General features: G+C 39.0%; 2 protein-coding genes across 2 annotated transcripts; both read left to right on the top strand.

The window, feature by feature from the left end:
• Positions 1-22,562: 22,562 nt before the first annotated feature.
• On the top strand, positions 22,563-37,717 carry LOC121295270 (inward rectifier potassium channel 16-like). Its single transcript, XM_041219724.1, has 2 exons — positions 22,563-22,638; positions 35,539-37,717. Exon 2 carries the CDS (start codon positions 35,624-35,626, stop codon positions 36,869-36,871), a length of 1,248 nt encoding a protein of 415 aa, XP_041075658.1. The 5' UTR covers positions 22,563-22,638; positions 35,539-35,623; the 3' UTR covers positions 36,872-37,717.
• Positions 37,718-41,253: 3,536 nt separating this feature from the next.
• LOC121295826 (inward rectifier potassium channel 2-like) lies at positions 41,254-50,715 on the top strand. The gene is made up of 2 exons (XM_041220910.1): positions 41,254-41,394; positions 46,292-50,715. The coding sequence occupies exon 2, from the start codon at positions 46,528-46,530 to the stop codon at positions 47,809-47,811; it is 1,284 nt and encodes a 427-aa protein (XP_041076844.1). The 5' UTR covers positions 41,254-41,394; positions 46,292-46,527; the 3' UTR covers positions 47,812-50,715.
• Positions 50,716-72,089: the final 21,374 nt, after the last annotated feature.

The following is a 72,089-nucleotide window of genomic DNA, read 5'->3' as shown; positions in this document are numbered from 1 at the left end:
TTGCCTTGTGTTATCCCTAAACTAAAAGACAAAGTCTGATGGCATGGTTAAAGACTCTATTAAGCATGCTGAAGCCCATGACTCAAAATGTAAACAATCTTCATAATGAGGTCACTAAACAGCTGGCTAAAAGTGTTGACCCTTTTTTCTATAGTTGACAGACTGATGTTTAATCAAAAGTTTTACATGAGCACACATTCTGGTAGAAAAGCTCTCTCTGAATGTGCAACATCACCCACGTCTGGCATTTGCTTGCCCATAACTAAGTGCTTGCCATAAATATTGAGTAGTATACTGTATTAGAAAAGTTCCATGAATGAAAGAATGACAGAATTTTCCATGTTTATTATGTTCTGTTAATTATGTTGAAAGACAGACGTTAAAACTAGAATTCTTTTTTTTTTTTTTCCAGAGAAACACAAAGTCTTAGAGAGCGTGTTCACTCTTGTCAGCGATATGGCATCATGCCTGTATTTACGGTTTTTGTTCCTGACCTTTCGACAGGCATTGGGGAGTGAAGTAATCGCCAGTGCTGAACAGGAAGACACTCATCGAAACCATGGGTGTGTCTTTTTAAATCTCAATTCATTCTCAAGCACTTCTGTCTGTACACACACGCACACACAGAGTTGGCATTCCCCCAACACAGAGGGATCTGACCCCACCAGGTATGTCCTTAAAAAGCTCTCTAAGCAGGGGCTTGGCATCAGTCAGGGTCCCTGTTCATCCTCTTGTGTGAAAGTCACGATTTGTGTTAGGAAATTACACAGCCGGCTTAGTCAGACGGAGCTCGTAATTACCATTGACGCAGAGTGAAAAGAAAAGGCCCTCGCCGTGAGAATGATCATAGATCACAGAGGCCGGATCCAAACCTTCAACCTCTCCCTGAAGATCACAAAGCTGGGTAGAACTAGATTGGTGTCAGGATGGGTGTTAGAAGCGATAAGAGCAGGGTAGGTTTGAGGGAGGTGTTATTGGAGGGATATCCAGTAGCACCAATATTATGCACCATGATGTAGGGTTACTACACTACTGGTCGTGAAATCCCATTCTATTAAAAGTTTTGATAGGTATAATAACATTTACAACAGACCTGGTCAGTGGTTTAGTTGTTTGGAAGTGTTACACCTGTGTTATACAATACCACAAGACACATTGGGTTCCAGGTTTGGAAGCAGGGAGATAAATAATGGAGATGAGGAGGAGAGCTCTGGCCACGATCATCAGCTATCTAGGAACAGGAAGTGAAATCTCCTGGCAAAAGTCTGTCTGAGAAGAGAAATATTTTACTTACATCTCAAACTAAGCCCTTCCCTGACCTTTTCTTTTTTGTTTGTTTTTGCTGTTTCCAAAGTTAAGTTTGTCTGAGGGGACACTATTATAGAAGGTAAAGCATGACCAGCAAATCCAAATGGAGTGTGATATTGTGATTGTGACATATAGGACCCAAGAAGTACTCCCAAGAACGACCTCAGTAAGTTCAATTGATGCAACATGGCTCAGAGCGATTGCTTGTTGCCACTCCCCATATGAAACAGGATGACATGCTACTGTAATGACAGCAAGACCATCACTGTATGCAACAGTCTTGTGATCTAAAATAAGGCAGAGGGCAATTTTTTTTGTTTTGTTTTATGTTTTAAACAAATACCAGAATTTTAATTGTTTATCCTCAGGTATTGGGCCAGGTTTTTTTTTTATTTATTTATACATTTTTCTATGACCTGAATTCAAATAACAACATATTTAATTAGTAATGCTACTGCTTGCAATGGCAATTATATAAACACAAGAAAACAGCAATTAATGAGAAATTCCACACATATTCATCTTGAACCCCGACCTAGTATCAAAGTACCACGAACAGACACAGAGTTGCTAAGATATGAATGAATCATCATAAAATATTACTTCTTAGGAATTCCATATGAAAGAATATAAAATCATCAGTTAGTTCATCAGCAATTCCATTTTTATTCATTTAAATTTGCCGTAAGAACTGGGAAATCAGCCCACAAAAATATCTATTCCGTTATGAACCTATCCAAGGGGACATGCGGGTGGATGTTTTGTTGGAAAAAGTAACCTGAACCACAATCAAATTGAGAACATTTGAAGAATTATTTCCTAGCACAGAAAAACTTGGAAATATTTCTAAGACATTCACAAGTGTAGGCATGCTGCAGGGGTGGCAGCACTGCATTGTGACTCCCCCACTCCCTCGATCTCTCTGCTCCCTGGCAAGCTCTAAATACTAAATACCTCGGCATGAGAACAAGGGGCAGGAGAGGAAGTGAGCATGCATGGAAGTGCCAGCTCGTGTCCAAGCCCAAGCCACATCAAGGTCCGTCTGCGAAAGACAGTCAGGGAATAAGTGTCACGCTGCCGGGTTGGCCAGCCAAAAACTCTTGCACTGTGCTGGATGACGATTCCAGCTCTATTTGCATAGACCCTGCTCAAACTGCAGGCTCTGCTAATTGAGAAAACAAGAACTAAACAAAAAGCAGCCCTTTTTAAATGCATCTGCAACACAAAGCCCAAGTGAGCTATATTTAGCCTGTCTCTGTGGAAATTAAAATCATGACAGGAGAACACAAAAAGGTTATTGTACCAATGCATACTTGTTAAATTCAAATGCATACCAGCTGTAAAGTATTTGCTAATAGGTTCTCTGCTGACCTGTGTTAGCCAAGTTGTATTCAGTTTCCCTGTCTTTGGTGGCCAGGTCAAGCCTGCAACTAATCATGTGGGTCGCAGATGGTATAGAGGTCTAACTCTTACAGCAGTCAGACCCTAGGGACAGGGAAACAGTATAGCTTAGTGGTTAAAGCTAAGAGACACCTCATGGACAGCATCATGGACAGCAGTTGTATTTCTGAGGCCAAGGTATCAAAGGGTTGGTTGATCTTTATTGTTTATGAGATAGTAGTGGTGGGGACCAACCAAGACGATGCTTCGGGGCAACATCTGCACACATTGAAGTAGGATTATGAGCCTCCAGTGCTTTTCCTCTGCCAGGATGTCCTATTGGCCTGGAGCGGTCACTGGCGAAAACACACATGACCACAACATGGCAGCTACCACAGCTACCCTTAGCTGTGGGGTTTCCCTGCACATATAAAGTCGACATCTCCAATGCTTCATGAGATATAAGCAGAAAGCAGCGGCTGATTTACAAGTACTGTACATAAAGTCTCCTCTTATGATGCATAAGGTCAAGTAAGCATATTCAATCGGCACATTTTCCATGTAAAATATTTGTAGTGATTTTTTTTTGCTGGCATCTGAGCATAAAAGGCAGCAATTCTTATTTCACTATTTTGAACTAAAAGGATGAAATGAGCTGCAATTGAATCTGGCTGCTGGAATCGACTGAGCCTGGCTGCTAAACTAAAGCAAACACGGCCAAAGGAATCAAAGTAAAAAGGGCAGAATGTAATGACTTTGTTTTTTCTCAGCCAAAATTAGAAACATTTTGTATTCGACTTTAGGAGGTTTTCATTAAATAATAAGAAACTATTTTACAGCAGAGGATATTAACAGGCCCTGTTTTTTTTACAGAGTGTAAGACAGGCTTCATTTTTTCTAAAGGAAACTACTATCATTTGTTAAGTATTTATAACCTGCAGGTTTGCAGGGTAGGCAGTTGTTTTAGCAGCAGCAATAAAATGCTTTTATCCGCCTTTCTCTATTTAAAGCACTGGCACTCCTAACTAGATGCTTGGCTACCCAATTTCCCCAATATAACCAAATGCACCTTCGCAGACAGAGACTGCGTAAACTTTTAAATGGATTTTCTCCAGGGGTACAAGGGGAAATGTCGAATGCAGATACAGGTAAAATCAGGCCTTTCGGAGAGTCACAGGTCACAGAGAGTCACAGAGATTTCACAAAGGGGGTTCAGACATCACAGATAATGAAGAACACAGTTGATACAGAAAACAGGTACTGGTAATACAAAACACAGGTGGACTGGTATAAATCCACAGTAGGGCAAAACACAGTTATTGCAGAAACCAGATTAAAATCTGAAAAGGTAATCCAGAACGCAGGTTTTAAAAAGGATAAGATTTGACGATCTTGATAGAACGAAACACAGGAAATACAGACACTGTAGAAAGCACTTTATGTTTTTGCCCTGGTCACTGTTAGTATAGATTACAGCACTATGCAGATCTGGGCAGGTGTATACACATATATTCCAAAAACATCCCCACCTGCCCAGGAGAGGGCAGCACAGAGCTTTTTTTTTTTTTTTTTTTTTTCAATGTAAATTTCTTAAAGATGGATTCAGCTACTCTGCTTTAAGAATCACCTGTGCTCTAATCACCTCACTGTCCAGGCCCAGGGACAGAAAGCCTACCCAGGTACAGCCATGGGTTAGGCTTTGAAAAATATAAAAAGCCATTGCTTTATAGACAGAGCAGTAAAACTGGAGTCCATGTAAAAAAAAAAAAAAGAAAACCTTTAGAATATAAATATATTGTACTATATATATATATATATATATATATATATATCGTCATATATATATATATATATAATATTTACATGAGGCATAATGTAATAATCGTCTGATCCTCCACCATGTAAGTATGTGCAGTGTGACATCAGGGTGTTGTTCTTTGAAGCTGACCTGACAGCTTCCGACAGACATTTCTGATTAAAATAATAAAAACAAGTTGTTGTTTTTTTAATCAGAGAAGCCTCAACGTCAATCTCACAATGCTATCAGAACGCTTTATGACAGGGATTCAGAGTGACTTAAACCGCAGATTTTACCAACAATTTGGTAAGATTAAAGGACAATACAACTGGACAGTTTGGCCTGTATTTTCAAAGATTAGAGCACCTGTTTATATATATATATATATTGTAAAGTAGCAGGGAGAGGGGCAGATTCCTCCCTGCCTAAAACAGGTGGAAACGCACGTTTTGTTTAATTTCTTGGTGCTGTTTAATTGTTTATTGTTAATTGTTTTATTATTAATTATCCCCTGCACCTGGTGATTATTGTAAATTAGAGCCAGGTGCAGGGTATTTAAGAAAAACAGACAGTCTGGTCAGGGCTGCTGCAGAGTGAAGAGGTTGGTTGTAATTGTGTGCAATCGTGAAAAAAAAGATAGTTTGAAACCTTTGTGTTAAACTGTGTTTTGTTTTTACAATGGGAAAACAGCTTAGCTGTCCCATGTTAGTAGGCCGGTATTGTGTTTAGTTAGTGCTCCAAATAAGAGCTAGTGTTCGGTTTGTGTTTGGTTTTTTTGGGGGGTTTTGTGTTTATTAAAAAAATAGCGTGTCAGTGCGTTGACCTCCATTTCTGTGTCCTGGGTCCTGCTTAAAAGGAGCAACGAACCATGTGTTGCAGAATTCATCACTATATATATATATATATATATATATATATATATATAATATATATATATAGACATATATATATATATATATATATATATATATATATATATATATATATATATATATATATATATTATGTGTATTATATATATATATATATATATATATATATATGTGTATATATATATTATATATATGTATATATATATATATATATATATATATATATATATATATATATATATATATATATATATATATATATATATATATATATGTGTATATATATATATATATGTGTATATATATGTATATATATATATATATATATATATATATATATATATATATATATATATATATATACACACACATATACACACACACTGACTGTAGACAGACAGTGTAACCTAGACCGTTTGCTGGTTATAGAAGCAGCATACGTAGGGGGAAAATAATTGGAACCCACAGAAGCAGCAGGGTGCAAATGAGATCACTTTGGTCTCTTTATTTCCAAAACATATCTGTCAACAGCATCAGCAGGTGTGGAAATCCCTCCCAGCTCCATGTTAAAGAACAGGATTTGACAACATATGAGAGAATTATACCTGGAAAAAAATGATATAGCCTTAATATATGATCCATTTTTATCTAAGCGCACTGTATGAAACATGTTTTTATAGCAGTTTTATTTTTTTATATGCAGCCTGAAATATAATTAGTGTCTCAGGCTAACTAATTCCCAATAGAACGCTTAAACACTTTCTATCCTGCTGGCAGTCAGTCCAACCATACTGTCAGCCGGAGCATGGAAAATGTTGAGCCCATGTCTAACATTCGGTTAAAGCAACAGAAATAAATCCCTATTGGATGTTTATGTTTTGCATAACTTTTGAAATGTGAGTTCGCGGCTGGCCACTCAGGTCACTCATGTATTGGCTTTCTGAATTTTTTTTGAAGTTCAGAAGTAATGTGATGGAAAAATAAAAAGCATGTCTGAGTCAGATAAGCATCTGGAAGTGATCATAGTGGTGCAGCTCCCTGATTCTATTGTCATGCAATCCCTCAAGTTATTTAACTGCTCAAAGCTGAAAATAACTTTCACTGCACCCTATACGAACAGCTCGAAGTCTGACATCAAGCTTATACAGAGTAACGAGGAGTAGAGAGTAATTGTACATTTATTTATTTCTGATGAATTTAATTATTATTGTACAATTGTTACAATCATATGGTAGCTCATTGAGAATATGACAAAACATAAAAATAATTGTTATGTCTAGATCTTGAGATCACTTATCTCATCTTGACATAACGGTTTGAAATGTCAAGCTTTTTTTTATTTTCCACTGTCCTTAATGAACCACTGTACAATGATGAAACCTTCAGAAATATGCATATGCTGGGAACTGTACCGTATGGCATCTTTCTGACTTGCCCTGTCTGTATTAAAAAGTTTGTTTTTTTTTGTACAGAAACAAATCCATGGGAGATGAGAAAATGGAAAAACAAAAGCAATAGGTGTTCAATATGTTTTAAATAAAACCCTTTAGAATACTGTATGTGTTTAAAGGTTTAGGGCAATATAGGCATAATAAAAAAATATAGGTCTCCAATGCATTGACTGACATGGAGCATATCAAAGAGCTATGGCACAGGATCGTGGTTATGCAACAGCAGTCTGGCAACCCTGAGACACAATTAAATGGATATTTATTAGTTGTGTGTATTTGTTTTTGCTTTGTTTGGTTTCATTTTCTTTTTGCATGTGCCAGTGATACAAAGTAATACAACTTAATAAATCAGCGTCTGGTTCTGTGTGGCGTTGCTTTCTTTTTACTTTGTATTTTGCATAGGACACCACATCAAAGATTGACTCAGTCGGACTGTCTTCCAGTCTATCACAATGTTAGTTAACCCCTGCATTTTGACAAAACATGTTGAAGTGCACTACCGTAGAGCAAATGCAAATCAGCCCAAGTTCTTTAATGCCATCTATTATTAAAACATTTATTTGCAAGGCTTCACAATTTGCCATGGTAAGATTTGAACAAGGAGCGTGTTTGGTCCCCAAATTACACGGCATGGTAATTATTTGATATATATATATTATATATATGATTTGAACAAGGGGGGCCGGGGGTATATATATATATATAATTATTATATATATATATATATTATATATATGATTATATATATATTTTCATAGTATTAAAGAAAATGTAGAAAAAATGAAAGGAATGCTATTTTTGCATTCCAGACTAACCACTTGCAAAACAGTTGAGGCACCGCTCCTCCAAATCCTTGGGGTGATATTACACAAGTGAAGAGCTCATTTCTGAATGTATTCTTAAGGGGTCTTGGGCAACTGGTCCATGTAAACAGCTCACCTCGGAGGCTGCTGAAGGCGTGCTCTCTGGACTCATTAGTTCCGCCCACCAGGATGTGGAACCATTCCACTTCATGCAAGAGAAACCACAAATGTTCTAGTTGGGATGAGGTGTGGGGCATTTCCGGTTTGCACTCAGGCTGGTAACAGGCCCTGGAAGCTGAGGGACTGATTATTGTACATGCATTTCTAAGCCCAGCTTTACCACCTGCACAGGTCAGAGCAGAGCCGAGAGAAAAATTCCTGCTGGGGTAAGGTTCAGGTTGTGGTTATCAAGTATGGTCCTGACTTCTTTTTGTAGTCTACTGCAGCATTCGACACTGCCACACCATTTAATACCAAATGATACTCCAATTAAATGTTAAATACATATTGTGCTACTAAGTGTTCCTTTAGTTTGTTCAGATGTGAGCTGTCCATTCGGTGAATTGCTTCAAAGGAATTGTTTCAGCATCTGCTGTTCAACTCGTTGACCCCACAGCCAAATCGTGTTCAGCTCATTTTCATGGTCTGTCCAATGGGGTTTCACAACACTGTTGTACTTTGTGACCATTTATTGTCACGTTAATGCCTGGTCTCATAAGAGAAAAGGAGAGCCTGTCTCAAGCGTTCTGTCCCTCCCAGTCCGAGCCCTCGAGTGACTTGTTAAGATTTATCGATATTAAGGTTTCTCTGATTGAGGGCTGAAGAATTTTTATTTTAATTGCCCTTAAGTTTAGAAAAATGGAAAAGTACTTCTGTAGCATTACCAGGCAATCTGATATGTATACTTGAGCAACCATGACACTACCATGGGCAAATTATGGTACCATCGTTTACTAAATCGCTTCTAAAACATACCGTGGATACTAAAAAGAAGCGCTTTTTTATAGGTAATTCAAATAATTTTGAATTGATTAAACAGAGTTTATCCAGCACTGTCTATGGGTTACATTGTTATTATAGCATCCTCAATATTAGTATTATTAGCTACACAGTATCTGAGTAAGATACAACACTGGAACATAATATTCAGAGAAATTTAATAAAGTGGAGACCTGCGGAATGCAGAAAGAAATAATAAGGCTTCTTAGGAAACAATTAAGAAATTAGTTTACCTTACAATTGAAACAAAACTGATATCAGATACTCATTACCCAGGGGTTGAAAGGAGAACTGAACTGATTTATAGAATTAAATATATGGAAGGCCAGGAACCAATTATATTGCCCCTTGTTGATATTCTTAGACAAAGTTATAGGTCTGCAGCTTGTCAAGAAACACGACCAAATAAGTGTATTATAATGAGGGGAATTCATTAACCTGCCCCCACCTCTCCCTGTCTTTATACTAGCGAGCAAGATTTACAGTCTGGTTGCGAGTTCAAAGCTACAGCAGTAAATTCTTTATTTATAAAGAGGACAAAAAATTTTAACTGTACCCTTATTATGAGCTGAACTTATTTTTTATTTGCGGGATTAACAAGACAAGGATTGGAACACCCTCAAAGGTATACCTAGACTGTTTGAGACTTTGTTAAACGTTCCATGAATATATAATAAATTATTTTAAAAAGGTAAGGCTCTGAAGCCTTCTTGGACCACACAGTTCCATCTGAACGCTAGGGGAAAACTGGATGGAAAATGGCTGAACACAGCGATCGGTGTCAATGTTCTGTGAAACCACGAGCGCAGCGCAAGCAGGCGAGCACGCGAGAGAGAAAGGCAGTCATTAGAGCTGGAGCCAGGAGAGCTGTACCAACAGGGGTCAACAAGTTTATAGCATCCAAGATCTAAGCCAGCACAATCTGTGTTTTACAACAGCACATATATACATTACAGTGCTGTCTTTCTTTAACACATCTATACTAAAGAAAGGTTAAAAAAGATTTTAAACTTTATTAATCCATTTTTTTAAAAAGATGGAAAGAACAAAAAGAAACTTTTTTTGCCTGGCTTCTCTTAAGGAATTTGAGGGAGTAATCGGCAAGGAGTGGTCACCTATCCCACAACATTTGAACCACTATGCAGTATGGCGGGTATATGTCAAGGTGATTCATGTGGGACTGCTATGGTCCACACAGCATTACAGCACTCTTGCAGTTTTAAATTGAGCTTGATTCAACTCATGAACACTTGCATGCAGTCACAATCCCGGACCATGACATACTATGAACCGCATCCCTGCCCAGCACTCCTGTATTTCTGCCTCCGCCTGAGTAATTGCTTCTTTATGTACAGGAGCTAAGGCACAAAAGGGCAGGCTGGCCAGTAATTACCTTCAGCTGCTCTGGTTAGTTGGGGATATAAATCTGTAACCACATCAGAAATTATCCATACAATTTACAGCTTAGGAGAACCATGTGTGTGGCTGCTGCAAACTCCCCCAACCGAAAAGACATTCTCTCGCACCATCATCTTTCACTCGGATCATTCAAAGGGGATCAGGTCTGGGGGAGGAGGTGATTTTTGTATGCAGGCATTATTTTAAGGTTGAGGGGATTTAGGGAAGTCAACAGCAATGGACATCTAGTAAGATGCATGGCCTGTAACACATGGGTCAAATTATGCTTTAAAAAAAAAAATCTTTTAAAGAAAATACAAACTAAAAGCAAATCCCTGTACAACCTATCGGTCATTATAATGAGCAGTAAGATTTCAAGCAGGAGTTACGAGGACCTGCTTAACACTACTCCCAGAATATTTATAAATATTTTTTTATTAACTGCCAAAAACCATTAAGAATGCTGCCAGGATTTGGAAGCGGTCGCACATCTGCAATCTATTAGTATCTTGATCTGTCCATCTCCCTGTCCGTCTACACAGTGTTATCTTAATTGCTTGTTATGTACTGCTTTTCAGCCATGACTTCAAACACTCATCTGAATTAAATCAAAGAGACTCAAAGTCCTGCAGATAAATGTTTCAGCCAGGCACCTCTTTTTCAATGGATTCTCTTACTGGTTCTATAGCATGCGTTTAGAATGCAGTGGGTATAGAAGCTGTCCCAGGGTGGGACTGTGTCTAGCTCTTGCCCTCTGCTGTGAACTTGCAATGTGAAGACGAATCTTCACATTGTCCTATATTTGTTCTCGTAAAAGGAATATTCAGTTTACATTCAACCATCCTTAAAATGTAACATTCATGAACGTCATGTGCTAACAATGGATTGTAAATGTTAGCTCAGGATTCAGCTACCTTGCAGAACTGGGAGCACAAGCATCCATGGTGCCTGTGGTCACTGCCATTACAGTTCATCTTTCATCAACAGTGCTGCAAAAAACCAAACACTGCACTTCTTATTTTAAAATATATACGCAGTATATACTGTGAAGTGTTGTACACCACCACCGCCCAAAAAAAGTCAAGGGCAGTCCCACTCTGCACATTGGAAATGGATGCGCCAATGCGGAGGGAGCAGCCTGGGGTTTGTGTGTCTAATGCCCCTGTGATATCCACTCAGTTGGTCTGAAGGGCCCAGGCAGATCAATGCTACAGCTCACATCCTCATTGATCCCTGTCTTCAGAGCTCACATACTCATGAATGGGAGGCTCATTAACGTCAGCTGGCTAGTCACAATTATCCGGACAGCTTTATCATAGAAACCCTGCAGACTACCTCCCTCTAGTGGAGAACAATACAGGTACATAGGTGCATGGGTGGTTTAAGACCAGTGTTGACTGGATTATAGATAATGACAGAGTAGGACTCTGTGAAAGTTAAATCCATTTAAAGAAGTTGCAACTCAAACATTCAGCCACCAGTAACACTTTATGCTGAGCAAAATGTTATATAATAAATAAATGCATTATTAAAAAAAACAGGATGGCAGGCTTCCTTGATAAAAACAATTTTTTGAGCCAAAACAAAAGTCCTTTCCTCAAACTGTAATGGAGGAAAGGAATACATGTTTAAACAGAGAAGTCTTGTTGAGCGAGTTTCCTTAATTGCCAAGAAATTGATTTGGGATAGGAATACCAGATAATGATTTCAACAACCAATCATAGAACTTTGTTTGCCCATGAAATTTTAGAATATAGTTTAGTTGCCATACGTTTTCGCTGTGTGACTGAGTTGACTTGACACAATCAATAAATCGGTATGTATAAATCTCTCTTTTTTAACGTTCTTGTTTTCTTTGCTGTTTGCTCTTTGCTTGAGATGCATCAGAAGGGTTTTAAAAAGACAATCTATACCTGTTATTGTCCTTCAGTCATTCTGTCTCTTGATCTATCACGCAATCTATCCATCACCCTTATTTAACTATATTGTTTTAGGTGCAAACATCCTTTTGGGCTGTGGTTTTTTTTAGCTAGCTTTTTGTTTTTACAAGTAATTAGCCATTAAACAGTCACAACATCCTGTTTTTCTGTTAAACCATGCTATAGGATAGACTAACCATGCTGTGACTAAAGATGTCATCAACACTCTACACATCTGATATACTAGAATATAGTCGATAACGAGACAAATAGAATTAAAAAAAAAAAAGTACCCCACTGGAAAATTAATCGCATCTCCGACTTTGAGATGCTGCCTATATATGCGTTCCTGCCCTCCAATTAGCCTAACTCTCACCCTAACCCTAACCCTGTCCTCCAATTAACCACAATAATACACTTTTATGGGAGCTCAGTGGTGCAGGACAAACCCCCACAACACAGACATTTTCAATAAGGACACTTGTTATTGATGATTATGTGAAGGTACAAGAACATTTGACTATAAACCTGTTTGGTTCGATGGTCCACCACCTGGCGTGCTGGAAGAGGCGGTAGACCGCCCCATAACAGACAGTACCAAGGGGTAGCTACAAGGGTGGGGCTGGGGGAGGCAGTGGGATGCAAATGAATCAAATGCAAGGAAAGGTAACACCAATCTTAGTGTTTGTTTCAACCCTGTTCTAAACCTCCATCCAGAACAATGGCACAATGAGTTTCTTTTAAAAACATAAACAGACCCAGTTAACCTGTCTGACAAGTACTTGTTAGGCAGCAGACAAGACAAATAAAACCCTTAACACAAATGAACCATAACAACACAGTACAAATAAACCATGTTTAACTACATACATGCTACAGTCTGTATTCGTTTAGAAGGCTTATGTTTCACTAACCGCAAAATGCAATCTTTTTTCATTTGGAAACATGCTACAATAGTGCTATTGCACACTCTATAGCTGTACTAAAACCAGTGGCTCATGTAGTAGTCCATCTTTATTACATCTCACGGATGTTATTACACATGCCAAGCATCCTGGTAATGGACATGAATACAATTATCTCATAAATCTATGACCCACTATAACTGTGTCACAGTGTGTATGTTAGTGTTTGCAGGTACTATAGGTATGTTCCTATACAGTACGTTTATGTGTACATAAAGGGACGTGCAAAGTCTTCACCAAGTAGTCTTCATAGACACTGTAGTGGTACTAAAATGGTAATGGTTCTCTACTTCCATTGCTAGCACTAGGCAACTATGATAGTATGATCCACTGGCAGAACTGTACAACTGTGGTTACATTTGTACATGTTGACTAATGGTATCATAATGGCAATACACACTGCTGATCCATTGCAGTACCTGGTACCTGCTGTACCTATCTGTATGCATGTGTGTGCATGTCTTATAGTCCTGAGGAGTTTGTTTTTCACAAGATGTCAATTCTCCACATTGAGGGCTTGCCACAGCTCTGACCATGTGGTACTGAGCCCAGGATGCTGCATCATTCCTGGCTGAAACTGCCTTACTCTGGTTTTCCCTTTTTTTTCTTATCCCTCCTTTTTTGCCTTTACTTATCCAGTATCTTTTCCGATTTAAAAAAGCTGATTTAAGCTATGGGCGCATGACGCAAACTCATTTTCTAAAGCTGCAAATCTTCTGAAGTAATCCATGAGATTAGATGGCTCCCGTCCATAGATCCAGTGCTATCCCAAACAGAATGAACCCCTTGAGCTTTCAATTAACCATCTGTAACCTTTTAGCTAGACTACAATGCACTGGCCTCAGAATAGTGAAGTGAGCATAAAGAACGACAAGGCAGACGGGCCAAGAGTTTGAAGTTAAGCTCTAATCATCCACACTAATTATATCACCACTCTTTAAATAATAAAGACAGTTGAGCCTCTGTGATCTGGCAGATAATACCCCATGACACGAACTGCAAACTGAACTGAATGTGGTGTTATAATAATCATGTAATAATTATTTCTTTATAGTCTTTTTTTTTTTGTTTCTTTCTTTTTTAATTTGTGTGTTTAGGATTTTCTATCAGGCTTGTATTCTGTCTCTTGCTTGTCATACTTTTAAGTCATGTTTTTGTTTCACTTCCTGCTTTCCGGAAGGTTCATGTCATGCAGATTTCATTGAGAAGGCTGACTTACTGGTTGGTTGGTTGGTTGGTTGTTGTTGTTGTTGTTTTGTTTTGTTTGGGTTTTTTTATTTAATACAATTTGAAATATCTCCCTGTGATTTATTTCTTCCATCTGTGTAAAGCGAGTTTTTGTTTACTGGGTTTCACAGCTCTGAGGAGTAAAAGGAAATATGTACTGTACAGACCACATTTTTATCCAATGATTTGTATTTTGGAGAGCCAAAGCAGAAGGTCTTAGTTTAACAAATTACTTTAAGGTGGCCAAAATTTCCATGTAAAGAGGAGACACTGAAAAAAGACTGTCCTTGGATTTCACTAAATTGAGAACTATTGAGTGTCTTAACAGTTAAGGATTACAAACAAGGAACTTGGTTTGAGGATACAGCCTCTTGTACAGTATGTGCTACCAGTGCAGATCAGAGGGCTCAGAGATTGTCTGATATTTCTAAATCATGCTACACCAGGTTTTCACCATTGTTTAAACATTAACTTTTAACATGGTCAACCATTTCCAGACCAAACACCACGCTTTTTTTTTTTTTTTCTTTTTTTTTTGCAATTTCAAACTAAAGGGTTAAAGATTTATGACTATTACAGAATATTGGATGTTCCCATAATGACGTCTGTAATTGCTCATCACATAGCATTGAAGCGCCATAAAACTCAATAGCTCTGTGAGTATATTATCTGAAAAACAAAATCACCGTAGAATAAAAATTAAATATCCATTCAGCAACCAAAACAAAACTACTTTTGCATAGCATAGTTATTACAGGATTTATAATCTTAAATTCAACTTCATCTAGAGCATAGTTGTAGCTCAGTAGTAATGCCAGAGTGGCACCACTTTTCTCTCCTGCAGATTTGGTCTCAGCTGTTCTTTTGCCAGGTAATTTATTTTTATAGAGCGTAGGGATTAACATGATAAACAGTATCAAAAAGTGTGGCTTCAGATTTGGTAAGTGTTGGTAAGAGTCAGAATCGGGATACAGATATAGGCGTGCTTCACGCTTTTCAAACTCTGCTCCAACTTGCAAGGCACATATTAAATATAGTGATCAACGTTTTGTTTTGTTGTGATCCTAGTTTATTTAAGTTAAAATTGAGTTTTCACTTGCGTGTAGGTCAAAAAAAAAAAAAAAAAAAAGGCAAAAGTAAACCACAGCAATGATATTACTTTATGAAAATGGGTCTTTTGCCACTTTGTTTATTGTGCAGAAAAGACAATGCCAGGGAAACAAAAAGCCTACTTTTATATTGTTTCTGCCTGTAAAATCTTTGCAGACCATGGTAGTTAATCTACACAGAAACACAACAGAGAAGCACACAGAATATATTATTGTAGGATAACTAATAAGTTAAAAAAGAAAAGAAGAATTTAAGGCTATCATTGTAGCATAGCCAGGTCCTGTTGCAGGTGAGTACCCAGGGTTTGGAAAGTAAGGGGATGATTTCAGAAAATACTATGGAGATTAAAATGGCCAAGTCATGGTGCCTGTTAAGGTAAAAGTCACGTCATCTTACATACAAATTAGAGGGGTGTTTCAAGGTTTATCTTAAGTGTTATATTACAGTACATGACTGAGTGATACAAGCAGAGGGTGCAAAGCTTTCAGTATTGTCAGCTTCTTTGTTTATGGTGAATTGGTTATAATTGCTCACTTATTTTTTAAGGCTCATTTTGCATTCATGAGTGTATCATGTACCGATATGTATACACTCAGATTCTCTATGTTTTTTAAATGTTTACACAAGGCTGCACATATGATTACTTGCACTTTTTTTGTTGAGAATTTCACCCCTGAGTGTAAGAACAATATAGTGTACAATGCTTCACTTTGTAGTGCAATTATTATACACAACCCTTACAACACCCACACTCATCGTGTTTTGCCTGAGGATTCCATATTCAAAGAAAAGACACAAGCAAATTGCCAAAATAGACTCGGTTCTTCAATCCACAGCAACACCGGTTAATCACAAGCACTGAAAGACAAAAACATGCAGTGTGTCCTACTCTATGTTCACCCAAAGAACACAGATTCAAAATGAATTCTGTCTCTGGCTTCTTGACTACGGTAGGAGATGAAGTTCCTCGTTTGATGCATTTCACGGTCAAGCTAAATTATGTTGACCTCTTTCTTTTTAAACCAAAATTTGACTAGTTGTGTACTTCAGGTTCTCAAAAATACCCAATTGCCAAAAAAGCAGGAATGGCACATCTTGAGAAATAATAAACTGAAAACGTTCATAAGCTTGCTACCGTCACGATAAGTCAAGATAAAAAGAATGGAAGTTCAGAGCTGGAAGATTATGAACAATTAAAATCTCTTGCATGCAGCAATGTAAAGCTATCCAAGTATATATTTTGAATCAATCAGCAGTGACTTTACATTTCCTAGCATCACAGAGATCTAAGTTAAAAACCATACACTTCAGACAAGCTTGTTCAAGAGGAACACATTCTCACACAATGTTCTGTCAAAAAAATGAGCATTATTAACGCTTCTGTTTCAATCAAGGGTAAACGTATATCGTTGTGTGGTGTTCAGGCCTCTCAAAGGATGAGGCTGTTCAAGGCTGTCTTACTGTGACACGGGTGCAACTCAGGTCACTGCAGAGAGAGTGAGAGATCACAGAGCACGAACAAGAAGATGCAATGTTCTAGAGGGTGTACAAATAAACAGACGAAGAGATAAATGCATTTCTAATGGGGGCGTAACAAACCCTTTGAGGAAGGCTGGCTGAGAAAGCAAAGAGTTTTATAGAGGCACATTAGAAGCTGTTTATAGGCTGGCTACCCCTCAGTGGGCACAAGTGCTAATAGACTTGATAATCTACATTGTGTTGAGGGAATGTTAATTGGGGGTACTTAAATTTTATTGTTTCAAACCCCAGGGGGATGACCACAAAAGAAAGTGTTTACAAAGCTTTAAATGCCTAAAAACACATGATCAGTGCCCAATTATTTTAAGTGTCAAATTAAATTTATACAGTTCTGCTTTTGCAGAGTGTATGTGTGTGTGTGTGTGTGTGTGTGTGTGTGTGTGTGTGTGTGTGTGTGTGTGTGTGTGCGTGTGTGTGTGTGCGTGTGTGCCTTCATGTGTGTGTGTGCTCAGAAATCTGAAACAAACCTTTAGGTAAATAAAAGCACTTGCTTGTGTTAAACACTGACTAGGGCAAACTCTATTTAGCTTCTGAGATCTAATCAACTCCAAGTTCTGGACCTGCATTTCCATGGCGATAACAATAGCGTGACTGCTGTCTACACACGAACAACCCCGTTTTCAAACATGTTTTGCTTTGTCGCAAAATCCGAAATGTAAAAACCACTGTTCATGTTACAGAGCAAGACGTGAAGAACTCACAAGACTAATCTACAGCGATTAAGTTGTTACATACTGGTGTTATGTGTTTTAAAGGGTTTGTTTTTCTTGAAAGGGAGAAAAGGGGACACCCCTATGTTTTTTCCAAACCCTACTGCAGGGAAGATGACACCTTATTTACTTGATATTCTTTATTTATTTAAATGTTTTTACAGATGTAAAAGTCAGGGGGGGAGAGAGAGAGAGAGAGAAAGAGAGAGAGAGAGAGAGAGAGAGAGAGAGAGAGAGAGAGAGAGAGAGAGAGAGAGAGAGAGAGAGGTGTTAACAATTCACCATTCAGTGTGAAGGCCCATTTCCAAGGAGTCTTGAAATGTCTTTGTCAATAATTTACTCTCTTTACAGCTGTTATCCACAACTAGTAATTACTTTTAAGGAGCACATATTTAAAGCATATTACCTGGAAGAAAATGGTGGTCCAAGTTATTCTGGGTCAGGATAAAGTAGCTGTTTCCTTTTTAAAATGCTCTGTTTAATTATTGTTACTTTGATTCCATATGAGGATTGACATGCAGTAGAGTACAGAAACACTCTGACAGTGGCTGAGCGGTGGGCTACTCACAACAGTCTGGGTTACTTAACAGAATGGGATGAAACAGCTTAAGATCTGGTTATATCGCAGTGTCTTTTGCCTTTCTTTGTTTTCACTGAGAGAATAACACATTCACACTGAAGAAAGTTCAGTGTCAGTCACTACCAAGATCGTTTTGTCCGGGTAGATTTTGTAAAAGTGATCATTCTAACAGGGCTAATTTCCATTGAAAACAAAAAACAGTTATTGCTGCTTGGATCGTTAAAAAAGGAGGTTCATTATAAGAAGGGCTCATTATAGTGAAGTTAGACTGTATATTGTACCATATTATAAGCATTATAACTACTGATAAAAAAAACTAGATTTCAACACTAACTTAGATGACAATTTTTCATTTGCCTGACTGGCATTCTATATCGGGCTTCCCTCTCAGCTACCCAACGTGCACTCCAGTCAACAACAGCAGCAAAAGATTTGCTTGCAAACAAGTCTTTCTGAATCATTGCAAATTGCTTGGACAAGAATGCCAACATGATACTGTATGTCTATAATGCAGGTGTGTGTCGCACAGGAGGAAATAAGTCAAATTTACAGGGTGCAATAAAACACAATTTTGACTTTAACATTCAGGATATATAGGGTTACAGAAACTGCAGTACATCATGGACCAAAGATCCTTAAGAACACCAAGGGAACACAGAGGGTTTATTTTTTATTCCTACTTAATAAATGTCTGGTAGCACAGATGGCAACAGCTGGTTTTGATAGAGTGCTAGCATGCCCTCGGATTCATGTCACTTTAAAGCCCTTCTGGTGTCTTCATCGCTCAGTGTAAAGTACTAGAGCAAAAGCACTGTGGAATCTATAAGTCAGGCTCTGCAGGAAATTTAGATTTCTGTTGCTTCCGTCACTTTGTGTTTAATTATGTGATTTCATGCTGAACCATATGGTCTTCCCATAAGATCATTGTAAAATATGTAGCTTCCTTTCGAAGGGAAGAGTGGAAATTGAACAGCATGAGTTTGAATGTCACTAATCCTTCTGGCTGCAGCCCCTAATAAACTCCAGAAATGGGATCTGGCTCGGAGAAACTTCGTCAGCCAGCTGGAGAGAGGAGGTGTAAGTTACCTGGTTGCTGGGAGTGCAGACCTTCTCTAGACTGGATTGAGTTAGGTTTGTGTCCAATTTAAAAGCTGTTACCTACCTTTCAATAACTTCTTAACTAGAAGTTTTTGTCGTAGAGCAACCGTAATCTGGAACCAAGCAAAACCAATAATATACCATCAATCTACAAATGTACCTTCCTCTACCATACTAAGTTATGTACAGATCCACAAAGGGATTAATTAGTTACAGGTGCTTATAAGGGGAAAATGTGCATTGTTAGAAACTGATCTATCCCAATGGTGGTACTGAGAATAGGCAAAGGGAGTCACTTCTAGTTTCACAATTTTTCCAGTGAGGCAAGATAAGGTATGGTTTTTAGTATACTAGAAACTGAGACTTTGTCATTTGTTTGTTATTGTGTTTGGAGCAAGAGAGAAATTCCCTTTGTAGACGGTTGGAGATTTTGAGAATGCATGCGAACTGGAAGAGGAACAAACAGGAGAGGTTTCTTATGGCTTATTGAGAGCTAACTGAGTATATAATGAGCTAGAATTTGTTTTAAAGAGAGATAACACAGGATTTGTGGTGGAGACAGACACAACAACAGTGTACTGCTGTCGTGTCTCATAACCAGAATTAACTGTTCTTCTGAGGTAGCATTTTTTCTCTATGTACAGAATATATAGATATTATTTCAGGATATATATATATATGCAATACAATACAAATTATTATTTATATAGCGCCCTTATCGCCAGAGCGCTGTACAGAGTTAAAAACCAAACAAGAGAGCTCATGTGTTCAATACACTCCAGCTACATAAAAGCACATTTAAAATACATGTGTACTTACACAGTTACAATGCACTTAATGTGTAAATCTTTTTGCAGGATGTGTGTAAATACACAACTGTATCAGAAAAGGGTTAGGGGGGTCAAGGTTAGGGGTTAAATGATAGGGTTATATTGTGCAAAAAGAGATACGCATCAATTACATTGTAACTATGCATACTAACATTGCCATTATGTATAAGTACACATGTATTTACTGAGTAACCACTAAGTAAATGCACAGTAACCAGAGACACTTAATGTGAAGTGTTACCTATTATAGTTACAGTGGAGTTAGTTCTAACCCTATCAATTCATGCACAATACTACGAGGATCCCTATACACTGTTCCTTTATTAAAGTTTACTGAGGCATGTTATAGTAAAGGCATGTCAAAGTGTAGTAATAAAATAGTGAAACCATGGTAACAATGACGATAACAGATTTTAATCTATAGAAACACATAAATCAAGGAATTATATGATAAACTTATAAAACAGGTCCCTGTTCCCACTCTGTTCTCTGTAATTCAAATGCACAGAGCTGATTCCCCACGCTCTCATAACAGGTGGGTATTGGGGGATGCAGAGTGAAGGAATTGCATAAGAGACGTTGGGTAACAACAAGTGGATGGTCATGATTAGGACACAAATAGACATTTACATTTATTTTTATATCTACTTGCACTTACATCTCTTCCACAAGCGTATCAGCATAACGCACCAACATCAACACAGCGATTACTGTTCCAGAAAGGATTGCATTTGTGTTTAACTGTTTCATGCAACCGTCAAAAAATACTGGGTAAAAGCACTTTGATCTCCCACACCACAGATAATAGCTGTAATAGTGATAGTTCCCACACTGTTGACGAGTAAGCCCTCACTAATTTAATTGTTCATGTCCTCATTAGTAGGAGCATGTTATGCTGTATCGCATATTCAGCCACATTTTCCTTGATTCTAAGAAATATAAAACATGTAGCTAAAACAGGACTATGTAGGACTATGGTAGCTAAAAGAGGTCTATTCAGCCCAGCTCATGTCACAGTAGCCACTCAGAGCTAGGAGTCATTCCATTGCTCCTAGGACCCCCAGGGGTTTCTTGAGAACATGGGAGTCTTTATCAACAATTGCAGCCCATTGCAGCAGAATTGTTTGAATTAGCTTTTATGTCTTCTTGGGGTATTAAACATCCAATCTTCTCAAGTTGTACTAAGTCAAGATAATACAAACTTTTCCTCTTCCATTTAGCATATTTATTATAGGGATACCCATATGTCAAAGCGAACCAACACATTGTCATTATAATTATATGGTTTAATTGTTAAGAGAAAATGCCCAGCAGATGGCGCTAATGTATATACCTTTGGTTATATTGTCTTATATTGCTTGTTTGGTTCTGGCTAAAAAGAAAAAGAGAGAGAAATAGATCATTTGTAACTAATCCAGTTCTGCACTAGATAATTGCAGTCATGCTCGCCTTGGCTGATATTAATTTGAAACAACATGACACCATGACAACTTAAAACCACATGCAGTTTTTTTATCATTACAGGATTGAACGAGTATAAATTCCACAAAGTAGTGGGACCACCAAGAAAGATCCCCACAAACCATGTAATTACAGACTTCTCTTTTCTCAAGATAGATTGGGTCTTACCTTGCTCTAGATGCAAGGTTCAGACGATCCACTTCTGAAAAGTCTGGGGAAATATACAGGAGTCTTATCTACAGTGAACTAAGTCAATGGAAACATTGTCCTTGCCAATTTTCAAATCACATTTTTTAGCTGAAATAAGTTTTGTCGCATCCAGGTAATAACGTGTATTAACTAAATAAACTGTTTTTCCATTAACATATGTATATAAAAGACTAATATTATAAATTATTTCAGAAACTGAAATTCACTCAAAACTGTTTTACAGTTACAATGTAACCATAAACTGTATAGGATCTGTCTTTGATATTGGGGTACCAAACGTGATTATTGAGAAAACCCATTTTAATTAACAGCCACATTTTCTATTTAAATATACTGTATAGTTAACAATTAAAGAAAACAAACGCATGTTTAATACACTAGATATAATTAATATTATTCTAGGATTATTTTAGTTTTTAGTAACAAACATAAGTTATGCATTTGTCACACATACAAAATTTGACAAAAGTAAAATTAACTCTTTTACAATTTAAAATCGTTCACTTTCTAAATCTATTTGTTGTAATTTGTGTTATCTTTACTTGGTTTTAACAGTGGAGAACAAGTCAAACACTGTGCAGTCCTCAATTAGATCCCTATCCAACTGCATACCAGTTTGAGTCAGTGTAATCATCTATGAGCCCTTAACAGCATGTGACCCCTGTGACTAAATAATCTCGAGAATGTCAAAAGCTGCATGCGTGGACTCAAGCCATAAGGGGTTAACTAGCAGATCTAGTAGTGCGGAGCATGCTGGAATGCTGGCAAGCACAGGTTTTAGTACAAGGTTGCAAAGCTCATTCAAGCAAAACTGCTAGGATAACCAATATTACCGTATACAAGCAACACCCCCACCTTCTACCAAGAGGAGGTGTCAATGTTTAACTTACCAGAGCCAAATAAAGCTCAGTCTCTTCAATCTAAAGCCACTTTTACTGCTCTTGTGACAGACGCACACTCTCTTCCATCCTGCTGCCGAGGTAAGGAACTCTACTTCTCTACCTTGTCATGTGGGGATGGAGATATACTTTAGTTGTAGAATATGCTTTGTATGGCCCAAAGCTGCCAATCCTGTATCAAACAGAACAGAATACAAGGTCTGTGTTTGTATAATAATTTAAGATTTAAACGTTTGCCAAGATAAACTGTTGTCCCTGCAGCAACACACTTGAGAATTCTTTGAGACTCTTATCTGATTGCAGAAATCCATTACTTTACATTAATATTAATTTTAGGGATGCAACGGTTATGATTTTCCTTAACCAACGAATCATAACCGACATTTTCATAAAACTCCAAACCGAACTGTATTGACAAAAACCCAACGGAAACCAAAATCTGCATGTAGGCATATTAACATCCCTTAATCATTTTAATGTAGTAACATAAATCAGAGGTTGTGACAAGATTTTTCAGATTACTGTGGCTTCACACTTAGTCTAGGTGTTCAGGTGTCTAGAGCTGTTTTCTTTTTAGGTTTTTAAAATGGTTTGTTGATGAAAGGTGCTGTTGCAAGCATACTTAAACCTTTGTGCAGAGAAAAAAGAAAAGCATCCTAAAAGTGAAAATCTGAAGCTGGAAGTTTTTGAGTTAAAAAGTTGTGAACCAAACCATTGTGAAAATGGAATAACCCGTCAACTTGCAAAACAAGCAAAAGGATGTTGTGTGGACCAACTTGATAGTAATTTGTGGAAGACTGGAAGGCTTACTAAGCACCTGTATTCAAAGGGGGATTGTAGTCTTCCACTTAAAGTCATAGTTCAGTCTTTAAATTAGATGCTTCTGTGATTAAGTCAGTTTATTCTTTATTAATTTACTGTGCAGGAATTGAGGAGTTTTATTTGTCTGATTACTTTGCTGCTGTTCAAGTTTGATTGAATTCAAGTGAAAGAGCCTTAGCCTTAGTCATAAAGTCATTTGTATTGCAGTAAAAGGTAGCAGTGGGCCTGAGGCTAGCAGTCTAGGTTTTTTTGCTGACATAAGAAGACATTTTAATTTAAAAATGTTTCCTCATCAGAATAAAATGTAAAATGCTGCCAAGCATCTCAGTCGCTTTGAAGCCAATATGTTGATTAAATCGTTTCAATTTTGAAAAACCTTAAGCAGCAGTACTACTCAGATGTGATTTGCGTGTGATTTGCCACTTTCAGTATTCAGCTTGCATCACAGAAACTTCAATCTGTTATAGAGACATGCTGTCGGCTTATAGAACGTCATCAATATCACACTGTATTTAAGAAAAGAAATTCACCTATAGGTGGAGAAACCAGTCCTTCTACAGTATTACATAAACAGTACTCAGCCGTTCAGCAATTAACACATAAAAGCTGCTGTCACGATTATTTCTCTCACAGCAATGTGAATAATAGATCTCCCTCGTAGTTGAAGGTGACTCCTGTTTTTTCCTATGTAGGTGGTTGTTTCCAATTTCGTTTACTGTGTTTTCCATAAACCACAGGGTCACGTCCCACACAATGCATCTCCCCATTCGTGTAGAGTCTTACCTAGTTCAATGGAACAAATTAATGACCACAATGAAGCATGACATTGTCTTAGGCTCAGTCTTAAAAATACAGGTAATGACTTTTCGAGTCGATCTTTCCCCTGTGTGTGTGTGACCCCTCGTACAGTACTGAGCCAGTTCTTCACACTGTTATGTACACTGAGTAGTGTGGATGCTTGCTTGGTATGTTGGCTTGTGGATAAAGAATAGGGGCTGTGGAACACACACATAAATAAACAATGAATGAAGACATAAACATAAGGGATTTGTTCCAAGTGGGTGTTCCAATATGCTCCTGCTACCCCTAGTCAAAAATCGATATTTAAAAGCTGATCCTTTTCTGCTGACACTTGGTAGGTTACTCCAATGACAGTAGCTGGCGCGCTGTAATCTTTTGACAATTAGACTTTCTTTTTTTGTCAATTTTATAACACTTGACACCAAAAACAATGACAATCCTTCTCCTTTGATAGTCCGATCTGGTCATTTCTGAATTGGATGGTTATCATTTCTGAAACTTTGGTTTAAGGTGCATTTTTCTGTACAAGAAAGTAGTTCCTAAAGAAATATAATTCTTCTTTTATGTTTCTGTGCTGTGGCCAGCTCACGTGAAAAACAAACAAAGCTTGTCAAAAATAGTCTACCAAGTTTTGTGTATTTTGTAATAAGCCTGGGAAACTGCAAAATGTCAGCATTCTTTACGTTCCTCGTAACTGAATTTGATCTTATTTTCTACTTATTTTATTGTACTTTATAACTGCTCTTAACTGTAGTGTGATTTTCTGCACTGTGATATTTTGTAAGGTGATATTTGTATTGTGATATTTTGTAATAACTGTAAGTCGCCCCGGATAAGGGCGTTTGTTAATAAATAAATAACAATAACTATGGTTGTTTGCACTAGCACAACATCTAAAACCAAAATAGCAAAACTCATTAAGCATTAAAGATGACTGGCAAGTGTAAAGTGTTACAATAGTGATGTCTGAAGAACAGACAACAGTGGCTGTGGGGGAGTTTGTAGCTGCTGCAGCCCCTTCTCTCCCAGCAGGTGTCACTACTAGACTGTGAAGGGGGTTGAGGGTCCTTTAAATAACATTGTTGAGCAACCATTCTACCTGCATACAGTGCTTCAACACCTAAAACTGCAGAGTTAAAAACTACACACCAAAACCCAAGGTCGCTGGGTGGATGCATTGGCTGAGCTATTAAACACACAGAATTACTCGTGACAAAGGAAGGAAATAAATCTCTCATTGCATAACCCTGTAACTCTACCTGTGTGATTAAAACAATTAAATTAAAAACACAGTGGTTGAAAAGGGAAGAGCGTTACATGTAATTTAATACAGATGGTCGGTTTTTAAAGCAAGACAAAGACACATTTCCCTAGTGGTTTAATAGGAGCATTCCTATGGCTCTGAGTGCTTTACCGATGGATTATTTTTCTTTCATATTTTTTGAATGCAGAACACTTATGATGTAGGCGGGCCACTCTGTAGTCTCATTTATTTATAACTTCAGATATGGCAGAAACCAAATATTATTCTGAAGTGGAAACAAGCTCCTATCAAGATACACAGTATAAATCAGTGTAGAATTTGTGATATGATTGCAAACACGCATTTGAAGAGTAGGAGTAAGGTGGAGTAAGGAGTAAGGAGTAAGCAAGTCTTTAACCTTAAGATAACATGGCTGGTGTATTTCATGGTAAACTCTTGACTAAATCTACATCAGGCAACCTGTACCATATTATGTTTGTGTTGGAAATTAAACAGTACCCTGTTTTGTGGCTACGGCAACTGTGAATTTTAAATGGCACCTATTACTGTATTAACCAAACATACAATTAATAAATATTAAAATAAAACTTGCGTTGTTGCTCCTGACCAATGTGAAACTCTCTACAAACATGCACATATACACACACACACACACACACACACACACACACACACACACACACACACACACACACACACACACTTCCAGGTATATGTTAAACAGAGATCCAACTTCCAGGTGTATGTTGAACAGAGGTCATGACGGGAGTTCTGTGGACAATAAGGATCCCATGGTTTTAAGATAGGAAGCAATGTTAACCCTGGTGCCTAATTGAAAGCCAGCACAGGTGAGTAACCCAGGCTAACCTTGGCTAAATCTTCAATGCAAGCCTGCAGTCCCCTGTTAACCACAATAAATGAGGTCCTATTGTCAGTTGTTGTCTTTACTCAATTCTTTACCTCTGCTGGTGACAGTTAAAAATGCTGGATTAATGTGTTTAATTCACCAAACTAAACTGTGTCAGCCTGGCCTGTCGTGCTTCAACACGCAATACAACTGAAACACAGGGGTTATTATTTAAATATCACTTAGGTGGGTGACATCAGCTGTGGAATAAAAGTGATCTGAGCCATCTTGATTCCTGCGGCATGATACACAGCTAGTTTATGACCCCCAGTATTCCTCTTCTCTATTATTATTAGTAGTAATCGTCACAGTCATCGTAGTTGCAGTATTGCTCTATTCAGTCAACCTTAGGGTTTGTATTTGATTGAATCATGAAAACCTCAAGATTCATGATTGAGAGTTTAAAGTTCTAGAAGGGTATGAATGCTACTTACATCTTTTGGTGGTTAAGTTCTCGGACTGGGAGAACTTGTCAGAGAATTTAGGACAAAGGTTTTACACTCTTGACATACAGTGCAATTATTTATATTGCAGGGCTAATGCTTCCTTTGCAACATTCTGGTTACAGCTGTTCTACATCAAAAGACATGTGAAGCTTTCCCCATTACCATAATGGCTCTTGTAAAATATTAACCATGATAACAATGCAAAATGCACTTAAAGGACTGCTTTGAACTCTCGTCAAGATGAAGGTCATTGAAACCTCGTTGCAGGCTATGAACAGATTAGCTGCTAAATTGCTGATCGTACATGACTAACCTTGCTAAAGTTTTGCAGGATGTTATTTGCATCCCATGGAATGGGACAGGTCTCCCTTGGCTTCTGCCCAAAAGCTCGCAGGCTCCTGAGCAATCTGTCTTTGTCTTATTTTTTTTATCAGCACCCGGCTATCCAAGACGTTTGGTTCTGAGATTTTGCAAGTTACAGAAATACCTTTGGCTCCTAACAATAATGAGCCCCAGCACCACTGCAGGGTAAGAGCTGCAATGGAAGATTTTATTACCTTTTTAGCACTAGTAATGCCACTTCCCTTTTGATTATGCCGAAGATGGCACTTTGCTTGTCTTTGCTTGGTCCCTGGTAATAAGGGGTTGCTGTGTTCTGTGCAAGGTGTCAAATTGAAATTAGATTGAATTGTATACAGCTAAAGCCAAGTGAATGAGAATTGTTTCTGTGGAATGTGACTTTACTAATGTTATTGTGGAAAAACTCTCCGAGCAAACATTGTACTGCAGCAGAGGTGTGCGTTTTTTAATGTTGGCATTGCATAACTGAGAAACCAGGAAACAGTGTTGCAGGTGTTTATTTTGATAAGTGGTATATTTACATAAGGGATGATATTTATACTGGGTAATTCGAAGAGCGAACAGTGAGTTTAGTGATTGTTACAAATGAAAAAAATTAAAAAGGGAGACAATATTTGAAGATATTTGCACAAACCGGTTGTTCTTTATGATTCTGTATTGCTGTGTATGCTTAGTCCATGCCTGCTTACTATTTCAACAAAACGTACTTCTGAAAAGACTCCTCAAGACCGATTGTGGGGAAGATTAATAGCGTTGCTCTGTGCTCTGAAGTGAGCCTGTGTAACACTGGTATGTCCACTCCACACTTTACCTTACCTCTTCACAACTAAGGAACAATTTAAATGACAGCTAGACTGCTTTATAATATGTCCCGAGAATACACACACACAAAAAAACAACTTTATGTTATATTTATTCCACCCAATTAATGTTAGCCAATGTTTGACCCTTGCATATATTCCTTTTACTACTCAAGCATAATGATCCCTTTGTTTTGGCTTGCTCCTGAGGCAGGGGTGAGTAGGAGAGCCAGGTGTTATAATGGGTGGTCACATCACTGAACACAGTGCCGAAAGACCTTTCAGGAGGTACCTTGTTGACAATCTGGAGTGTACGAACAGGGAAGAAAAGAATAGTGAATCAGGAAAACTAGCCAGATCCGTTAATTAGCAACCAGGTTTATAGTAGGTGGCCAAAAGTCCCTCTGCGCGGGTATTGACATCACTGCGTAGCGCCAGGCTGAAGTGGACATTCTTTAAAAATGACACCTAATAAAGCACTGGATTAATGACACCTAATAAAGCAGCCAGTGCAAACTAGATCCCCACAGACCCAAGAAAGTCAGCCACATCCAATGCAGTTGTAACAGGAACCAGCTTCTTAATGAGCTCCAAAGGCAGTGGTGCAATGTGGTGATGCTGGGGTCTGATAATGGTTCTGCTACATGTTTTATAAATGGTATCTCAATGGAAATTTAATTCGCCATATTTTCTATAAAGGTCCTTGCTTCATTGCACTAAGACAAATATCAAAATAAAACCTAAGAAATTGGCATCCATCTTGGCTTTTGTATCGATGGGCAGAGTGGTTTAGTGGGCAGTATAAAGAGTCCTGACACATATTGCAGGTACAAGCACAGAGCACATTTATTTTAGAAATCAAATGATTCAGACCATACAGAGCCCAGATTCTCAGTTCTTGAACAAACATGAAACAGAATCCAGTTTTTCTATTATTTAGCATGCTATATAAGGCACATGTACACAGCTGCTGAGAGACTTTGCCATCATTTCTTAAGATATTCTACTGTGGTAACAAACCTAACAGACAGAACATGAGCTCTATCCATGTATCCTGTTATCCAATAAGATGTTTTATGTATTACATTTTTCTACCCACCAGGAACTCAGAATTGTCTGTGTGGCTCCTGGTTATAACTTTTTTCAAAAGGTTATTCTAACTACAGCACATAATATTCTACTGCACACAAAACATTCCACTTCAGCACAGGATATTCTTTGTCTGCTGTAATTCCTTTAGAGTGTTGACCTCAAAGAAGCACTACAAAATTAAAAGTGTCTCCTAATAAGACTCTGCAGTCTCTAACTCCTCCCTTTGGCTTTTCATACCAAGTTCAGATGAATTCATACCGCCAGCAAGGCATGCAACGTATCAGAATCAATTTTAAAAAAGTGTGTTTGTGCATCACAATCAGTAAATGGCAACCCTCCTATTGCTACTTTACACTTTATAAATGCTTAATTGTGGTAAAAAGACATTACAAAGGAATTCACGTTATAAATGGTTGTAAAAACATTTTTTACATACTTTATAGATCATGCAGCATTTTGTGGGGTCACGTTTTATTTTACTGTTTGATATTTCACTGTGGGCTTCGAAATTTGACTAAACACACCCTTGAGATTCAACACCCTCTCTCTTCCCTGCCAGCTTCTCAAATGACCCCTCGAGAGCAATCATCCTTGAACATCCACTTATCAGCACTCCTTTAGTATAATTTTTCACTTGCTGCCTCATTTCTGTTGTCCAATGACTTTAAATCAGAGTCACAAAAAGGGTTGCTAGTATTGTGCCATCTGTAATCTAGGGTCCGCGGGGAACACAATTACAGTACAAAAGAGTTGGCTGTCACAACGTGGCCTCTGTAATTGGAAGGAAAAACACACACACACACACACCTCTGTGGAAAAGCCACCTACACAAAAGAACAGATAACATGAATATGTTTGAATAAGAAAAGCTGTGTACTGTACTATTAGTTTAAGAACAAGATTTCGGAGATAAAAAGCCGTAGGCACAGACAGATATTGCAAAAAGTGAAATACAGTGTAAAAAGAACATGCAATAAAAATGTGTCAAGTTCATTAATTGTAAATGATCTATAGTATCTCGTAAGTTATTTTTCACCTATCTGTCTGAAATACTCTTAACAGGTTTGCCCAGGTTTAAATGTTACGTTATGTAAAAGTTCATTTCAAATAACATTCTCTGGAAAAAAAAAAAAAAAACATGTCATGTGATTGCCTTGCTGTTAATGACTTTTGACTTCTTGAATTACATAGAACAAAAGCCCCAGGTTATACAATTTGAAAGTTACTATTCTAGGCACAAGAAACTGACTGCAGTCAAAATAACTGCTGTGCAATTATATGGAAAATGATTCTGCAGACAGTATTGTACTTCTTAGCCTGCAAGTCTTATGCAATAAAGTGGAAGTGAAGATGACACAGTGTCATATCCAACAAGCAGGGAAGCACCCATGAGCCCGACTGTGAAATTGGAAGTTATATGGGTTAAGTGTTAATCCCCATTGATTCAGGTATAGATTTGTTGTTATTTACTTGTGGTGCATCCCACATTGTAAAATCTTACCATCTAGCCACATCACTGTGGTTTTCTCTAATGTCAGAAGCAACAAGAATATCTCAAGGAGTGCAACTGCACGCTCCCTGAACAACTTGCCTCCTGAGACTTGTAACCAGGTAACGATTTACCAAGAGCTGCTGTTGTATAGGAGTGTTTGTAATACCAAGGCATGTCAGTTTATTTGTTGGGTAAGTCATCTTTAAGTTAACAATTAGTCATATCTGTCCCAACGTTGGTTAATGATTGGTTGGGAATGTGCGGCATGAAAGCCAAAAGATCGGTCAAATAAATCCTGCAGCATCCTAAGTTTTTCCACACATCCTTCCAAAAAAGGTAAAAAGATTTAAAGCTTGAATAAACGGTGCTCTTTTCACAAGAGCAGAACTAACGATCACCAAGAAAGCAGCTTTGCTCGTGGTTTTGGGAAGAGTGTGGCAAGGCTGTGTTCTTCCTGCTCTGGGGCAAAACAACTCCCACTGCCATCAGTGCAGCTCTGCAGAGCAATGCCAAATATAGTATCTGTATCTGGGGGTTACAAATGATGGGGCATTTGTTATTCTGGAGGTGTTTTCATTGTGTTACCTGGAAAAATAGACACTGTTAAAGTAAATACTGTTTACACTTTAAAATAGGTGTCAGTTCAGAGGGATTGAAAATACCCCAATAGCAATACTGTGCTGCATCCTGCTGTTACAAGATCACATTTTACCTTGCAATATGCCAATCTTTGACACATGCTGATTACAATAAGTTAACTTTTTAGTCAGTTCAGATGGGGCTTGCTTTTAGCTTGATTGTTGCTTTTAATGTGTGTGGCAGAGCAAAGCTCTGCCCTAAATTGGCAGGGATGGGGTTAACTTCCCCTACCTGCCTGGGTTTATTATGTTCAGGTGGCTGGGGTTGATTAGTTGATTAGGTTGATTAACGATCAATCAGCGCCCAGCCACCTGATATAAAAGGAGGCCTCTGCTTCTCATTTGGGGAGAGGGAGCTGAGGAAGCAGGTTGGTTTTTTTTGGGTTGTTTAGAAAGTTTGAATCCAGTGAAGGCATCGCCCAGCCTGGAAACTGTTATTTTTGTAAGTTTTGCTTTTTATCTTTTTTGTGTTTAAATTGCTTTGTTTTGGCCCTTGTGCCCTTTCATTTTGTGTTTATTTATAATAAAATAGTTATTTTTTTGAACTGCAGTCTGTCTCTGGGCCTCTATCCACTCGCCAGCCTGCCACAATGTGGTTGTTATGACCTACGTAGTAATTTTCCATGTCGTTCAGGTTTGCAAAGCAGCATCTTTCTTTGTTTTTAAAAAATAATTTTGCTCTTTTGCATTCCCATAAATTTATTTCAGTATTTTAGGCTACCAGGGAAATAACATTAAAGGGAAATAGTGTTAGTATATGCTGGGCTGTTGGATAAGTCAGAGAGTGATTCAGAGTTCTTTCAGTTATTTCGGGAAGTCCTGGGCTATGACATTGGCCTGTCATTCACAGTCCTGCCTTCTAACTTCCTATGGTGGGATGCTGGGATGATTTGATTGCAGCTTCCAGACTGTTGTTGTGCACAATCCAAGGTCAGTGTATGGACTCTTCCGTTGATGACTCCAAGACATCCCATTGAACAATCATTTTCTCAGAGCAGATAGATGTCACTTACTGCTTTGTAAGTCTGCCAGAAAGTCAGTCACATGAATAGCATCTATAGTAATTGATAAGTTCATCAATAACTACAGCATAATACACTCAATAGCAGAATAAGAGGTTAATACTAAAAGTAAAATTATTTGGTCAATGTTTCTACTGGAAACAAACTACTACTAATTGTTCATTGAAGACAGAGAGAACTGGTTCTGGTCGGAAAGTGAGAGTGAGTGAGAGATTATCTTTTAAGACTAAAAGTTAATAAGTAATTTGTTTTAAGAGTCTTTCCAAGAGTTAATAGCAGGCTGACTCTTCCCACACAAAAGTCTGTAAAGCAGGGCTGGAACAGACAAGCCAAATTAAAATAGAGTGTGTCATTATTTTTCAATGATGAGATTGCTGGTGATTACAAGATATTAAAAGAAGAAAAAAAGAAAGAAAGAACTTCACAGCGCTCCTAGATGCTGAGGACAAATGGTGTGTTTGGTTGGAAACACTGAATCATGCACAGAGTCTGAAATTTGTGTTTGCAACCTCTGGGCTTCACAAGTTTTTTGTCAATAGTTCACTATAAAACACTGTGTTACTAAGAATTGTACTAAGAATTGTTTCGTATCATCTTATCAACTGTCCACATCAGATTATTAAACTTGCTAAAGGCCTTTTCTCAGAATCATTGTATTTCTTTAAGTTAAGGCACAGTGTTTATAAAGCAATGGAAAATGATACACCTTTCCTAATATGGCATCAGCGTGTCAGTGAGGTATTGTACCTGCTTAGTGACTGTGCTAACTAATTCCACATTACTAAGAGCAATATCGAGAGAGCACCATGGCGATGCATTGCTGTCTCCTGGCAACTATCTCATTATACCAAACTCTATTGACACAGAACAGAAATTATAAATGGTAGTGATGCCCAGATGGGTGTCCTAAAATAGAATAGGGATCGTGCAAAGTGCGCTAGCAGACAGAAAAGGGACATAAACACAAAATCACATGAATGAAGACCAACCGGGAAAGAGGACGTTGTCACATCCAAATAGTTATATATAAGTACTGGTAACACAGCAGTAATCACAAGCATCCTTCTGTGTGTTGCTTCAACTTTTAAGAATTGCTGCATTATCTGTACAGTGATTTCAGATAGCAGCTAACAGGACCTAAGCAAGAGTGTTGGTATATAGGAGTTCACCAACAGAAATGTTAATAATAGAGAACTATATTGTATTGTTAAACAGCTATAATGTACACAGGTACCAGGATAAAACGCAAGACTAAATAGTCATTGAGGAATGAATTGTAGCCCTACGGCCTATTTAAAGTGTTATGGTAAATGGGTAAATATACCAATTCAACTTACCTTATTAAATAAAACTGATCTTTAAGCATGCGTGAGGGGAGATCTAATTGTTTTTGCAGGGTATTTATGAAAATAGTGGAGGGGCACTTCCTTTTTGTGTCTGAACTAAGTGAAGTTAGCCAATCAATATAACCCTTGGTGTTGAAAGATTTGCCCATGAGGGTGATGAAACTGTGAACAAGTCACTGAACCACAAACTGGAGCACACTGCAGCAAGCTTGAGCTGATCTTTAAGTGGTGTCATGTTTATGATTGATAGCATTGAAAATCAGTAATTTATTCAAATGTTTGCCTCAGGAATGGGGATGTGTGCGGAGCAGACTGTCTGGGTCCTGGCTGAATGCTGCTGTTTCCTAATCACAGCCTGTGTGTTTTTTTCTTGTCAGAGATGACTGTAAATGTTTTGTTAATGTTTTGCTTGTCTTCCAAGTCTCTGATTCATTCACTGAGGAGGAGTCGTGCTGCAGACGAGCATGTTGCACAACGGCCTGGCTGCAGCCCAGCTTGTGGTTTCGCATCACTGTGTGTGTGTGCGGTTGCAGTTGACATCGATTCTCAATTACAGAAACGAGAAGCTTGCTCCCGTCAGCTCCACCCAGGAGTGAAGAGGAGATGCCTGTGTATTTCCCAATTTAAAATACGGCATAAAATTGATTGAAGTGCTCTTTGTCTTTTAGACTTCGCTTCAAATTGAGAATATCCTCTTGCCTGAAATATGCTGGCACGCTGATGGGAATTGTAAAGGGTTTCTCACCACTTGTTTAAAAAATCTTTAAAGAATAGACTGCATTCAACATCGCTCTGAGGTAGCATGGCCTGGTGGTTCAAACTTAGGACTGGGAAGCACAGTGGCTTGAGAGTTAGAGCTGAGGAACTTGGCAACTGTTTGGTCAAGTGGTCAGAGCTGAGTGGCTAAAATGCAGTGTGGCCTAGTGAGTAGAGCTGAGAGACTTGGAGGCAGTGTGGCCTAGTTGTTAGCACCTATTCAAACGAGAGACTTGGAGGTAGTGTGGTCCAACAACTATGAGGCATTGTGTGAGGTTATGTAGCCTAAAAAATGTACTTCTACAACCAGAAGTGTGAAAACAGTCAAATGGGGTGGGGTCTGGTTCTAAGAATAAAAAAGGTCTTGCTAAATATTGTGAAAGTTCTTCCAAGACATAGAGACAGAAACAGTCGTGACCACAGTGGCACAATTTCATTTTAAACATCCCAGTGTTATCAACCAGTACACACTTGGAATCCAAGTGGCAATATCCATGCCAGTGTGCGTTCCCAGTCCATTGTAATGCCATTGCTAGGGTATCTTCAGGGTAACATTATATTATGAAAGTAGCCCCAGTGGAATTGTTTTACTTTTCCATAAGGGCACATCAACTCTGTTTTCTTACACCAGGTGATGTGTGTTTGTACTCTTCAGCTGGAGAGGAGAATGAAAGTGAGCATTTGCGTTTGACCATCCCCTCCTCAGCTCATGACACTGCTGACAGACGCAGGAGCTGCAAGAACGAGGTCTCCAGATGTCTCCGGACATGAACAGGCAGTCTTGTTCTGAAACCAAATAAACTGTTTAGAAAACATTTGCAAGACAGCATGCTGCAACTCCAAGCTCTGAACAAAATCCTCAGCAGAGAGGTTTTTAAACAGTCTAGTGCTTGCAACTGAGAAGAACGAACACCCACTTGAATAGAAGCTCACTGTATACTCCTCAGTTCTAACCCAGCTATAAAACACAAACACACTGTTACAATGCTTATAGCGTTGCAAAATTATGAATTTGAATTCTGTTTAACGGAGTATTGAAATAGAACAGGACACTGCAATAGATCACCAATGTACATAGTTTCAAACCATTTTGATAACATTAGTATGTCAAAAATGAAAATTCTACTGTCTTCCAATGGCTCACACCAAAGGTCACCACTATGGTTAGATCTTATGACTGAATGTTTGAAGAGAGGGACACATCTGATTTTGCCATCTATTTTTATTTCTTGCAGGATTTACACACAATTCTCTTTGACGAACAATGTGAGTGTGCCGCTGACTGCCTATAGGAGACACGTTGAGCAACTCTGAGCAGAGATGAGTGCTAACAGCACCAACTACACCACCATCCTGCACTCAGAAAAAGGGGGGAGTCCCAGTAGGAGTGGTTTCCATGGAGCAGGTGGATGCAGGAGAAGGCGTTACATGCAGAAGGATGGCAGCTGCAATGTTTTGTTGCAGAACCTACCGGGGGAGTTGGGTAGCTACATATCCGACATCTTCACTACCTTGGTGGAAATAAGGTGGCGTCTCATGTTCCTCATCTACTCGCTCTCCTACATCCTATCATGGCTCTTGTTCGGGGCAGTCTTCTGGCTGATCGGACTTTGGAATGGCGACATGGAGGACCAAGAGAATGAGCCTTGTGTCTACAATGTACGCAGCTTCACCGCAGCGTTTCTCTTCTCCCTCGAGTCCCAAACCACCATCGGCTACGGCTACCGCTGTGTGACAGAGGAGTGCATGCTTGCTGTCATCTTCGTGACACTGCAGTCCATCATCAGCTGCATCATCGACACCTTCATCATCGGGGGAGTGGTGGCCAAGATGGCATCCGCCCGGAGGAGGGCGCAGACTGTTGGCTTCAGTGACTGTGCAGTAATTGCCCTGAGGGATGGCCAGCTCTGCCTCATGTGGCGTATCGGAGATTTCCGCCAAAACCACATGGTGGAGGGCACAGCAAGGGCACAGCTACTTCGCTACCAGGACCACCCCACTGGCAAAATGACCGTGACTTACCGCGATTTGGAGCTGTCCGACAATGAAATCCTTCTGGCCACGCCTGCTCTTTTAATCCATAAGATCGGTCCTGCAAGTCCCCTGTATGGGCTGAGCTGGCAGAGCTTACAGCAAGAGGATTTTGAGCTGGTGGTCACTTTCACTTACACAGGGGACTTTACGGGAAGCTCACACCAGACACGCACCTCCTACATCCCCGCTGAGATCCGCTGGGGCCAACAATTCCGAGACTTGCTTGTAGTGAAGGAGAAGTACTACAAGGTGAACTACTCCCAGTTTCATAAGACCAGAGAGGCGTGGACCCCAGAGTGCAGTGCTGAGGAACGCGACTGGAAAGAACAAGAAGCGGCTCCACAGCCAAGCGACGCAGGACACGGGCCAAAATCCAGCACACTTGTCAGGGAGCCCTATGAGAGTGCAGAGAACTCCAGCAATAGCGAGACTGTCATTCCTCCCGATAGGTCATGGAACATAGAACCAGAGGAGCAGCTGATTAAAAAAGCTGTTCTGGTGTTAGGGAGTGTTTCAAGGGAGTCTCAGATGTGAGTTATGTATGGAAGTGTACAGAGAGAAACTGTTCTTCTTCATTGAAAGCTACTTCATGATTACGGTCAGGCCAAATTTGGTATCAAATTTGGCCCAACCATATTTCTATACAGTTTTTCCATAAAGAGTAAGTAGCGAGGATCCAAAAAATATAGTGTCATACGTCCACACATGTTATGTACCTGTCATTTTTCAACTTTTTACACTTACCTCGCTACTTACTCTTTAAGTAGGTGCTTAATATATCCATACAGACACTAAAGCTACAATCCTGTTGGAGCTAAAATCAGAATTGGAATGTCGTTTTGAAGCCAGATTTGGGCTGTTCCTTGTTTGCTAATCATGATTTTAGTACTGTTTGTGAAAATGTGCCAAGTATTTTTACACAGCAATACATCTCTTATTGCAACATTCGAGGTATATGCATAAGTATATCAGTACATCAATTATTTGAGCTTTTATAGACATTGAATGAAAATGCACTTCATATTAAACCTCTAATTTTTAACAGAGACATACTTTAGCCAGTTTCTGTCTCATGCATAATATGAATTAGGGAGAGTAATAAAAGCAAATGGAAAAAGAAAGGACCAAAAAGCAAAGCTATGCTCCGAATAAATGTGGAGGAAGCAGAATTGCTTTTTATGTTCTTTGCCCAGTTATTTGCCTTTTAATTGATTTTATTTTTCCATTGCAGAGTTTGACTAAATAATTTCCCCTTTACAATACATTTCCACGAAAAGGAAATTCCCTGTGAACTTAAGAAGCCCCAGGACATTTGATGGGACACACAAGAAAATAAAAAAGCTTTTACTGGTCAAAAAGCATTGTGAACGACTTCTCCCACAAATTCGGGGGAAAGTTCTCCAAATTCTCATCAAGGGTTGACACGAATATTCCATAGCTATAAACGACGGCAAACACGGGGGGGGGGGGGGGGGGGGGGGGGGAATACATTTAACCAGTCAATCACCCACCTCTGAAGACCAAAATGTGATAAATGTCAATTGATTGAACTCATTCTTATTGAACTGTGCAGCCTAAAAATGCATGTGCTTGGATTTTGTACTGTTGTTTGAAAGTAATATGTTGGAAAATGGCCAGTGAAAAATGTTGTCAGCTTTATGAAATCAACATCATGTAAGGAATTTCTGCCCAATAAAAGTAATTAACATCATTAATGGAGTTCTTTTTTTTCATTACTTTGGACCAGATTTCCTCAGCTTTTGCTCAAGTGCTAAGTCTGTACAAGTAAGAGATGTCTCTGTTTAAAAATATCAGCAGCAACACAGGACCTGAAGTTCCTTTGTTGTGTCTGTATAGACATGTCTAGGTTTACTACAGTATAATAACATACTTATCATCACCCCGTGGCTGTACTGCATTTGCCACATTTCACTGAGTATTAACATACTGTCACTATAGCACTATATGATTTTAGTGTGTGCATTTTAATAAGGGATAACTCCTATTGGAAACAGTTTTTTTTTTAGTTCACAGTGGGCGTTTGTGTGGCTGTCACGCAATCTCAATTTTGTTTAGCTTTTTATACACAAGTTATGAAGACATCTTGATGACACATATCCTTTTAAGCGTGGTCCTGACTTTTCGAGAAGGCAGTGCTTGTGATAATCTGTAGACCTATTGATTATGTTATTGTCAGTATGCGTACAGTATCCCCAATGCAATATAATAGTTTCAGCTTGCTGTATCATGTGTGCTCAGACGCACTGTATTAGGAATCTCTAGCTCGCCACCTTGTGGGTCAGTCTGGTACAGTCTGTGGTTCTTTAAGGTTAATCGCCCGTGAAACTGCATACTAAACTAACGTGGAGCAGGGAGCCAGCTCACTGAGCACACCCGAGCACATTGCACACCGTGTCCGAGCTAAAAATAATTAGCCCATATATATAGCAGGAGCAGGGAAAAGGGCAATAAAAATAATCACATCTAAACAAGTACAGAGAAAGCAAAACTGTAACAATGCACGACCCACTTCTGGTAATTAATTACCAGTGTGCATGGTGCAATGAAGCGGTTTCGGTGGGAGATAGACAGCGTGGAATAGGGTTTCTAAATATAGTGTGCGCACAGTATTACATCAATAAACTCATGCTGTACTCTTAATAAGGACGGGGTTGCCAAAAATCAATTATTTTGTCAAGGCTTTAAGATCTAAAACCCCAGCCGACCCCTCCCCTCAGACCGTACAGCTGTTGCGGGGCTCCCAGATGCGGTAATATCAGTTGTCTGTGCTTGTGAAAAAGACTTTTAATAATGTTTTAATAATGAATACACATTATGCTTTTGTCTGCCAGTAGGTATACCGGTGCATTGATCATCACCCCTTGCCCTTTGCTCTGCTGCGTGTATATAATAAATCGCGCTTTATCGGCGTGACAGGTGAATTTTCTGGAGGTCTTTCTCCTGATATTTTCGATCGTGCTTTATGTAAATCACAACAGTGGAACTGCAGAGTGTGATCACACAATATACTGCAGATTTTCTACACTGTAAAACGCTGTTTTGAGGCACTGGATATTAAAATAACAAATTGATTTGCTTTGGGTTCATCGAATTTCACTGTAAACGTGTATTTAATTTTCTATCGCCATAATTGCATCTTTTGAAAAACGTTGGAGAATGAGATGTGCACTGCAGCATAATGTATTATTATTATTATTATTATTATTATATTATTATTATTATTATTATTATTGCTGGTGTGGTTGTTCAGCTACGGACTTGTTATCCATACAGCTAGTAGCATATATCGACACCTACTGACAGTGTACTTCTGCAGCCGTGTGTGCCCCTAATTGACCTATACTGACCTAGGCAATACTCTTGGGCTAATGGACAGGTCGTCAAAACAGATCTAGTTGCATGTAACTCGCTGGCAAAGTGCCGAACAGAAATATGCGACTTATCTCTGACTTGAATAGTGGAATATACATTACTTGCGGCAGGTGAGTTGAGTTTTTGTATTATGTTCTGACGGCGCCGAACAACAGTGCTGACGTGTTTTTATAATAATAATAAACTCTAGCAGGCCATTCAACTTCAGTTAACTTATCAATGTCACCGATTTATTAAAATAGACTTTTTAAGAATAAAGGGTTTCGTATAATTAGTTTTGAATCGTAACATCCCTCGGTAGCCATCTGTAAAATCACATTATATGAAGCTATCTTGTCTTGTACATTATAGCCTAACTAAACTACAGGCACAAAACGCATACTGATCATGCGTGGTTTAAACTGCACGATTACAAGCGATGTTGTAAATCTTACATAAAACACAGACAAGACAAACACTTGACCCGTTATATATTCAACCCGTGCTAAATGCCCCTGGGAACTGTGACATAATTATAATATTGTATAGGCCTGTGTACTGTCTTTAAACCCATTTCAGTTAAAAGTATGGCATTTTTCCTATGCAGTATGCAAAGTTAGGCGGTAGCTTTTCACAGAGAGAATACAGGCTTCTTTTTTTTCTTCAGTTATTCAAATACTACAGTGGTAAATGCGACTTGAAATGTACTGTTATTATTACCAGTAGTGGTACAGTAATAGGCGTAGCAAGGGGTTGGGAGTGCTTTGTTGTCTGTAGCATTTATTTATCTAACTCATGTTTTTTCTAAATTCATTATTATTATTATTATTATTAATTTAATAATAATAATAATAATAATAATAATAATAATAATAATAATAATAATAATAATAAGTGTTACATATTATTATTTGTAGCACTAGTATCGTTAGTTTTTGCATATATATCCTTTGCTGAAGAAATCCTGTTTTTACATGGTGTGTATTTAGATAACTTACACGACTTAGTATGATACATAAATCCACGATGTCAAATCACATGATGTAGGTAATACATAAGCATAACTTCATCTTGTAGGTTTAAGATGAACAATTGGTATTCCTCATACTTCATTCATTCTTAAACTTGTCATGATTTGGAACCGTCATCACGTTCGAATATTGCCATTCTGAACCACGAGGTCCAGGTGTAGAAACTCGCTTAGTTGCGCGCTGCGCTTGCACCCTCACAGTTAGGTTTTGTAGAAACAGCTGAAGTAACAGACAAAAAACTTAGAACTGAGTATGTATGTTTGCGTAATAGGCATTTCCAAATAAATAAAGTTGTCTTTTACACGTTGTGCATACTGTGCACAATAATATCATGAAGCGGTCAACATCAAAGCTGCTTCAACTAGCCAACAGAAGGGACTCGTAGCGCCTGTCACTCACATCGACCCTTTCGCACTCCGATTGGCAGAGAAGGTGTGTGGGCGGAGAGAGTTGGCAAAATCTATTTAAAATGCATTGTGGAAAGACTTGGCGAGGCAGAGTACCATTCACAGTCACAGAGATAGCATGTGGGCGGATTGGTTATAAGCACAATTACACAGCGTAAACCTGACTTGGGATACTCAAGAAGGCAACAAAACCCCTGGGGTGTTGTAAATACAGCCCGGTTTGTCGTTCACTGACAGAGATCAAAAGGTAGGCGTTTTCTTATGTTACATCTGTATCTCCTACAGCTGCTGCCTGCTGTTCTATTTAGAATTTAGCGACACGCGAACTTGCTGTCAAACTAAACTGACTTAAAACTTTCCGAAGCAACCTGTCTGGATTTTAACTAGAAGTGCGGTGTCATTCGCTATAGTTTTACAAAGTGTTCTGCACACTGAGCATTCCTGTTTTATGTCAGGGGTAATAAGGTTTTGGTTTCAGTTAAACAAACAAAAAAGAAAAGAAAAGAAAAAGGGTGTTAGGCTTTTTTTTTGTTATGTTGCATCTGTAGTCTCCTAATGCGCTTGGCTGCCTGCATGTCGTTTCTATTTTTTACTAAATTTAGAAGACCGGTGGTGCAACCGGTCTGGTGCGTACAACTGCATGTTGCAATTATATATATATATATATATATTATATATTACTGTTATATTATATATATATATATATAGTATATTATATATATATATATAACGATTATATAACGCTTAGAAGTCCATACATGTCTGTTCTTTCTGTACGTCTTTTACTCACTTGTCTGGTGGAAGCAGATGGCACTCGAGCATTGGAAATGCACCACGGTGCCTTCCCCGCGGTAGGCTTTTATACAAATGTTTAAATGTTTCCAATATACACTGTATTTGGAAGTGGTCCTGGTGTGAATGGTTAAACTCAGCCTGACACCCGTGAATCAATCATACCCTAAGCTGCATCGCTTTGCATGGTCCAAACTCCATTCTGAATACAGTAGCAAGCATGAAAACCTGTTGAGAGACGCAGCTCGCTTCATCCGAGCTTTGAAAGAATGTATTCCAGCACTTTATGCTTGAGTGTACAGGTGGTTATCGGGTTGTCTATCATACTTCACAAAAATGTGTATTTCTAAACTCTCTACTGGTAATTAATATATACTCCTTACACTTTAAATATTTGCTTGCTGTGTGCACCTGTAGCATTCATTCCAGTTTCGTGTGTGTGTGTGTGTATGTGCGTGTGTGTGTGTGTGTGTGTGTGTGTGTGTGTGTGTGTGTGTGTGTGTGTGTGTGTGAACTGTGGGTGTTCAGCACAACATCATACGTGTGTGTGTGTGTGTGTGTGTGTGTGTGTGTGTGTGTGTGTGTGTTTGTGAACTGTGGGTGTTCAGCACAACATCATACATGTTTATTATAACCCTATGTGATCGCTAATAGCTACAATAACGTTTCATCCCGGAAAAAAAAAAAAAAACGTTACAAAAGAAGAGGTAGCACTCTGCCAGGTCACAGGGCAGCCCTTACGCGTGTTCTAAATGATTACACCAGCTTTGTGTTCAGTACAACGTTGTATTTCTTTGCTTTTATGTTTGTATTCAGCCGACTTTTTTTCCCCCTTGCTCCTCAGTAACGCAACAGTTGTGCTCCTAGGCAACAAGTGCTGAGCAGCAGCGGCAGCAGGGCCGAGTTGTGCTGTCAGCTGAAGCAGAGCCGCGCCCCCTTAAGAACTCAGAGAACTCACACTCTTCCCTCTTCCAACGCGAACCCCGTCCTAGCTACGCCACACACGCACGCAGTCTCTTACTGTAGCACCGGTTGAGAGAACCCTTCTCTTGTTCAACTCACCTCATATAAAACAGCAGCATGCGAATTCACTTGTGAGTCAGTAGCATCCGGGAAACTTTCGAAATAATCAGCAACTCCTGTGTATAATATTGCTTAATATTTATTAACAAGATCTGAAAGACTGAGAAGTTCATGCAGCGGGAGTTCGGAGTAGACCTACCAGTGAGGAACTGCCTGTTATGTAAAACAGGCAGTATTGTAGCTCACTGCAGACTCTAAATTACCCCACAGCTGCAGGACAAATGCTGGAGTATTGAAATGCTTGTTGTTCTTGTCTTGGTGCAGGATTCTTGTTTTCTGCATCCTTGCTTTTCCTGCTAGTGCACATATGTTGTATTTACACTGGATGCTACTCATTAAACTGACCCTATGTTCTGTATTGCTTAAGTCCAAAACATCTTGTAGTAAAGTTCACTGCACACTGGATCCATCCCGTCATTCATCGACCGTCATCCGAAGAATCATGCGTCAGTCCGTTGCACGCTAGATGTGTTAATATCGTACTACAGAGCACTGCTGTGCAGTGGAGGTAAATAAACCTAGTTTCAGTATGTTAATAAAAAATAAATACAATTTTGTTGACCATAAATGAACACAAAAAAGTTAAATGTAGTATAAACTTAATGATTAGCAAATGCTGATTGAAGTTAAAATGTTTGCTAATTATTATGTTTCTACTAGATCTATAATAATGTTGTTACGCAACACATAATAAAAACATTTTAAAAAACATATGATATTACACAACACAGTTGTCATAGTATCAGAAACAATATGACCAATATTACATTTTTCAAACACATTTAATATATCTATATCTAAATATATCTAAAAGGGGAAGCTAACAATGAGCTACCGAAAATATGGAGCCAGAAATTCCATCACTTTCATATACTGCCCCTCTTTTCTGACTGTTGTCCTGATCGCTCTTGCCCTGTCACGCTTCTTCCTTTGATATGTGTCTCCAGGTTAGGCCGTTGTTTCTTTACTTCCTCGACTACAATTGAAGTAAAAAGTATATGCTTGCAATAACCTACACTGCACATAATCCACGTGTTTATGCATGCTATCAGTTCATAATTTCATGTTTTATAATACATATCATTCATGCACAAGTCGGATCAAATCAAACTATTTTCGATTCGAAAATTGTCGCATCATTGTTGTACACCAATTACGGGCTCGTTGTGCACGGTGCAATAGGGAATGCACATGAGTGTTTTTTTCTTCTTAGACACACGTTAAAATCGGATGCATGATCGGATCGAGTGTGCAATGACCTTAAACCTCATCCCTGCTCTTCCAATACTGCAGAGCTGTGGTTACTGCTGAAAAGCGTGTTGATCTTCACAGCAAAGCAAAAGTTGCAAAAATTCTGTCATTATATATTTCACTAAATGAACAATGTACCTCTGGGAAACCAGCTGTTAAAGATATGGCTACAGTAGAGTTCAGTAGAATTGAACTTATGGTGGTGGAAGCAGTTATTAGGCAGTTTTCCATCTTTTTTGTTTTTTTTACTGTCTGGAACTTGAAGAATCCAGTGACATTCCAAAAGAAGTGGCACATTCCCTCTTTAATAACCTTTTCCCCATTAGAATCCTACAGGTGATTAAGCAGTAGTTTGTTAAATCTTCTGCAAAACATGCAGGTTATGAAGTCCTTTAACCTGGGCAGCTGGTATTATGAATAGCCACTGATTTGGGGCTCTGTGGCATTACACTATAGAGAGATAAGCAGTTTCTTTTGACTTATTTGTTAATGCAATTTCACAATTTAAAGTGAGATACATTTGAAGCATATGAAAAACTAGGTTGAATAAAATATGACCCTGGCATTATAAAAACCTTTTTACAGATCAGAGAGCTTCTCTTTATTTGCAGTGATAAAGAACATACAGAATGCAGATTGAAGACAGCCGTGTTTGAGCCAATGTTTCTCTTAATCCTCGATGTGACTGCAGTTCTGAGGGAACACTGCAGCTCCCAGTGGGTTTCCAGTGAGTCAACAAGTCCTGTGGGTTCCCTTGAGGGCTGCTATTCAAGGCGTTTCTAGGAGAAAGCAAGAGCTTGCCTTTGAAATCTAAAATGTTTCAGCTTCAAGAAAAAAAGCCTTTCTCTGTTGAAAGGTGGTTCTTGTAGTAAAAGCAGCCATGTCATAGAGGGACAGGGGAAAATATCAAGCCGACAAAAATCAAAAGATTGCGGTATATAATTACCAAGAAACAGAGCACAGTGCAAAAGATAGCTTTATTACCTGCTTATATTCAATGTTCATGCAGCAGCTTCTTGTTCTGTGTAGACTACATTTCCCCAAACAAGCACGACATTGCATGTGACACACCAAAGCAACTGTGCAAACGATGACTTGCACGACGAAATACAAAATCATAAATGCATCAGACATTTTGGTACTGGACTGTGTGCGTGTCTCTGGGTTTCACTCGGGGTATCGTTCATTAGGATCATGAAATATTTGTTAATTGAATGTCCTCATCACTCTTGTCAGTACGTGCTGCTTTATTTTCAAATTGCCTGTTGCCTGGGGATGGTGTCCTGGTAGCTCCAGTTACTTCAATACTGAACTCGCAGCAGGAAAAATAGACCTCTTGGAATGGGTCGAAGCTCATTTGGATGATATTGATCCAGCTGATGTTGACCTAGTCTGACATTAATGCAATCTGTTATCTAACATGCACATGCAACAATACAGAACACATTCGAGCTGCGGACGATTTCAACATAGATTTTAAAACTCAGTAGCTTTGCTTTCTTCCTTCCCAGTGGAGTGTTTTGTTACTTGAGCGTAATCCAAGACCTTGGGTCCCATCAGATTGGGTTTCAGGTCTTCATAAAAAAAAAAAAAAGTTAATAAAAATAACTTCTATCATGTAGAAAACTTAAAGCAGTCTTAAAGTGTTGAACAGAATCATTCAAATTGGCAGCAATTTAGAAGGATGCTGAAATATCCATGATTTACAGGCATCAAATGAACTTTCATTTTAAGATTCATCAAATAATTATTTTGCTAATGTCAACAGCTTGAGTCCAAACACCTGATATCTTTTTTTTTTAATTGGATAAAATGATTGCATTGCAGTAAAGCTTCTTTGTTTTATATTTGTTGTGTATGTTTTAAATCAATAATATGATTTAATAAAGTAAATACAAATGTATCTTTCTAAATGGTGTTTTAATCAATAGGCCGAAGCAAGTGTATAAATATTCCTGATTGAAGTCTGTTTTCTAAATTTAATAAAACTCACACATTTGTTTAAATTTTTTAAACAGGGTATGTCACCAAAGAGCTCTTCGTACCAGATGAAAAAGGACTGACACGCTCCATCCGAACGCCTGAGATCTTCCTTGGTGGAACCAAGGACAGCAGAGGACAGGGCGCCTTTGTTCCGTACCCATTTTTCCTGTGTGTGTGGTCCCACGAGCGTTCAAAACTGTTTCTCCAAAGGTTTTTACAGAAACTCAGACTGTTTTCCAAAGCAGAAGCACAGCCGTCCCAGGCGGAAGTGATGGGAAGCGTGCGAGCGAACCGCTACAGCATTGTGTCGTCCGAGGAAGACGGGATGAAGCTGGCCACCATGGCGGTGCCCAATGGCTACGGCAACAGCAAGGGCAAAGTGCACACCAGGCACCAGAGCCACAGCCGCTTCGTCAAGAAGGATGGCCACTGCAATGTTCAGTTTGTTAACGTGAGTGAGAAGAAACAGCGCTATCTGGCCGACATCTTCACCACCTGCGTGGATATTCGCTGGCGCTGGATGCTTGTTATCTTCTGCCTTGGCTTCGTGCTCTCCTGGCTCTTCTTTGGCTGCGTCTTCTGGCTGGTGGCTCTTCTCCATGGTGACCTGGATGCCGGGGCCCCAAAGCCCTGTGTCTCGCAGGTCAGCAGCTTCACAGCGGCTTTCCTCTTCTCCATAGAGACGCAGACCACCATTGGGTACGGCTTCCGCTACGTGACAGATGAGTGCCCCATCGCCGTCTTCATGGTGGTGTTCCAGAGCATCGTGGGTTGCATCATCGATGCCTTCATCATCGGGGCTGTAATGGCCAAGATGGCCAAGCCCAAGAAGAGGAACGAGACACTGATCTTCAGCCACAATGCAACGGTGGCCATGCGAGACAACAAGCTCTGTCTGATGTGGCGCGTGGGCAACCTACGTAAGAGCCACCTGGTGGAGGCCCATGTGCGGGCGCAGCTCCTCAAGTCCCGGACCACAGCTGAGGGGGAGTACATCCCTCTTGACCAGATTGACATTGATGTGGGCTTCGACAGCGGCATTGACCGCATCTTTCTGGTGTCGCCAATCACCATCGTTCACGAGATCAATGAGGATAGCCCCTTCTATGACATGAGCAAGCAGGAACTGGAGGCCTCGGAGTTTGAGATTGTGGTCATCTTGGAAGGCATGGTGGAAGCCACTGCCATGACCACCCAGTGTCGCAGCTCCTACCTGGCCAGTGAGATCCTCTGGGGTCACCGCTTTGACCCAGTGCTCTTCGAGGAAAAGAACTACTACAAAGTGGACTACTCACGCTTTCACAAAACCTATGAGGTGCCTAGCACGCCCCTATGCAGTGCCAGGGACCTCGCGGAGAAGAAGTACATCCTGTCCCACGCCAACTCCTTCTGTTATGAGAATGAGGTGCCGCTTTTGAGCAAGGAGGAGATGGGGGACATTGGGGGTAGCTTGGGGCCAGAAGGCACCAGTACAGACTCTAACTCTGACATTGACCACACTCAGGCCACTGTGCCCCTGGAGCCTAGACCTTTGAGACGAGAGTCAGAAATATGACTGTATGACCTTTGGAAAAAAATTGAAAAGAAATATGTTCAAAGGCACATTGAGCTGAACTGGACCCAAAAACAAAAACAGATTTCGGCCAACGGTACTGCTGAGTGGCTTAGATTGAGGACTTGAACTGGGAATGGAAAGACACACAGACAGAAAGTTACAAGGCTCATGTGATGAATATGAACAAAGCTGTTCTGTAAGACAGCAAACTTGTATTTATTTGTATACAAAAGGAAATGATTATACTTCTGTGTGTGACTAAGGGGAGTGGTTGATGTAAGGATAAGGTTTTTACAAAACTTGAAAAAGGCAGGCATGTGTCTTTGGTTATCTGTCGAGCCTAATTTAAAGCAGGACAAGACGGGTCGAGTAGCATGACACCAAGTATATCTGCCTTACTCTTTTAATGCTGCTATTAAAATGAAACAAAACCTATAAAAAATACATATATTAAGAACTTTACATAGTGAAGACGGATAGATAATTTGTCTGCAAATATGTGAAAAGTAAATTATAAAACCGCTGTTGAATGGGAATTAGTGGATTGAAAGCTACTCATACCAAAGATATTGCATGATTTGCACATGGTATTGATGGAGTACAAAGGGGTTCATTGGCACCAGGTTAGAGCACTTACTGCACGCTTTGTTTTTAGGTCAGATTTCTGTTGTACTAAGTTAGTGTAAGACCTTTAGGGATTCTTTTTTAAAGAAGGCTGAGTACTTTCTTCCACACTCTGAAAGGGACCTCTAGGTCTTACACCTGTTCCGTCCCGTCAGCTGACTCCTGCTGAGGGCTGGAGTATTTGTGGGGTTAATGAAGGGCCACGTGTCTAGAAAAGCTGAGTGCATAACTTCTCCCTAGAGACACGACCTGGTATGTTGCGAGAAAAAAAAAACACTGCCAGAGCATTAAAATGTATTTGTATTATTATTAGTATTAATATTATTGTTATTGCTATTAATATTATTAGTAGTAGTATTATTTGGCCACGAATTAGGACAGTATAGCACACGGATATAGCAGAGCTATAGTATGGTGTTGTTGAATGCCGCGATATACAATAACAATAATTGCTACTATTTCTATTGAATCCAGGCTTACATCTAGTTTTAGAAATCTTCCCGCCAAGTTTCCTCTGGCAGTGAGCTGGTCTCTTGCCACAGAGGTGCGCTTGGTTGCTTAGGAACAGGGAGATTGACAGTCCCATTTGTATTAATCTCGGGGGGGGGGGGGGCTTGTGCAGCTCCAGGCTTTGAATACATGGTAGGCCACAAAGCAATACACAGTTCAGAGTAGGAGGGGCAAACATATACAAGAGTGTATGCTACTGAAACCCATCTTTTTCTAGTCTCTAAGTGTAGCATCTTTTTGCAACATGAGCCTCCAACCCAGTCTCAGACCCTCTCCAAATAAAACAGCAGAATGCTGCAAACACAAGCAGCGTTTTGTAATATTATAGCCTGCCTGGCCGAGTTGGTTGGCTGGGTGCCTCTTTTAGAAGAGGATCGCACTAGTGGCATTACAGAGGACTGTCTCAACTGGGTAGAAGTAATAATGAGAGTGTGTCTGCGTCTGGGCAACAAAACGAAGCCGGGAAGCAGATCTAGGGAATTGATCAGGAGAACTTGAATTCAGCTTTCTCGAGAAAGTGAATGTTAAAAAGTGCTGCTACGTTGTATATTGTTAGGATAACAAATGATTAAAGCCAAAGAGTATTCATTGTCTCAGACATAACATTTTATTTAAAAAAAAAAAAGAAAGAAAACTAACACAAATAATAGAAACAAACTAAAATATTAGGAAACTTTTTCTATGTTTTGTTGGGAAAATGCAAAACTAACTAGAATAAAAAAACACTATGTTTGTCAAATGATGTACGTGTTTAAAGTTGATCAAATATTTTCATATTTATAGCCAAATGTAAAGGATTTCTGTAAGATGTAAATGGTAAAGGTAAAGGGTAGTGCTCTATTGCTGCAGGTTAGCACATTTATTACCTGTTCATGTCAAACCTTATAGGTTCCCTAGAGCTTTATTTATTATTTAAGCATGATATTTTTACAATTAAAGCCATTTTTTTGGAACAGCCTTGTCAAAAGAGCAGTTAATCGCAATGCAAACCCCCACACAAAGTGCATTGCATGTCTGCCTGTCCTTTGTCTTTGCTTGTGACAGGGTGTAAGCATTTACTGGCTTGCAAAAGGCATTGTTTTAAAATGTATTTACAATACGATGCTGGCTGATGGCGTGGCATGTATCATTATTATGATCATTTGAGATTTTATTATAACATGCATTCCAAAACCCAATTCAAGAATATGTGCCCTAGTGACTGCACACTAATCAATCTTGTGCTTTTGTTGGGTAGTCTTTCCACACAAATCCAGCTTCAGCCAATGCTCCAAGCCAGAAAGTATGTTGTATGTTGTAATATATAGTTTGTATAAAACAACAGTGGGGATGGCTTCATATTAGGAAACACATCTTACATGCATACTGTATGTGATATGTATTGGGTTTCCATATGCTTCAGCTAAGGACAACTATACAAGTTGGTAAAATCAAGCTGTTTACATTTCCCTGTCTCTCCAGCGTAAGGACAAAGGATTGCCTAGTATTTCCTTTAGGTTTTTGTGGAAGATGACAAGGTTGAAAGCCAAAAGTATTGTAATGTATTTTCTAAGTGGCTTCTGCCAGCCATAGTTTCCATACGGTTGCTTTTCTTTGTGATTCTCTTGATTTGCAGCCTCAGCAGCACTGCATCGCTTCCCTTTTTCCTGTAGAAATCGCCTTTCATTTGCAGCCTTCTGAATCAGAGTCTTCCTATTTCACTGCAAATTCCCTGGAGTGTACAGATTTGTTTATATTAATATTATTGTTATTATTATTGCTGTTGTTGTTATTATTGTTGTTGTTATTGTATGTCTTATTTTATTGTTTTTAAATAAAACCGCGATTAATTATTGCAAACGCTTCTTTGTTTTATAATGTGTTCACAAGGCTTTGAACTCTGAAAAACAAAAAAAAGTGTGAAATTATAAAATGACTTGACATTGTAATATCATATTTGCACTGCAGGCCACAATAACACAATGGGCCAGATTTTCAATGCTATTTATTCCAAATTATCATTAGTACATTTTTTCCTTCTAGAATGAAGAGCTGGCGCTCCAAACCCACTTTATAAACAGAGTGGAATGACTATAACTGGCTCTTTAAAAGACTGTGTGAGACACAGCATGGCCCAGTGAATATACATACACATGCACATGACTCATCTAGTTCAGAGGCTATTACTGTGATGCTTCAGTAAAGCGTTCGGCAGGCCTAATGTTTTTCTGTCTCAATGATGTACTGTATTATAGTCTAGTTCTTTTTTCAATTTGAAAACAAAACCGCAACTCTCTGACACCTTTTTAGCCATGACAAACACAGAGATGATCTGACGAGCGCTGATTGAAGTTGCTGGACGCTGTCAGGAGGGAGGCTATATTAATCAACAACTTGAAACAGTCTTGCTGTCAGTTGTCTGCATTTGTCGCAGCTCCTCTCGGCTGCTAAGTTCCCTTTCTGGACCAAACCCATACTGGAGGAAGCCTGTGCAGCCTCAAAAACCTGCTATAGGCATACATGTATACTAACACCCTTTAAAAACAATCAGCCCCTCTCAAAAAGTTCATGGTATATTTTTCCAGAATTTGTTTCGATCTTGATTCAGATGAATACAATGTATCTCTCCTCCCCCTCCCACTATGAACTCAATTCCTTCTCAACAGGCTGTATGCGTGCTGGTAGGATAGATTGCTGCCCTGGGTGTACTCATTGATCACTCCTGTCCTTTACGGTCTGCTTTGGGTTTGTCACAATGTCACATGGGTAATGGGCAAAGCTCTATGGACTTATTAGAATCCTTTACAAATATATCTTAAACAATGAGTATAGTATTAATTATTTTTACAAATACATAGACAGGTGATCAGAATCAGCCTTTAATAACTTTCATAGACCACATTAAACAGGTCTGCTTGTATCTGGTCATCTTTGTTCTTGTTCAATATGGTCACATTCACTGGAAGCTGTCGGACGGAATAGATTTCTGCTAACTTAAAAAATTCTGTCGGTCCAAAAAATAGCCTGGAATCATGATGAACTGTTCGCAAATTTAAAACCAAAGCAAAACTCTTAAGCCATGCTTGCTAAAGATTCACAGCAAGGGCATCCAAAACCGTCTGATGAACCAAGGAAGAAGGCAGCTAAAAAACTGTCTGTTAGAATATTTTGCAGGATTTCGTATCTGTTCAAAATAACTCTGAGACAAAAGTCATAAAATGTTTCTTTAAAATAATACCTTGCTTAGCAGGGACTGCTGAAGAGACGAGACACAAACCAGCCCACCCCTTCCCCATTGACACTGTGAATCACAGAACATCCCCACGACCTGTTCCCATTACAGGTCACATGCTAATGCACAAATTGGCTTTCGACTAAAAGCCTAAAAAGCTTCCACTTGAGTTCTAGATTTTTCTAGATTTTACAGATTAATGGGGGGGGTCTAGTCTCTATAAAGCAGTACTCTGCTTATTTGCCCAAACAGTAAACACCAACATGCCTCATTGATAGCACAAGGGTGAGAGAGAGATGAAGACAGTTGTGTCAAATACAAACCTCTGTTGCACTACGCTCATCAAACACATGTCGGCACAAAAAAACGCATTTCCAACAGTTTGTTTTCTTGCCAACGCTACACACTTTTTGTACAAGCTCTAACAAGACAGTTATGATAACCTCTATACACAGTCTGTGACGTCTCCACAGGGGCTGCTATTTCTGTTCCCCATGTATAGATCGCTTGTCAGCAAGAATTACATAAGTGTAAATGCAGTGGGTACCAAATAATAAAAACAGTATGCATATTTCCCACATATATACCTCACAATATATACCCCACGGTTTCATTTTCTTAAGATAACATATCCTTGTGTCCTTGTAACAATACAATTGTCTTAAAACTGAAATGTTTGTGGTTTATCAAATTGTCCCACCAGGATTTTTCAATTTTTTTGATCGTAATATTAGGCACAATAAGGTTATAATCTGAAACTGTGGGATGTCATTGCCATTTCTTCCCCAGTACTGATCAGTCACAATCTAGTTTGGAAAATTAAATCTTGGAATGTGTGTGTGACGTGAATGTGTATCCTGTCAATACACAATATAGCCCTGGAATCAAAGTTAATCAGAGCATCACCCTCAGGCAAAACATTCTATCACTGCATGGAAAAGACTTACATAAGAGTTAATCAGAGATTGACATGTCAGCATATCTGTTTCACTGCTATAGGGCAGCAATTTAAGAAAATGCAAAATATTCCACTGCACCCTTTTTTCTACAAGTTACATAATTGTATCTGATAATCTCCTGTTTACTGCTGTATAGAAGTAATGGATAGAAAAGTAAGGAAGGACTATGGTAAGCAATGGAAAAAGATGATAACTGCAAATTGAAGCATGAGAAAACAAACTGAGGAACTTGCTGAGCAAATGCAACACGGTAAATGTTTTTTTAAAGACCAGAAACCCCAAGCTAAGACTAGGAAGGTTTCATTAACAGCTAACCTTTAATTACTCAAATACAAAAAAAAGTATATGTCTTATTATACCTTTTTATGTGTGTAGACATCATATTCACTGAGAAAGGTACGGAAGCCTCCTAGTGCCAATATTTAAAAAAAGGACTTTATATCTCCTACGTAGGATTGACAATAGGATGCTTCCGTACCACTGGGATAAACACCAGTGGGATTACTATAGAGATAAGGCAACGAAACCTTTATCCACCATTGTATAGATCATTAAACTGGACCCCTTTACGTACTACATCCTGAGTTGTACCAGTATTAAATACACAAACCGATTACATGGGCACATTTTATATTTGTTTTACCCTGAATTTAAAATACCCTGAAAAAATGTTTTACCACTGTATTTTTAATGGCATTTTTGCTCGGTTACTATGTTTTTCCCTACTTATACTATGAATTTACCACAGTTTACCCTGTTTTATATTTTTTTTAATGCTTTACTATAACACTTTGTGGCTTTCACTTTTGCAAGGCAAGCTGTACTTTTCCTATGTGGGTATCCTAACCTTTTTGTGGATGTAATGAACACGCCATATGAACTTTGCAAGCAAGTTCAGAATATTCTGGCTGTCAGGATTTATTGCAGTGAAGTGTAGAAAGTTCTGGCTTATCGAAGACACAGAGGGCATGTAGTAGCAGTCATGTTGGGCCGTCAGTACTGCATCCCATAAACAAGGGAGGATCAATAAAAATCAGAGAGTGCAGCTTTGTGAAGGGGCTGTGTTTCCCGTGTTACTGTAAAAGAGATCCCTTTTCTGTTCAGAAGGATCGAGCGTGTTTCTGAGAAGTTCTTTCATTTTAACAGCTGCGTTTTTCTTTCTGTTAAAAAAAAAAAAAAAAAAAGTGGTCGAAAACTAAAGCCAAATATCTTTAAAACTGGCTTCATCACCGTGTAATTTTCCAATTGTGATCAGTTGGGAACAAAAATCTCTGTAAAAGTTTTAAATTCCAGAAAAAAAGATTGCAAAACTGGGATGTTCCACAAGTGTTTTGTTTTTTTTTAATTGGTTTTTTATACAAATGTTGTATTGTACAAATATATATATATATATATATTATATATATATATATATATAGATATAATATAGAATATATATATATATATATATATACATCGTAGCGCAACCCAGGCAAAACTAAGTGTAATTGACAGTAAGGGTCAAAGAGGGCATGATGATCTCTATAGGTTTGAAAGACGCTATTAGATTCCAGCCATCATGCCAAGGGATTACCTTGAAAAAACCCTAGCAGACCATAGCACTACCTGCAGCGGAAATGTATTGGATTACAGCATTGGCCCTGATAGGTACAAGCAGATAGTTTAAAAAAAAAAGTCAACTAGTTGTATTGAAATGTATAGCCATTGAAGATCGTTTTGGGAAAACAGAAGATAGTGATTGTCTCAGAGATTATTATTATTATTATTATTATTGATGTCAGTGAAATGGAAATAAACATGGTCTGATATCTGCTCTGGTTATTTGATGAATATACATGTTCCAATAAAAATGTTTTAGTATGAGGCCCACAATTTGAACCCAGGTCGTCGAGAGTTTTGCAAGTGAAATGAAAGATTTTAGGGAATTATTTATTTGAGAGCGTATTCACTGGGAACTGTATTACTTTGAACAGTAGCAACAGGCTGCAGGGTATCGATTTCAAACAGGGCCATTTCAGCACAGCAAATAAGGCCTCAAGAGGTTTTTCCACATTATCCAATTAAATCTAGTTCCCACAGTACTGTGTCAACAGAACTCCTTACTGTACCTGATGAGCACTGAAGCTTAGTAACAGTATGGTAACACACAGCAACTGCACTGGCTAAGCATGAGAATAACAGGAAGACATAACAGTGCCAATTCAAAGGTAAACTTTACATTAAGTGATGCACTGTACACACCCATCTTCTGCCCTGTTACATAAGGGACACTCGGTTTAAAAACTTGATCACAAACTTTAACATACTATGATTACAGAAGTGAATTAAACAACATAAAAGAAGATTCCCACTGCAGTCTTTTCTAGGGGCTAGCTGTAGGGAATGAAGAGAAAACATTGAGCCCAGCTTCACTGTACCATTCTGCAGTTAAACTCAGCCAAGAGTCCTGACCTATTGACCAGGAGACGTCCTGAGCTTGCACACATTGGCTCCGAGCAGTGCCAACAGCACATTCCCAGATGGGAACAGAGGTAAGAGCACTCAAGCTGTGCTACTGACAGACTAGTGGAGGGTATATGTGTGCTTCATGAGAGACAAGGAGATCAAGGATAGTTCGCTATCCCCAGGCTTTGTGTGACAAATACTGCTGAACTTAACATTTCTAATAATATATTAAAACAGCTTCACATTATAGAGAGTCCAACACTTCCGTCTGTCCAGCACAGTGAGCACGGAGGGGGGGGGGGGGGGGGGACACAGTTACCAGGAGACTAAAATGGAGGACTGAATTAATTATTGACTGATGCTGCCCCACTACTGCCCCACATAGCTGTGATGCAGCCCTCACATTTTGGGTCCAGTCATACACCACATCCAATCCAAGGGGAAGATTATGGTTGGAATATCATCCGCCACGGTATTGGGCACAGCGTAAGCCACCCTGCTTATCCTGAGAGAACTGTACTCAGTGAGTGCAGCTCTGTAGTGAGTCTGGCAGAAATAATCAGGAAAATACTTAATGCTGAAAATACCAAAACTTTAGTTTAGGGATTTGTTTATAAGTGTTGATTAATCAGGCTATTAAAAGTCATAGATTATGATAACACTGAAATAAAAAAAGCACTGAATTTGCAATACATTTATATTGTGTATATAGTTTGTATATTATCTGTGCATTGTTATTTTATCATGCAAGAATGCACCTTGCAACACAGTGTGTGAAGGACATACAAGCTCAATTGAAATCCTTGTAAACATAAGGGTTGGTTATTCAGGTTTAGTAACATTGTTTTTACTGAATTTGTGACAGTATATATTCCAGCTATTTATAATTAGAAACCCCAACCAAAACATCAAATCAAAACTAAAAACAGCTACACGAAAACCACATCATTTGAAGAAATTCTGTAGTTATCCAGCAAGAGATCCATAAATTACTGTTTGGTACTCTTATAGAAGTTCACCACTGTATTTTTGCAGTTTTCCCATGGTTATACTGTGGATTTACCATAGTTTACCCTGGTGTTCCATGCTTATTAATATGATTTCCCCTACCTTGCTGGTCTTTACCTTGCATAACAATGCTTCACCATGTTTCACTATGCTTTATTGCAGGTTGCCTTTACTAGGATGCACTTGTATACTGGAGGAGAAAAGTAAAATATGACAATGAAAAGTTTTCAAGTATTTATTTTTGCCACCTAATTCAGTGCCCGTTATACTGGCCACAATCCAGCATGTGTTAAACAGGGTCATATTTTACTTTTACTAGGTTATGATAGACACAATATTTCTGCAAGTTAGTCCCATACACACAGAAGACAAAGTACTGTCAAATACCCCAGCACTACAGCACATTAAAAATATACTGGCCAATCAAGTATCACGATGCAACAGCATGTTTTCCAGATCATATCATTGTGTTGTACTAAAACTAAACTTGTCAAGGGGGTTTTTATACTCAAAACAACAAGCTGGTATTTGAAGCAGTTCCATTGAACACTGTAAATATATAAACAATGTACGCAATTATGTCTTTGGGCAATGGCAAACAGCACATGGTGAAACACATGTTAACCAGCGCTAAAGACACAAGTTCCTTAGCCGCAGGACATGACAAACTGTGGTGCTGCATAAATGTCGTGTCGAAAATAAGGAAATAATGTCCTATATTTAAAAAAAAAAAAAAAAAGATAATACTACAGTTTACTGCATGGTAAAACACGTAACTATGTTGAAACATGCTCAAGCACTGGCACACAAGGTCAATCACAGATATGGGGTAAGGTATTGGAAAAAAAAAAAAAAAAACACCAACACAGTATGGTATGCTAAATGCATAGAACAGGCATGGGAAAACGATGGTGCAAATTTACTGTGGCAAACCTTTATGAGGGTTTCCAGATGAGCTTGGCATTTACCACAGCACTTACTACAGCCCTTCAGAATCCATCAGAAATGCATGCAAAGAACAACAGTAGCTATTTTTAAACTACACATTTGCAATTCATGCTAGCTCACACTATTCGAGCCCCTGATATGGAAACTATGTGGGATCCACCATACAACAGAGCCAAACACGTTCCATTATCATACAGTTTCTGGGAATAGCAAGAAATAAAGAATCCTGTTTTCTGGTCTCACCATTTTAATATTTCATTTATTTATTGAATTATTAACTGAAACATGCACCAGGAAAAGCACATTGGAGCTTTTCTTCCTGTTGACAAATGATACTGTCTTTTCACATTGTTAACTACACTCAGTCACAAAAGGCAACAGTGTCCACAACCCAGTCAACAGTAAATACTGTCCAGTAAAACCAACACAACGTTGGGGGTTTAACAGTTTCCCCTGTTCAGTGTGCATGAATTTCACTGAGGCTTGAGCCTTTGCGATAGTTTCCCTGCTTGACTCTTTTGGACGTCATGAATGTTAGATGTTACTTACTTTTTAAATGAATACAACCTACGTTGTCATGGCGACAGGCATATTTCTTGAAAGAAACTGTGAAGTACAAGAGTTTTTTTTTTTTCAGTAAAAGGAAAAATGAACATGCAGTCACTTAGGTTAGAAAGTGCTAATTCGTTTTAATAGTTACAACACTTGTTACCAGGTGGAAGCCCTCTGATATGAGCTTGCGAAGTTCAGGTAAAATCCAATTATTTGCTATTTAGATTGTGCTAGCTATAAAATGTAGAAGTAAAATGAGCGACACTGAAGAGCCCATATTAGATACACTTGGAAAGTAATTTTAAACTCCAGAGGTGCATGTCACGTGCCCTATAATGCCCTTCATACTTGTAGAAAATGGTTGTTTTACATACATGTATATCATAATCTGTGTCTTCCTGCCGGATATATCTGTGGAGATAAACCTAGGACAGAGGGAAGGAGACACTTTTTCACACAGAGGCCATAGAATGGGTTATCTGCTGTAGTCATGTTTTTGAGACAGAATCACTTGGATCCTATAAGAACCAACTTGACAAAGTTCTGAGATCAATCAGCTGCTTCGAACTGGACGAGCTTAGATGGGCCGAATGTCCTGCTCTCGTTTGAAAATGGGTTTATGTTATTATGTCTATTTCAACATAGCTCATGGCACCATATAGGCTATACAATGGACCAGGGCCTAAGCCATACAATCAGCACCCAAAGAGGACATTAGGGACTCTTGGAGCTATAATAATAATATTATAATAATTGATTATAATAATATTTGCCTTGCTGACATCTGTCATCTAAAACCTGTACATGTACCAAGGATACCACATTGTGGGACCTGCACTGTATGAGGTGTCCTTCATTTTTGAAGTATTCATTTATATTCCAATTGTAGGTGAAGGAGCAAATTCCATTAAAATATACACCTTGATGTAGTATCAAGAGGTTTCCACTGAATTGCATACAGAAAGAAATTGCACATGTATGTTTTTTTTTGCCTCAATGATTAATGAAGGATTGCCACTGACTGACCCACTGTGTTGCTCTCCTTGTGCTCCATCCTGTGGATGAGATGTTAAATCAATGTCCCATTGTAAGTGTCTCTGAATATAATGCACAGTTCACAGCCTACCACTGTAAAGCACTTTGTGATGGTGGTCCACTTTGAAAGGCGCTATATAAAAATAAAGATATTATTATATTATTATTATAAGGCTCATGAATGCCAAGGCTTTATTTGAATACCCCAGGGCAGTTCTGAGCTACCTCAGTGTAAAGCCTCACACTCATGAATCACGACAGCTGAGATCAGAGCACTCATTTAAAATGCTTGCTCCTTTGAGAATGTTTTCTCTCACTGCCCATGTGCCTCTCGACAGCGTCTCTTCTGCAGCTGAAAGGTCGAGTGCACTGATGGCTCCTTCCTTTTTTTTTTGTGTTAAGGAGGCTTGTATCAAACACAGTCAGGGTAAGATACCCTTTAAACATCTTCACAATATGTATGGTATTTCAATTTGAACAAAGAAATATCCTCAAATACACTGTGGTTGAAGAAAGGTCATTCTTTCTTTTCAAACTAGTCTGTCAATGGCACAGGGATTTGCAGCTTATTTATATGTATTTTATTTATTGAATATATTATTGTTCAAGGCAGGTTATCTGTGCAAATATCAAGTCACTGTGACCGCAGACACACAGACACACACACAATATATAATAGATATATATATATATATATATATATATATATATATATATATATACATATTCTGACAAAATATAAGATATATATATATCAATAAGTTTAACCCTATAAAATACTCCATGGTTAAATAACATTCTGACTAGTTAATCTATAATCGCAAAGTTCTTTAGTCCCAAATTGTTTCTGTTCGTTTGGGAACTGGAATGGGTGTTTATCCCTTAATAAAAGAAAGAAAGAAAGCATTTTAATCAAAACATTTGTCATACAATTATTTTTACTTTCTTTTAGTATTATTACACAGCTATTCCGTTACCATTTTAAATCAACTATATGATATCTTAAAACCACCCGTTGATATAGACCACTTATAAATGGTCTCTTATATGACTGTTTAAGCATGTTTCTTGCTGTAAAAATATTGATTGATTTATTCTGGGAGAGGGAGAACAGGGTGGAGGAGGTTAGGGGGGGCTCCTTTAGGTGAACCCCTTTCTGCATCCTGTAAGCAGCTGGGTGGCATTGCTCTGGGACGATCACCCCAAGATCCTGGGAGCCGACCATCACCGCACCAAGCCTGCTCTGATGAAGTGCTATCACCCAATCTGGACCAAGGAATGTTCCATACTGCACACCTACCCCTGGAAGAGGACTTCAAAAGCAGGCTTGGGTCCAGATTGCAGCCTGATAGCTCCCTCTGGGTGTCCCTTTTCCAAAGATGAAACACTGCCCTGTCCTATCCTCCTTCCCCTTCACATTAGAGGCTGTTAGGATCTAGCTTTCATTAAGACAGCTGGCTGTTCTTTTACAAACCACTTACAGTACATGTATTACGCATGATATTTTAAATCGTATTCCCCCCACGGTTTGCCTAACTGAGACGTGATCCCAGTCTATTCCTTTTTCTACACTTTTTATTGACAAAGTCTATGAGATCCGCTGTTTTATCCATCGTGACTGTAATGTTCTTTTATCTATAACTTTGAACTATTCAATCAGAACAAGCTATAAGCAACTACTGTATGCCAAGTAGAGAAAAGCGTTTCAGCTAGTGCCTTATTCAATGCAGTGTACTGCCTTGGTCTCTTATTGTTTTCCCTTATGGTTGAAACTTGCAACAGACAGATTCTGAATGCCACTCTTACAGCTTATAAACACATCAACACACAGTCCATTTACACAACAATGGAGCTGCTTTGCTCTATTCATGTTACAGGTGTTTCCAATTTATTTATTTTTATACCCTGTAGGTCTTTTGTAGGACTACATGTTCGACATGCTGTGAATGTAGGTCACAGCAATCTACTCGTTGAAGGTACTGACCCTGTCTTTAGCATTCCACTCCCCACACTACAGCATGTCAACCAGGACAGGGCCAACCCAGAAACAAGCATGCCTGCTCCCAGTCCTTGAAGTGATATGTTCACTTCCTCTGTCCGATGCTTGGTCCAGGTTACTTAATAATACTGTGCTAATCATGTGGTTTGCAATGATTTTACCAGACAAGCGATGCAGTATACTTATAACTCTAGTTATTACTTTATTTAAAGTTCTGTTATTATCATCAATGTAATTACAAGTGAACTAGCACCAGGTTTGCTACTAGATTCTATAATTAACATTGAATTCAAATGGTAACCCGAGAGTGCTATTGGTAGAGTCATAATAACCACCTGAGGTCACAGGGCTAGCAATCCTGCCTTCCACACAGTCTGCCACTGCAAGGCTTGGTTATTTAAGAGGGTGCAGTCCCAATAAACGATAGGCAGTAAAGCCCAATGTAAATGTGTTTTTTTTTTTTTTTAAATTACAAAAGATGCCACCATTTTGTAAGCATGTTGATATGTGCACATGTCACTGTTTTCAGTATTAATTAGCATTAACTATATCAGAATCGTCTGTGTGTAAAATGCATGCCAACGCACAATGCAGAAAAGGAGCTTGCCTTTTGAACTGATCTGTAAGAACCTATTTCAAATTGCCTTGATTAGAAACACAGACAGGGAGGAAACTCCTTCCCTACCACCAGGCACCTGAACTGGGGAATTTGTTGCCATGGGACGTGAAACAAGCTGTGTCCGTTCTCATGCTTTTGGAGATTAACGTTCTGCATTATGATTTGCAGAAATCACACAACTGTTTAAAGTGAGTGATAAGTTTGCCCCCATTTCTTAATATATAAAATAGTTGGTTTGTCTGTTGTTTTATGAGCAAAATTGTTTTAGTACTACTGTACTACGCTGTAATATATATTCAGTATATAGATTATCATATCAGGTACAGGCTGGTAAACACCCAAAGAGAGGTGGCAAACAATAATATTGTTATGTGTAACATGATGTCCTTTTGTGTTGACGAGTCTGCTTTTTCCATTTCTGACAGCGGATTCTTGAAAAGGGAACGCAGTAAAGGACTGAAAGAAATGAAAACAATGAAAAATTGAATAAAACTTCCTTCTGGTGTTTCGCAGAGCGCAGTCTGTCACAAGAATTATTAATGAGGCGGGCAGGAGAGACCAGGAGTAACGCTCTGTGCCAAGGTCTGGCTTTTCAGTCCTCTAATTGAATCTCACAGTAAAACCTCTAGTCTGTTTATCACAAGCTCAAGCAAAATATCAATGTTTGTCTTCACAGCTGAATAATACACAAATGCCTGGGTTATAGATTATCCATTAAATGCACCAAGTGAAATGACAGGAAGTTAAACCAGTTGTTCTTGACTAAAATAACAGAAGGAAAATACATTATCAATGCCACCCAGAGCTATAGTCACTTAGGAGGACTGCTGTGAAGAATTCTTTATACAATTAGATAACCATTCAGAAACCCTTTAATAAAACTGAACCTGCTGGCTTCAGCTCTACATAGCAAAGTTCAATTTCTGAACACTTAATAACAGACCCCCCCTGTGGACCAAATGGATTGAAAGCTGATGTTTTGGATTCCCCAATGTATTTGTATTGCATTTCTAATTTTGTGAGTTGAGTAATAATAAACCTGTCCTCACAGTTGATGCAAACAGTGTATCCCTGTAACTGAGGGACAGGAGAAATCCCTGGGGGGGCAATGAGCACAGAGCCAGCCTATAGCCGGATACCACTTATTGAGAGTGTGACTTCGAAACACTATTGTATCAGCACTCTATGGCACTCAATGTCGGCAGCATGCTGCCTGTCACTCGCATCCCTGATCTGATCCCCCTCTCCATGCAGAGCTCTCGTTAGCCGGATTCGAAAAATCAATAGAGCTTTCCATTCTGCTAACCAAGCTCTGCTCAATCCCTCTCAACACAGGATTGGTCAAAGCTCCTGGCGTGTCGCTAGGGCATTTAAGTGGAGTCGGGAGTGTCACTAAGCCAGCCACCAAGCATGCCAATGATACCTACTGTATGACATTGTTTTCATAGTTTTACATTATAAAAATGTATAATTTCTAAGTATTTGATGTTGATGATGTGCTTAGGGCCAGTGTAATGAATAGGAGGCTTTGAAGATAATCTCTTTTTGTGTATGTCAGTCTCGGATAGATAACAATGAACAGCAACTGTGACTGATACCTAATACTGTGTCTGCTAATACCTACAAAGAAGTACATAAATTGTGTTTTATTACAGTTTCATATTACACTACATGGTATTACACCCTTTCTCTCTCTGTTTCATATAGATTCTCTGCCTCCATGTCTTTCTTCCATACTTCATGAAATAGCTGGAGGAACGATCTGTTGTATATTTATTAAATGGCATGGAGGGAGTCGATATACAATACTTTATGCCCGGAACCACTGGCGATCACATCAAAGTGACACCACAGCTCTGACATACTGTGAATTTGTATCCTTCCCAGTGTCAAGGGAATATGATGTCCTTTAGTTCAGTAATTCATAAATACAGCACCCATTCAGACCATGCTAATTGATCAAGCAATCCCCCCAGCTGGTGTCACAGTATAATAATAATAATAATAATAATAATAATAATAATAATAATATAGATTATAATAATATTATATTAATTTATTAATTAATTAATTAATTAGGTATATTAATTAATTAATTAAATACATTTGGACTGACCTTCATGTTTCACATTTTAAAATACTACATGGTATGGTAAGTTCAATTCAACTTAAACAAAAAAAGCCCTCATTTGTATTTAGGGGTCCCTTCGTAACATGTACAGATTTTCCCCTATTAGGAAATAAAAATATATATATATATTATACACAACGCTGTGTCATTCACGTCCAACAGTTAAAGAAAAACAGGATGGCACTCATGAGTTATGAGGTACAGTGACATTATCTATATTCAGCAAAGATTGCATGAGAGGGGGTTCGTTTAGTGTGAAGAGAGTAACCAACATAAAAGCATCTAGCAGTGGCGCAGTTCACAAAGAGGATTGTGAGATGGTGAAGGGTCTTGCTTATCTGGTGGTGCGTTTAGATCCATAATGTTTTTTAATGCTTCCTCCGTCTATCCTTTTGATGGCTTTCTTTTGAAGAGTCCTTGTGATGTGGCGGGTGGGCTGTCTGGATTAGTAAAGACACACTGAATTATAAATCACCGCAGGTGTACAGCAGAAGAGAGAAAGGATTGAGCAGGCATTGAAAGCCGGAAATAAACTCTATAGCAGTATTGCTGTTGTGAAGTGGCTGTGTGTAATCCAAAAGCAAGCTCCTGCACTTCAGCGCTCATGCTGCACCACAAATAGTTCTCAAGACAGGCTCTTAAAAAGTAAGAACCCTTATAAAAGTTCCCCACAGTAAAAACAAAGTATGATAAAGCACAGTAAAGGCATGGTAAAGCATATTTAAAAACATGGGTAGCCATGGCAAGCTATAGTAAATGCATAGTATAATGAATGGGAAAGTATAGGGAGGTGGGTGTGCAACAAGACCATGCAAAACATTTATAAGGGAAGCATACTTTTTACAGGAGTTGCATTTGCATTTATTTTAAAGGGCATGTGGCAGAGCAGAAGCCCTGCTGCTGTAAGTACTGTGTGTGTGGGAATGTAAATTTGGCAGGGATTGGATTAAATCTATCACTGCCAACAATCACAGGTGTGGCCATTCCCCAATAGGTAATTAGTGCTAATTGGGGAGTGGCTACTTGTATACAAGGAAATATAAATCCTTTGTCTGGTGGAGGTAGATGAGTGTTTCACTGTGTGTACTTGTCAGTGAAGGCAAATACCCAGATTGTTTGGTTCAACCTTTTGTTTTGGATCTTGCTCCTGTGTTTGTTAATAAACGTGTGCACCAGCATTTAAACTGCAGTTTTCTGTCTCTGGGTCTCTTCCCTGCCAGTAACAGCTTGGGTCGTGACACTGTCCTGTCACATGTGGTGTTAGAGTGGGATAGTGCCCCTTGTGACCCAGAGCAGGACTGGAATTAAAAATATATTTAAAAAAAAAAAACTGGAACAAACAAACAAGGCACAGGAGCCAACATAAAAGATTGAAACAAAACAATACTAACTACAAATGTCAGGCTGGGCCTTCACCTTCACCTTCACCTCCACCTCCACCACCACCTCCACCTCCACCTTTAACCCTACCTTCACCCCCACCTTCACCTTCACCTTCACCTCCACCTCCACCTCCACCTCCACCTTCACCTTCACCTCCACCTCCACCTCCACCTCCACCTCCACCTCCACCTTCACCTCCACCTCCACCTCCACCTCCACCTCCACCTCCACCTCCACCTCCACCTTCACCTTCACCTCCACCTCCACCTCCACCTCCACCTTCACCTTCACCTTCACCTTCACCTTCACCTTCACCTTCACCTCCACCTCCACCTTCACCTTCACCTCCACCTCCACCTCCACCTTCACCTTCACCTCCACCTCCACCTCCACCTCCACCTCCACCTCCACCTCCACCTCCACCTCCACCTCCACCTCCACCTCCACCTCCACCTCCACCTCCACCTCCACCTCCACCTCCACCTTCACCTTCACCTTCACCTTCACCTCCACCTTCACCTTCACCTTCACCTCCACCTCCACCTCCACCTCCACCTCCACCTCCACCTTCACCTCCACCTCCACCTTCACCTTCACCTTCACCTCCACCTCCACCTTCACCTTCACCTCCACCTCCACCTCCACCTTCACCTTCACCTCCACCTTCACACACCTCCACCTCCACCTCCACCTCTTCACCTTCACCTTCACCTCCACCTCCACCTTCACCTTCACCTCCACCTTTACCCCTACCAGAGTGAGGCTTCCCTATCACATTATTAATTGATTCTGTGTGTTTCAGAAGGGTTGGGGTTACAATTCCCTGGCTCCCTTCATTCAGCCATGTGAGAATGTGGCTGAGATGGAGGACAATGGGGTCTGATTGGCATTGAAATTAAGCAATTAGGGGTTGCAAAGGCAGTTGATTATACAATAAATGGCTGCAGTGAGGCACTCAGGAGAGACGGTGCTCTTAAGACGGTGCTATTAATTTTTTTCTTATCTTTAAAAAGCCTGCTGTAATGTGACTTTTGTTTAAATTGTTTTGTTTTGAGAAACTTTAGGAAAAAAGCACACTGTGGTGCAATTTAAGCCTATGACCATGCAGTCCACCCTATCACACAGGGTCACACCAACAAACAGAAGCCTTACACCAACGCACACTGGCACACATACAATGGCAACATGCTAATGCCATGCATATATGTATATACACACACACACACACACACACACACACACACATATATATAATATATATAATTTCCTGTACATTTTATGCAAAGAGATATGTTACAGTAAAGAACTGTAATGGCAGTGAGTCAATAAAACAGGTGATCCTGTGGTCGGGGTCAGTGTCCAGTGGTTTGAGTGGTTTGCTATTTTCTCCACTGACCATTCAGTTTCAGAAATGTTAACTCTTCAATTTCTTTATTGCAAAAAGTTAAACTAAATTCTGAACTCACACCCTTTGACGAAAATTAACTGCACAACCATTATCACCAATATTTTACATTCCTTTTATGTATTATATTTCTCTTCCATTCTCCAATCCACAACACTGCGGATCCCTTTCAGTATCTCATTATAAATCTAGGTAAGACACTTAAAGTCAAACTGACAGACCCAGAGCTTCTAAATACCCTGGAGGGCCTCCTCCTCTCAATAGACACACACACACACACATACATGCACGTGCACGCACACACACACACACACACACAGACACACACACACACACAGACACGCACGCACGCACGCACACAGACACATACACGTGACAGTATCTGGGCAGAGTCTTGGTGAGCAGTTTTTCATACCTCTCAGTTCGGAGATGCTGGCATCGATGGCGGCATTAGTGGTGATATTTAACCTGATAAGATACTGCAAGGAGATAACAGTGTTCCCAGCTGTACTGTACTACACTTAGATAGCTATGGAGTACTATTGCATAGCAGTTTTACCCAGTCCACATTTTAACAAGCTTAGGTGTGTCTTCTTAAACTAATAAAACCAGGAACGGAGCAGACTGCAATGTAATGGGAGTCTTATTAGACCTGGTATGATCTGGTTAATCAAGTCAAGTGCCACCAGATTTGCACGGGTAACTCAACCCTCTTTGTGTATTTCTTTAAATTCACGTTATCTCCTATTTCCAGGTGTTGTTTTTGGGGGAGCAAGGTTATTTCTTTAAGTTGCAAAGTGGGTTATTCCTGGTCACTAAGTTTCTTTGATGAGTGTGCTGTCCCAGGGTAGGGTATGCAGTGAGAAAGGCATTAGCTCGTGTGTCATTCCCCGAGGCTGTCTACAGACAAGATCTCGCTGAGGCAGCACCCCTCTCAAAATGCTGTTCCAGGACTCTCACATTCCAGGACTGAAAGATCTTTTACTGCTGTTTGGAATGACTGTGTTACAGCAAAAGTGATACGAGATTAAGCCCCCAGATTGTACCTTCAGGTTTTCCACACGACCTTCTTGAGCACTGTTTGTTTGTAAGTTTATATGTTAACATGTAGTGTGTTTCTCATTAAATGAGATATATCATCTTGTGCATTTTGGGCAATAGGACCTTAAAGTGAAGTTTCTTATAATAACCCATTATATCTCACAAACATTTGTAATGAATTACTATTAAACATCAATACGTGTTGTTGCTTTGCCTGTCATAAATGTTTGGTGATATTGGTCAGGTCTCGGCAGTTCTATATTAGATTTTTCAAAGGTATTAATGCAATTCAAAAACAGAGTTGAAAAAGGAAGTCCCTAGTTGAAGAATTGTGTGTAATCAAATAATTGTTCATTACTGTTCATTAAAATTAAACATGCATCTCAAACTATGAAAGTGAGTAGCAAAATCTTTAGTCACACTCTGTAAAACATGTATACATGTGTTATAAAAGGTTTTGAGCATTAACTAGGATTTGAATGACACATTACTAAGATAAAGTTTCACATCCTATTATGAAGTATTTGTAATATTAAAATCGTCTTGGTTGTATATTCTTATAATATTGTAATGGTTAAGCTTGTTATGTTTTGTCTAAGTGTTTATAACATCTTTAATAACACATTTATAGACACATTACTGTACATTATTAGTATCTGATCCAATTATTCTCTATACTAGGTGGCTGCACTAATTCAGTGTTCGCAAAGTGCTTTGAAATGGAGAAAAGCATAATAAAAAAATATATTGAAAGTCACAAGATGGAACCTGTTCTTCCAATCACCAAACTACAGCACCGCAGATCCCTTTCAGTACTGATGGACAAGTCTTCTCTGTATAAATATAAGACATAATAAAAGATAGAAGACAGAGAGCTTCTAAATCACCTAGAGGGCCTTCTCCTCTCAACACACACACACACACACACACACCTCTGTCACACCTCTGTCTATCAAAGACATGACATCCCATTGCAGTACTGCAGATATGATAAATTGGCAGTTTACAGGAATCTCACTTTGTGTCTCTGGATTACCAGGAGTGTAAAAAGAATTACCTGAAAGATCACCCGAATTCTGCAGACTGGTAGAACGTGACTCCACATGCAGGCATTATGGCGGGTTGACGTGAGCGGGCGAGCTGTGCTCTGGAGGGTACCAGGAGTCCACTTGTTTGCCAGGAGTTGTGTTACCCGAAGCTGCCTGTGCCTCTGTGCCAAATATTATAAATCCAGCCTTCTACGTGACAGCTGTTTGCTTCGTGGTACGTGAGATGGGGGGTGTTGAAGGGGAGCAGCACTGGAAACAATGGATGTGTTTTCCATCAACAAAGCTTGTCATCCTGAGCATTGAAAGATAACATGTTTATTATGTGGTGTAAGATTCCTGCATTTAATGCCAACTGCATTACAGCCACAGCTTATATATCCCATCATAAAAGTGCAAACGTTCCTCAAACCCAAAGTGTCCAGCTCATCTTCCTGTCACTCTTAGACGGTCTTTATTTAAAACATGTTGTGCTCTGATTTAGTACAATGTCAAAGGGACACACTGTGAATTGTAGAATACATCGAGTGAGTTAGTCAAAGCGTATTTTGTCATGTGATTATCAGTTGTAAATATCCTTGTTCCTTTTTTTATTGCAAAAACATTTATTAAAATGCAATTGAATAATGCAAACTGTTATGTATGATATTAGCTATATGTTCTGAGTACCAAGAACATAATGCTTGATGTTAAAAATAAACACTCTGGGAAAGTCTAAATCAATAGTTAGTTGACTTTATGTTTGCTGATTGTTCTGCTCTTGTTCTTTATAGTACTGTTCTTGGAACTGAGCGTAATGGTTCCAACCGACAAAACCACCATTGTCTGCTGTGGTCATGTCTCCAAATCTCTCCTGACAGAAGCGTCACAAAAGTAGTTGTTAGAATTGTGAACCTGTCAATTTTACAGTGTGTTGTTTTCGACACCCCAAACCCTACACTACTGTACAAACACTCTGCAATGTGTAATAACAGAGTTCTACCACTCTTTAGGGTACTGCCTTAGCTCTCACTTGAGCATGAATGAATAAATAGATCTCCAGGGCTTTCATCCACTTTTCCATTTTCCAAGACAGTGAGGGCTAAACAAATGAAAAGGGAAAACAACAGCTATAGGGAGGTGGGGGTGGAGGTGTCGGGAGACACGTTCCAAACTGGCATAAGATTGGCCAGCACTGGGAATCTGTCACCTCTGTACTTGCTGTCACGTCTTGGCTACAATTATGAGATTGAGAACGCCCACTTGCAAAAAACTAATGGGCACAGCAAGAGAGGCAGGCTATAGGGATGGAAATTTAAACTTAATATGCAGTGTCCTCTTTCTAAAATAATAGAACTCGTCTCTGTTCTGAAACATAATAAAGAGCCTTGAAATGTCAAAGGCTAGGCATGGGTTCTTTTTTAACACTGAGTGGAAGCCTGAGTGAGGTTTTGTTAGGAAGGGAAACGATTGCAAGATTCTGGGCCGTTTTCTTTTCGTTTAGTTATTTTAAATCCATGTGAGTAAATAGCCTTTATTTATAAATATTAAAGAAATAGTGTAAATGTGCATTGGGACAATACCATTTTTTTTTTCCTGCACATCATTATACGGTACACTCTCAATTTAATTATCAAAATAAACCAATTCCCAGTATTATAATAATATTTTAATAAAAGGTGCTGGATTGGCAGTCCATCAACCTCATGCTCTCTCTCTTTCTCTTTCTCCAGACAGGCCATGTAGTAAATCAGCTGCTGCTGAAATCTCTTCACTCCTGGTCTCTGTCCAATAAGCCACAATTTAACAGAGTAGACTGTAATTGCTTGTAGAATCTAAAAATTCCAGAACTCGGAAAGTGAAACACTTTCACGGCTGCCAGGGCAGAGTTTACCATCTCAGTTAAATTAATCCAGCAAACAAAAGGTGAAATCAAACCCGTTTTAATAGTTAAAAAAAAAAAAAAAAAACTAAATGGGATTTTATTGCCATTTTCTAGGCAGATTTCAAGATCTTTGGTACAACTAATATACAGACCAGGTTTACTTACGGGTGTACAGGTTATGTATCGTAATCCTGGTCCATTTTTTAATGCGTAGTGATTTATATAAGATTAATTTAATGACACAGATTTGTGTCTACAGTGTGCTATTAGGAGCAAAGGTAGACTTCTGAAAAGAATAAAATCACTTTAATATTAAGATGCATTCCCCAGAACAACCAGTGACCTTCACTCAGTTGCAGCTAAGCTGCTCTTGTCAGTTTTATACCATTCAACTGTTCTTTTTATCCCTTGCAGAAAATGTGCCCTTGAGCTTGTTGCTAAGTGACAATTCCATTTTAAATTTTACAAAAATAAATAAATAAATAAATAAATGGGCTGTAATTGCATTGTGGTTTAAAAAACCCTTACTTTCACACAAGTGACTTATTTATTCCTGTTGACATTTCATGGGGTAATAAAAGCCTTCCTGTGTTAATGAGTAACAATCCAAAAAACAAGTGGAGGTGGCTAGTCTGTACAGAAAGTCAGCTGAACCCCCAAGTCACCCTGGATGGCATACTGTTGAAAGGCGTTTACTGCAGTTCAGCAAGCCCTGTAGTCATACAACAGTAACCTGCAGCATTCTTTACGTTACCTAAGTGCATCAGAATCTTTTAGATTGTATTGAGCCATGTTTGATGGCTGGTATTATTAGATGGTTTATTTCGTTATGTGATGCTATTATTAATTTATTTGTGAGTGTGTGTGTGTGTGTGTGTGTGTGTGTGTGTGTGTGTGTGTGTGTGTGTGTGTGTGTGTGTGTGTGTGAGGTGTGTAATCTGCTTGAATCTTAGCCTTCAGTTGCAGTGAAAGATAAAAGATTTTCAAGCCCAGTAAGTTCATAACTGTCCGAGATGATCCTTGAAGTATATAAATAAAATCACTGAAATGTAACAGACCGGCTTTTATTGTTTATTTACCAAACTAATTTGAATGGTTTCCATCATTAAAATCCATACTTTTTGTCCCTAGCATGGGTCGAGGACTGGTCTCCCGTCTCAGAGTGATGTAACTCATTATTTTGTGTTGATCTACCAGGGGGAAAACATATGGAAACATATGGAAATCCCAGATGACTTGTCAATGCAACCTGAGCCACAGCTTCCTGCTGTTTTTCAAGAACTTTTGTGTTTGTTTGTAGCCAACACCATGGCAACTGATGTCACCCAGATCAGCTTAAGTGGTGACGTGGCATCCAACTACAGCTGTTAGCCAGTCACTGATCAGCGGTGGGTCACCAATGCAGTTTATTTTCAGTAAAATAGTCAAAAGCAATTTAAAGCAGAAGTCTTTGTGCCACTGGATAACTTAGGACAGTCCCTAGAGAGAAGAAAATCCT

The sequence above is a fragment of the Polyodon spathula genome, chromosome 20, assembly GCF_017654505.1.
Source record: "Polyodon spathula isolate WHYD16114869_AA chromosome 20, ASM1765450v1, whole genome shotgun sequence".
Lineage (NCBI taxonomy): Eukaryota > Metazoa > Chordata > Actinopteri > Acipenseriformes > Polyodontidae > Polyodon > Polyodon spathula.
Note: the sequence above shows the minus strand (reverse complement) of the source record. Positions and strands in the feature narration are given on the sequence as shown.

What these genes read in the sequence shown, in the direction of transcription:
- LOC121295270 (XM_041219724.1), top strand. Translation starts at nt 35,624, where the DNA reads ATGAGTGCTAACAGCACCAACTACACCACCATCCTGCACTCAGAAAAA.
- LOC121295826 (XM_041220910.1), top strand. Translation starts at nt 46,528, where the DNA reads ATGGGAAGCGTGCGAGCGAACCGCTACAGCATTGTGTCGTCCGAGGAA.